Genomic DNA, 70,521 nt, shown 5'->3' on the forward strand with positions numbered 1-70,521 from the left:
AGAGGTTGGAGTAGATTGTTTGTTTGTTTTTTTGCTGGATGATTTCTGCACTTCATGTCATGAAAGAGTATTGACCAAGACTTACGCAAACATTTGGTACGTACACTATTGAATACTTTCTAATACAATTTTCCATATATTAATGTATTAATATGATCATATGACTAAATCTAAAGCCTCAGTCTCACAGAAGAATATTTAGGCAAGTGACTTGAATTATCTAATGAAGTCATCAGCGGCCACTTTGCCATGATTATTGATTTATTTTTGTATTTTTTTCAAAAATGAAAAATGACGTGTGTGGGCCATATTCAACGGTGTGGCATTTGTAGGTTTATCTCTGGCCTTTTACAAAGATAAACATCAGGACTTTTAGTGCTGAGGACGGCTCTCTACTTGCCAGTCAGTTTTTCATTTGATGTTTATGTGTTTGCAGTGAGCGGCAGCGTCACACTCAGCTTAGCTCAGCGTGAGCACGGAGCCACTTACCTCTAAAGTGCTCTATCAACCACATTAATGCGCCTAATATATATTTAGACAGTGTGTTACTTTTGGAAAAATCTCCGCTCTGATGTATAACGAGGGCCGGATCAGGCAAATATTTAGATTTGGATCCACAAAGTACCCAGTTGCTGCAAACATCCACTGTCCTAATCCTGGCAAGAGCCCAATAAACTATCCTGTCATCTCATAATCATATTAATGCAAACATCATTAAAAAATGTCGATCTATTTATATAAAATTGCAATGGACATTGATGAATGCCGTCTAAATTCCTCATTTAAGGAGATGCTGCAGTACCGGGCGTTAGACATGAACGAGGCGGGGCAGCCATGGCTTGAAAACAAAGGCGGTGTAAAGTCGCGAATCAGTTATCGGCTCCGGCTCAGCTATGCGAGGCCTCCAGACAGGCCTGCGTTGATGTGAAATTGTCGCCCCCCGCCCCCTCCCTTCAGTGACCCTTGAACAGAGGGAGGCCACGAGGGGCCGGTGGGGCACACCAAGAGCCCAAGGTGCGATAGCTATCTCTGAGGTAGAGTTACAGCTAGTAGTCAAGGGGTGAGTGGGGCGGACGCGCCATTTTCCCTCCTTGTCCGTGAACAGAAGGAGCCAGTGTTCCTCCAGGGGTCCTGGCTTTGGGCTTGTGGTACATCCTACAACCATTTCCACTCCCCTACCCGCCAGACAACCGCAGGCTGCTCCGGGGAAAAGAAGAATTTGCATTGGTAGCAGGCTTCAAGCAGTGCCACTTGTCTGTCATTAACAAACTCAACATAAAGTCTGCGTTTAAATGCTGTCACCGATGCCAAGGAGAGATGTACAGCAATGACGTGTTCCCTGTTTGTTGTTAAGTGGCTCGGAGAATTCGGCACAACCGATAATGACAATTTCGGCGTCATTTTGGAGCAAAGTGGTCAGGGGCAACAAAGATACATGACGGGTCCAGACCTGTGTCTTAGTGCAGATTTACAGTATTCCTAATTTTGTGTTACAATCTACTTGCATTGGGGCCAAGTGAGATAGTGACCCAACAGATTCAGCAGATGGAGCTGCCGTGAAAAAAAAAAAAAACCCGACTGTGTGTGATTGTTGACTGGCTTGGAGTGACTCAGAAAAGGTCGAACAACCTTCCTGTGCCAAATTCGACCGCAGTGACGTGCATTCAATGTGATGATGAAGTCTGTTGTATGGAAACAAAAAAATGGTTGACATAATACACCGTTAATAATAAATGTCAAATACCAGGTGGTCTTCGTGCTTTACTCGACATAAAATTCCATTTAGCATATTCAAAGGACTTTGGAGTCCCAATTTATTCCATTTTCAGAACTGCTGTTGAGCCACCGATCCTTTTCAGCCGCAATATTTTCTTGGTAGGTGGGTGGAGGTGAGTGAGGTTCTGTTGCGTGTCAAGGCCTGTCCAGTTGGCCAGTTGTCTGTGGCGTCTGCATCATCCAAAGGAGGCATTTTATCTTTCTCATCACGACACTCCTCAAAGGAAACTGGAAAGGGGAGTGTGTCATACACGTGTTTGGTTAACCCAGCCCAGCAAGCTTCACCATGCGATGGTGCTGTTGATTGTTGAGCAAGCTACTTGGAAAGTGGAGCAAGTTAAGCGACAATAAAAATAGTTAAAGTTGCTAAACTACATGGAAACTACTTAAATTGGTCTGTGGGGGGGGGGGGGGGGGGGGATATACACTTTATTGCAGTGCCCTTGGTACGGTAGTTTTATCCCAATTAATCCAATGAATCAACGTGCATATCCTTCTCTAGTATGCCACCACAAAACACACATTCACAGACACACTGGCTGCTTCTGTGACCCATAAGCCTCCACCCGTGACCAGAAAGCAGTGATCTAATAAAGCCTTGCGCTGCTTCAGTGGTCAGCAAGAGAGTGAGGGTGACAGAAAGGCCATCATCTCATTGACCCGCATTCCGCTTTATACAGCAACATTTACTCGGCTGACATTTGCAACAAGCCATTGACACCAACGCATTCACTTCTGGACGTTCCTGCTTAGCTTTCAGTCATAGTTTGAGCAGGAAAAACATTATTCACTCATGATGCCCGTTCCGCAAAGAAATTGCATGCTGTGCCGAAGCCTTCTTGTTTAATGAGAGAAATGTGTGTGTGCATATATATACACCTTTGCCATCTCCAGAGTGTGACTAATGCCGCAGTGCGATATTGTTTTCCAGAATCCTGACAGCAACCATACCGGCAGCGTATTCATATCTAATCCGTCTAAATATGAGAACGGAGCCAATACTTAAGCAGCCCGTCGTTCAACGATAGCCTGCAGATAGAGAAGGTTTGCTGATTAGATACGCCGAGAGTAAGTGCAGACTCAGCTCAACACACTCTGGCGCCAAAGTTAGACTCCTAAATGCCGCATGTTTAAAAACGCCAAGAGGAGATACGGCTCTTATGGGTATCTGAATAACAGACTGGGCTTGTGTCCCTGATTCTTTCCAATATGTGAAATAGGAAGTGAAAGTATGTTGTAGGACAGTTCATCTTGTAGAAATACCCCAAAAGATTGTGTGTCAAAGTGTTAGATTACATCAAAACGGCATCACAGGTGAAAAGCCACGTAGCTAACCCCGGGTTCATACGGAACAATTTTGAAGATCTGAACCAATTTTTAAAAATAGGAACAACACCACATATGACAAGGAAATGATCTGCAAGTTACTGCCCCCCCCATCGTGTGCAACGTACTCGATATGCCCGACACACACACACCACACACATTCCGTTTTCTCAACTGACAATCGTGAGTGTCCTTCCCCAAACCAAATGTTTGTTGTCGTATTGCAAGAAGAATAGAGACGACGCAGAAAAGCTCAGGCAACAGTGTAGCTCAACGCGACCTTGTTTTCACCACACTGGCCGATTATTGCTTGGTAGATTTCATGGGCGCGACCATATAAACATCCCCTGGGTCAATACAAGACAATGTGCTAATCCCACGAGGATGTCTGAAAGACAAACTACATGCTAATGGTGCCGTGACCCTGGACAAAGAGTCATCATGGAATCGGAAATCACCTCTAAAGTCGATCAATGAGCGGCCGGTATGACAGAGGCAGAGAGGCGGCATCACATTTGTGTGTCTGAAAATACTTCGATAATATGAAACAGCCCGACAATGATGATGAATACCTCTGATGTTGCGTCGCCACTGAACCCCTTTTCACATTTTTTTTTTCCAGACAGACAAATAACAGTTGGAACGTTCCACGCGCAAATCCACACGCACACGCACACACACATGCTTTTGCCCTTATTTTGTGTGGGTCTTTGAGCTGACCTGGCCCTGCGGCTGAACTTGTCAGAACCACAACTCTTAAGGGCTGTCTTGTTTTAAAAAAAGAAAGAAAAAAAAACCCTCCAAACGGTTTGATTTGTTCAGCCACTTTTTTACCTCATTTGCTTTCAGTCTTCTCAGTAAACTGGGTCACCAAGAAAATCGACTGCCACACGCCAAAGAGCTAGCGCAGTGCAAGAGTCGGTATGTTCAAGCCAGTCTATTCACTCCTAGGTATCTAATGTGTGCCGAATTATGTCGATTCTCATTCGGTTTCTCTTATTCTTTCCACGTCTGTCCGTCAAAATATGTCTTACACGTGGGGTTGGAGGTGATTGATTACAATGATGACTCGGCCAAAGTCTTGTCATTCAAGGCGGGGCTATATGACAGCTCACCTCATGCGGTGCCACTCGGACACTTTCACGATTGCGATACGAAGGGTAATGATAGCCATCGCGCAAAGAAGCATGATGGGCTATTTTCATGTTTGTTTTCACTGGCTCTGACTCCCCATAGACAGTTTCCATGTCAGGATGCGGAGGTCCTCTTTGTTCCCTCTCAGTATTTAGCAAGCCATCCCAGTCCTTTAAATAAAATGCCTCAGATTGGTTTTACTGTGGCCTATCATCTCTTCTTGGCAACGGTCGCAGAGGTCTGGATTTTGCTTTGCCGCGATGAGGCCATTTTTGTGGAGATTTCGCTTCTCCATCTCCTCTCCTTTTTTTATTGGTTCAGAGGCCGCAGCAGCTGTTTCAGGAGGCATTCGGTCATGTGCCTGAAATGGATTTCCTGGGTATGGTCTTCCGACCCCCCCCCCCCCCCGGCCCCCCCCAAAAATATATATCTTTATATGACACATACGTGAAAAGTAGTTTTCTGTGATGGATGTCAAACTCAAACGCTGAGGCCCTCATTAGAAGGTGAGTGTGATGGATGAGCTGGAGAATGAGATGCAGCAAGAACCTTATTTTATTTTATTTTTTTTGATACACATATTCTAGGCAGATCTTTAAACTTGGCTTTCATGAGTGTAGCTAGGCAGAGTGAACACTTTATTGCCAGCGGTATTTTTATATATGAATAAGTGATAATAAAGGTATAATAACGTAGACTAGATAGAGGTTGTCATGTCGATTGCACTGTTGGTTCTGGAGGGCAAAGAGGAGGCAAGACAAGGGGTTGTGTTCACTTGGCTGCCGCTGAACTGCAGAAGCTCAGTAGCACCTCACAGTAAAGACTTTATCTCGAGAGTCCCAAACCCCCCTTCAAACAAACATGATAAGCACGCCTGCGAGACATGTTTCAGACATGCACATACATGAAGTCATAAAGAAAAAAAAAATACTTGTTGAAGCTCATCCATTGTTTGGAATACAGTATCACAAAAAAGCCACTAAAAGTCAAACATCAACATCAAACATGCACAAATTTAGTGCTGTTTGCTAAAATTGGAATGCAAGACCGTGTGTTATTTACTTGTGTGGCAACGTTTTGAATTCAGAGGTGCCAGTTTATGTGTGTGTGACCTCAGTTGCTCTCGACATCAGAGGCTCCACTCTATAAAGGTTGGAATGTTCAAATGTCCAAGCGATGATCAATGGCCTCTTGGTTTATTGATTGTTTTTCCCCTCAAACACTGAGCTGAACTGTACATTTTCCCCTTGAGATATATGTCACCTTAAGACTTACAATGCACCCAAAAGCCATGCCTGCGTTAATAACATGACTGACATGTATGGAGCAGGGGATAGACCGAAGAATTGTTTGCGCTCACGCAGCTGCTCTCTGACTCAACGCAAACCAAGCATGCAATGATCCAGGATTAACTCCTCACGTCACTCTCTATCGGACAAAACGTGCAAATTGGTCAAAATCCAGTAAAACGGCGGGCATTGAAGGGTTTGCCTCAGTGAAAGTGGGTGTGATTCAATGGTCTGCTCGTCGATTAAGAAATGTATTTGATTTCATCATCTCTCCAAGAGAACTAAAATGTTTATTTGTTGCAGACATAATTACAGCTGCTCTTTTAATGCAAAAATACCCAAAGCACCTATTTGAATACTTGTTTAGAGATGTTAAAAGTACTGCCATAAGAAGTTCCACAGGCACCCTGCTTGTCACTTTCCAGTCCGTATGAAAAAGCAAAGGCTACACTTGAACCATTGCATCACGCCCGAGCTGTCAACTTCGATGATCCTGGGCTTTTTATACATATTTTTTGACACTTTAAAGCTTGGACATTGGACTTTTTATGTTCATTCATTCAAATGACAGCAGTGGCACCCTTACGTCTGATTTTAAAACCGCATTTATGTCCAAATGATTGAGGAAATGACATTTCTATTTCAGTTTAAGTGCCAGATTGAGGCTCTTGGGTTTTGGGACCGAGGCGGAAACTTGGCCGGAGCATCCAGTCTGGGTGAGGGAGCGACAGGGGCTCGGGGACCCGCGTGGCACTAAGTCGGATGAATCTGATATTGGGCATCCGGCCCACTCCGTCCTTCCCTCCCTTCCTCCCAGCGTTGTCTCGCTTTGTTACTTGGCGAAGCAAGAGCAGGAAATCCCACAGACGGGATTTGAGCAAGGCTTAATGAACACGTTGGCTTGAGAGAGCGTTCCTCTTCCTGTTTACTAAAAGGCGGACACAAAATTACCAGTAAACAAACATACCCTACAACATGCTCTTCTTCTTATCTTGACATAGTTGTTCTTTAAACAGTGTATCGGTCATCTGCATCAAATCCAACAAATTCTCCCAGACAAACAAAAACCAATCTGGTAACAACAAATAATCCACTCCAGAAAAAAAAAAAGGTCACTATTATTGACAGCGTCCGAACACAGACCAGGTGGATCCCAAAAATATAGACTCAGATAAATGGCGATACAAAAATATTTATTTCAAGGAAAGCAAAAGACTGACGTGTCAACACAAATGTTGGTGACAAAAAGACAGACAAACCAAATGAGAACCAAAAGTGCTTGCAAACAACGAGGCAAAGTTGGTGACAGAAAATCCATGAATCAAAATGGCAAAATTGTCCAAACACACAAAAGTAAAACGAGTCCCAACACAACTTGATAACAAACACAGTTACAAAACCAAAATCTATTGAGAAAATAAAGCAACTCTAAGCGAGAACACGAGGTCTAGAAAACAGCACCTGGACACAAGCAGCAAACAAGGTGAATGAATCATCCAACACAGCCCTTTAATAGCCATGAGCTTGATTGGGAAACGAGACAAAGGTGCGCCGCTGAAGGGCCACGCCCAACACCCCAGCTAGTGCTGAAAACAAAACAAAAGGAAAACAGAGCAGAACATGACAATTATGAAAGATTTAATAACTGTACACAGCCAGACTTGATTTATATTGCATGACTCCGATGAAACTTTTTTTTTTTCCCCAAGCATGACAATGTGGATGTCAAGTCCATCTGAATCGGGCCCATTCCATATGTGGCTAAAAATATGATGTGAAAATTATAATTCAACCCATGACAGAGAGTTATTAAATGATGACACCTGATGGGGGGTGGGGGGTTATGTCAAATTCTTTTTTTTTTCAAGAACATATTTCAGTGCTTGTATTTGTGTAGTGTTGCACATAGGCTGCGTGTATCACAACAACTGGGGTCCTTTGCTCTAAGGGTGCCCAAACAGATGCCTTAACTAAATGCAATGTCCTAACTCATAGGTGTCATACTCAGGTCCTGCAGGGCCGCTGTCCTGCATGTTTTCCAAGTCTCCCTGTTGCAACACACCTGATTTAAATGATCAGATCATCAGCAAGCTCTTCGGAAGCCTGACATTGAATCTGTTCATTTGAATCAGGTGTGTTGCAACAGGGAGACTTGGAAAACTTGCAGGACAGCGGCCCTCCAGGACCTGAGTTTGACACCTATGTCCTAACTGGATGGACTTTAAATATGCTTGCTCTAAATTAGGGGAAAAAAAATGAGACGATAGGGAATTTTTTACATATCCAAAATCTGCGAATGCGACTGCACCATGAACGCACAGTTTGGATGCGCACCATCAGTTTGAGCCTGATGTCATGGATCATACACACATATGGAACAAAAAAAATAAACACATTAAAAAATGAAAATAAAGAATTAAATAAAGAAATGACGATCATTGTTGCAACTTGGGTCTGTACTTTAGTGATATTTGCTCCACTTTAGCGTTTCCTCTGTTCTCTTTTGAGTTCATGAAATGCAAGTGCTGCAATTCATGAAGAAAAAATAAAAATAAACGCAAGAAAAGCACAAACTAAATGACCTCTTTAGTGATGCACAGCACATACTTTCACAGGTTTAAATTTAGCCAACCCAAGTAATTGCCTTCCCTCCTGCATCCCTCCATCCTCCAAAAAGTCCAAATCACTGAGAATGAAAGTAATTGGTGGTCTCACCTCAATTTCTGAATGGAATGAAGTCTGCTTCGAAGAGCCAAAGCTTCTGGCAGGCTTCTGCGATCTGTCCCCGCACACTCTTCGCAAGAGAAGATTTGACCAAGACAGGGTAAACATGCCACACATTTGACCGATTTCGCTACATATCTCTGACCAAGTTCAACCAGTCCAAGCATAGACATAGAATCTGAATTTTGATACCCAGTGACATTATTGAAAGCTTTTCAACCATAATCAGGACTTTTGATTCACAAAAACAGCAACTCAGACAGTTTCTTGATCTTTTCTCCACACACTTTAAGACAAAACTTGTAGTCTTTGTTGAAGTGGTTTTGAATAAACTGCTCAACAGATTTTAAAAAATATCTTAGGTCATCCAACAGTAACTTAATTTGATGTTACTGTCTCAAAAACATCCAACTGGATGAGGGCTCATATTATGTGGTTCTGTTGATGGCAGTTTTATTCTTTCATTTGTTTTTTTAATCATTAAAAAATGATTTCTTTGTATAATTGCATTAGGTCTCGGTAGGTTCTGACCCACAAAACTTAAAGTGAGTGTCAGTGAGTGATGGCGACACCACCACTTGTAGATTTAGAAAAATCTCTCGTACTGCCCAAGCGAGTTCACTACAAAGCAGCCTGCATGCGTTCGCGAAAAGTATGTAGCTCGGTTGACCGGCGACCATCACGTCTCTTTTGGCCTGCTGAGGAAAAGCCTCTGGCAGCCAAGCAGTCTGGGGTTGAAATTTCATAATCATGTGCTATCAAATGTCCTCCATTGAGGCTGATGAATCACTGGGGAAACGGAGCATTGTTGTTCCACTCCTGCCACCCAACCGGATCCGAAAGCCGTTCGCTTGGCCACTACGATCTCGTTTGGGATGTCACGCCACCTCACTCTCTTCTCACCTAGGTGTCGCCGTTTCTGTCGAAAGACGTCTCGCCTCCCTTCCCAGACGTTCTTGCTGCTATAGATCACGGGCTGCAGCGCCACAGTGACAATCTGTGAACTAACCTCAGCTCCCCGGGCCATGATGTAATTAAAGAAGTAAATCAGACAATATTCATTAAAGAGCACATGTGCCTGTCAACCACGATTCTACTGCAAATGCACAACATGCATTCACACCCATTGCAAAAGCGACACATACGAGGGAAAAAATTGAGTGCTATGAGCCAGGGACGGTTCTGGGTCCGTTTTTTCTGTTGTCAAATTCTGCGAGCTATTTCATTGCCAACCAGGCGTGCAATTTCTAAGCAAATCGCATTTTGCTTGTTGTAATGAATACACGTCTCCTGTGTCGTACATGTCAATGTTATGGTGTTACTTTTCCATTCAGTTTGGGTCTTGAACTGAAAATGTTTTGAAAACATGCCCTTGGTAATTCTAAATGTTTATTGCAATGTGCAGTCCCGAACTTCAATGTGCATGTTTTGTTGGGAAAAGCCTGAGAAAGATCCTCGTCACAAAGGGGAGATGACTTTGATTACAGTCAGCCTCCGTTCACGTTGCTCGACTTCCGCACGCTGTCAGTTGACTGTCAGCTAATTCAGCTCAGGACTTCTTCCAGACAAGTGCTGCTGTTTTGTCTGCTTAGCAAATGTAGAACTTTCAGCAATTAGGATGGATCATTGGAGTTGTGTTTTTTTTCACCCCCTTAAAATACGCAATAATATAACACAGACTGTTGAGTGTCGACCATATGAAAGAGAACGACACTCAGTAAAGCACAGAACTCGACCAAGGCTGAACAATTCTGAACTGACTCCTCCGTCTCTGCCTCTACTGACTGAAAAAAAAAACTCATAATGTGCTGAGTGATATGCTTATGCGCGGTGCCAACTGTTTTTTGCTGTCTGAAGCTCCATCTGCTCGATCTGGTGGCTCACTGCCCTTAATGCAAAAAGGCTGACACAATATAAATTCTAACTTTGAGGAATATCAAACAAACTAGCAAACCAATAAACAGCAATTTAAAAAAAAAACAGAAAACATTTTGGCAACTGTTGTTTACCCTTGCTAGAGGTATTTCATTATTGACCAGTATTATTTTCAATACAAGTAAATACAAAGAGGTACACTGGTTTCTTTTTGACACAATCTGACAGGTTTCGTATTAACAGGAAACTAAAAATGCCGGTGCAAACAAAAGGGATGAATTTTCGAGAAGAAATAAAGTAATCAAAAGATCAACATCAACGTGAGTAGTATTAAAACAGAAGACATACATACATAAATACATACATCATTCACACGACAAACCTGCCATCTTATTTCTCGTGAATTATCTATCAAAGCGTCTAAGCTAACACCATTGTAAATGATTTTTTTTCTCGTGTTAGCGGTTCAAAAAAAATACATGTCTGACTGTGAGCTCAGCATTTTCTTTATTTTATATATATATATATATATATATATATATATATATATATATATATATATATAGCTAGAACATGTTTTGGGGGGAGTGGGGGGGGGGTGCTGGGGTAGGGTGGAAAAATTGTAATAGTTCATAGATTCTGTTACACAGCTCAGGAAATATCCCGTGTAGGAGCATTTTGAAAGAAAAACAACCAGAAAAAGTCCCATTTCCTTGTCACACAGCACGGCCGAACCAGTTTGAAGTGAGTTACATGATCCACAAGGCCCCCCTCCCGGTTTCCTACTCCAAACAGGAGTCTATACGCGTGTGGCAGAGAAACGGAAATACTCAAGCAACTGCTTTCTCTCACAGTGAGCTATGCTGCCGTTGTAATATTTATATGCCAATAACGCATGCCCAATATAAACCACCGACTCAGCTTTTTTTTGCCAGTTCAAGACAGTTACAGTATATGCATTTCAAATGCAAACACGCTGGCCACCACATGATGTATGTGTCCTATAGCTATTATCCTAATGGTTTGTCCATAAAAACAATCGACTTCAAGACATCATCCAGTGCCTTGCACTCGGTGGTGACATGAACCGGCAGGCTTTTAAATTGGAGCAGGAATGCGGTCAACATGAGGAGCTGAATTAGGACCCAGAAGCACATATGACACGGAATTTGGAACGGAAAGTCTTTTATCGACGAAAATACAACATAACCGCAAAGAACAGGGTTGGCGGCCGCGGACACGGAAGAGAGTTGACTCTCTGGCTGGGACAAAGCTCGACATACTGACGCAAAAATATGCAAAAATTGCTCCAAGACCTGCTGAGCTGTTCATCATTACAGGAATTCTGCCAAAGTCAAAATGTTAAATTTCTTCCAAATGTCCAAAAACTCGCAAATTGGGCTTCTTGTCAGTCAAGGTGCCGATGCACCTTGTAATCCGATTGTTGATCCAAACGTGTGTTGTGCCGATGGGCAGAAAAGGCCGACACGGCCATTTGTATCATCGGCCCTCTGCTTTGTGCAAGCGTGCAAATTCTGAATGAATCAACGTGTCGATGCTACTGCCAATCCCAGCCTCCCTTCTGAAAGGCGTTCTGAGTAGCAAATCGGCCCAAGGAAAGCTCCCCTCAGACTTTGCTTAACATGCGGATTGATTTCGTGACTATCGAGGAAACTAAGGGAAATCACGCAAAACTACGTCTGCGATTTTTTATTGTGGGATGCGCGAGAGGAAAGGCCAATAGACGGGCCGACGATTCGGAGACGATGGGGGGTCGGGGTGAGCTGTGCCGCCTCCGATCGCCTTCGGCGTCCGGAGGACCTCCTCCCTCACCGCAGGAACCATGAGAAACAAAGACCAGAGTTTTCATGAGGGAAACTTTTATATTTCAGACATTGTTTCGAGGCAATAGTGGGCTCACTTCAGTGCAGCAAACACCATTTGGAATGTGTACATAGCTTATAAAAACATGCGAGGAGTTCACGTGGCTGCGGTTTGAGTCCTTTGTGCGGTTTTTGTACACAATGCACTGTGATTTTAGTGCTCCGGGAAGAACTTTCCTCAACCTTTCCTCCGTATCTATGCATTATTTTTGGATATTGGCCCTTAAATTTTCATGACTTAGCCATTTTGGTTTTCTTGGAGAGAAGGAATTCAGTTGCTAGATGATGTACTCTGTTCTAGTTCCATTTGTTGTTGTATTTTTTGCATAATCTCGGTTGTTTTCAGAGACTGCCTTCATCATTCACGTGAAAAGATTTTCGAAAGAAATTCAAGGTGGGCCCAAGGTCGGCTGGGATCGGCTCCAGCTCACTGGCGAGATGTTAATGAGAGCAAGCTATATCGGCAATGGTTGGTTGGATTGCATTTGAGGCAGCAAATTGCCATTGTCATTTTGGACAAACTCGGTGCAAACTTTTCCATCTGTTTTCAGTTAATTGACAGCCTCGTGTAAACCGAACCGCGTGTCTGTCTGCCTTAATATTTTGGCGTGGTTTGCGTTTGCTCGAAACATTTTGCACACTAGCAAATGTGTGTGACGAATCCAAATATTCTGCTACCGCCCCAAATATCTTCACCATGTATAAGGTTTGCATGTCGACCTTCTGACATGCTTGGACCCAACTTCGACACTTTCTGTGAAGACAAGAGTGTTCTCCTGTCCAGGCTTATAAACACAACTTTTATGTGCGCAAACTGCAGCCAGAGAACAACAAGACGGGCAATTCACTCAATTTTACAAATGGGGTGAGGAAGCTGTGATCTCAAAGCGACTGAAGCCAATTAACGTGAGCGACGAGGACTCAAACTAATGGGGGCAAGGTATGCCGCAGCCTCTTCATCTTCCCCCTCTTGAGAAATAAAGTATCACAAAGACACGCAAGCATGCAGACATGCACCGCATGCGCCATCGCCGCCACGACCCGGCAGTTTGGCACCAGCAAGACAGCGGGGGTGTGGAACGCTGCACTCCATCTTGCTCCTTTTTTGCCCTCTCGCTCTGTTTGATTCTCTTGCTCGTTCACTCCCCATTCGTCTATGGGGAGGGCGGCTCAGGGCTCTGCCCGGTGACACAGTATTGGGGATGCTTGTGGTCATCCGCGCTGACCACCACTCAGTCACGCGGACGTCAGTAGGAACAATTTTAGGCTTGTGTGTCACTCATTTGACCTGAGCTTCAGTTTTTTTTTTTTTTTGGGGGGTGGCGTTGTCCGTGTTCCCATTGAGCATTAAACAAAATTGCTTGATGTGTGTTTCTCACTTCAGGACAGACTTTGGCTTGTGTTGCCTTATTCCACGCACAGTCGAACCTCATTACAGCGTACCTCTCAACCAGTAGTTCGTTGAAACCATTTCCAATAAAATGGCCGCCGACTCTGACGTACGATACGGTATGAACATTCATAAATGTAAAAACATGGAACATGTAATACGGCACGAGATGTAAATTACATTTATACAGTAGGAAGAAAAAATGATTTTATAAGACAATACTCAGTCAGCCCCTTCGGCAGTTCAGGGTGTGCCGCGCCCCCAAAGCCGCTTGCGATCACCTGTTTGCCTCGAACTCTGCCGTAATTTTGTCAGCAGATTTGCTTCCGTTTACCGGACATGTTTTCAGACATTGCGCTCAGGACCGCGCCGTGTCTCTGGAAGTACAACAAAGCGGAATGTAAAATTTGCACTATGGCAGAAGTCAGCTGATTACCACGCCACAATTCAATTGAAAATGATCTCCAAATGTGTTTCGATGGTGCAAAAGAGAGGAATATTTTGCCTTCAACAAGACTAAAGCAGATGGCGTCTTAACAGGCGCAAAGGAGCCAAAAACTTCACTTGACAGGATTGCAGAATGTAATGTTGCTCAAGTGAAGATGTTCATGGCGGGGAATATTTTCATGAGCCATCACAGGAAATGGGCCAATTTTAAAAGAAGTGATCCTGGGTTTTCGGGCTCTGCTTGTTTATTCAACAATTTAGTTCTTACATAATCCCCCAGTCAAGCATCAACCACATTGAAACATTCTGTGTGAAGATTTTTTGACAGTGTCTCCCAGAGTCATAAATGGTAAAAAGAAGTATTTTTAAGATTTGTGCTGGCAAATCCACAAAAGTTGTTTTTGGCCCAAGTCTCTTATGATGCTGGCCCCCCGTCTGCTAAATTTGCCTACATCCTCATTTGACCACAGTGTGCAATTCTACCTCTGAAAGGAAATTGTTAATATTCTGTATTTCATTCAGGTTTCTTTTGTTGTTGTGTGTTCTGAATGTTTTTTTTAATATGACTGAGGGCATCATTTTTGCAAGGTGCCTATGGAGTAGAATCCAAAACTTTCAAACCATACTGGGTGCACGGCGTATGTATTGCTGTGAGTGCTCTGCATGACTCAGTCTCGTCAGCGCTGACACAGCATGTGAACATGGAAAGACAAGTAAGTGAGTTGGCGCCATGTGGAACAATAAAGTCACAGCCCTGATAAAGATTATTCATTTTTTTTACCGCTACTCTGCAATTTATTTCCTTTCCTGTCAGACTTTGTCCCCACAGAGGGATAGATGGGTTGAGTGACCAGCGAGGAAAATAGCATATTCTGGTTCCAATTGAAAAAAACCTGTATGATTTGTTTTGTTCCTCTTGTTTTTGCAGACAAGAGGAAAATGGAATTTGTTGAAGGAACTCCTTTGTGGGGAGATGATCTCAATGCATCACTTTGAAATCTAATGTGTGTAAGAGACAGACCTTGAGAAAAAGCACGTCATCTGAGCTCGTACTGTAATTCAAACTCATGTTAGAATTTTAACCCCTCTCCAAAGTAAATGTAATAGGTATGCGCTGAAGAAAAAGACACAAGCATCAAGCTGTAGGGTCACGCATCTTCATGAATAAAACCAATGACGTAAGCCGTCTGTGGGATAATCTTTATGAATGGAGCATGGGAGCTGGACAACTGAGACACGGATATTTAATCTAATTCATTCAAAAAGCCGCCTGCAGAGAGAGCTCCATTCTTCTTCTTTTTCACAGGAACACTTTATCCAACAAAACAGACAAGAAAAAAAAAAACTCAACACGACTTGAAGTTCATAAATCAAATCAATAAAGCACCCGCGGCCCCAGAGCACTATATCCAGTTTCACTGCTTGTTGTTGTATAGACAGACTTTTTGGGGCGGATGCAGTTCTTTGGAGGCGTTTGGATATCCATGTCAGAAATGTTAAAGTTTGCAAAACTACCTTGTCGCAATTCCAGTGGCACGGCTTGTTTACAGTCTGGGGAACAAGTGAGGGTCACCTCACTTGTTTTTTTCTGCCGGCTCAGAATCTGAAGTTTTACACCGTGGGTGCGCGTATACATGAGAAATGAGGAAAAAAAGGCCCTAAATGGTCTCCATGTGTGCGTGCGGTCAACGGTGGCAAAGTCCCAGTGAACGTGGCAGGAGGACGCCATTTTGTCCCCTGCTGATAAATAAGAAAGGCAAAATATCAGAACGTGTTGAGAAATCCCATTCTTCAGTGAATACCCAAGCTGTTGCACGTGCATTGAAAAACGTATGAAATTAAGAGCATATTTTGTCCATATTTCAAATCGTATTGTTGTCGCGCATCTGGTTAAGCATCACGTGGGCCCATGTGCACCCCCCCCCACCCCTCCCTCGGTAGCACTCCTGAAAAATTGTGGCCCCTTCCGGAATTTACTGGATCTGTTGTTGGCGTCATTCTGGTCCTTCAGACAATCAAGTGAATTCACAATCAAACACGTCGTGTCAGAAGATGCTCCCGTGACCACACTGGTTGATTAAGTGTATGATGCAACGGAAGTCAAGCAACATCTTGTTTGTGTTTCTGGGAAGAAATGCAGCCAGGCTATATCGTATCAGATGCCTGCGCAAGGCATGCTGGAGATACCCCAAGCATGTGATCAAGCTTCGTGCCTTGATGAGACATCTTTTGTTCCGTTTTCATCTTTGCGTCACAGACATCAGGCTGTGGGCATGAACTGATAAAGTATTTTGTCTGTTAGTGTACGTTTCATACAGGCTCGCGATTCTGGCAAAATACGAAGAAGCGCTCGGAATGCACGAGAGAGGGTGACGGGGGTGGTACAGTTTGACGAAGACAGGAAAGGAAGAATGTGAAAAGCACAAATGTTTTGGTAAATATTGTGCTCTCGTGTGCGTCACATCAGATGCAATCGGCAGACTTGTGTCGGTGCCAAGTCGCACGGAGATAATGGATGGTCCTCCTTCTTGTCCCCAACACACACACCTCCCCGGCTCCCTTTTTCCTTAAACTCTCCAAATTAATGTTAGAGAAAGAGTCATTGGGTAGAAGGAGCAAAAACAACAACAACAAAAAAAGGGGAAAATAAGGCTATGAGAAAAGCGCATGTGTGTGGAGGTGGTTTCCGAGGAAATGAGGCCCTATCTGCTCGTCTGCGCTGACAAACGCGCTGCCAGGTCGAGGCCTGCTCCTCGGCAAGACCCGCAGAAGCCACATCTTCTCCTCCTCGCTCCGATGTTATTCGAGGCTTTTCTTGGCAGCGCTCGAGCGCAGGATGCAGTTTGCTACAGGAAAGTACAACCGCATTGTCTGACTTAGGGCAGCCTAATCGGCCCACAACAAACATGAGTGTAAACTGAAGCTGATTATAATTTGGGGCCTGGGCCTCAGCCTGTTGATTGTAGGGTGAGGGGTGTGGGGGCGGGGGGTGGCTTCCAGCATCTACCCCATTAAGACTCTGGGGCCACCATACTCTTGGGGTAGGAGCTCCTATGAGATATATTTACCCACATTTCTTGTGGCGTGTGGTCAAGGAAAGGAAATCATTTTTTTCTTTCCGTGCGCTGCAGTAAATAACTATGTCATGCGAGCGCAGCCGCTGACTGCCATTTATCCAGCAGCGTGCAACGTGTGCGTCCAAATCAAGAGGCGATATACCCGACGACAGTGTCGGCGGCGGCTTGCGAGCCCTTATTACTTCTTCGTGTTCTCTGCTGACAATAAACTCCACCGATAGCACTCAAGTGTCCAGAGAGTAAATATTGAAGAGCTCAGGCAAGTTTGAACGCCTCACCTAGAGCAGACATGCCTCTCTCATGTGAGGGCTTTTTCCTGCCATCGCTCCAATTCTCTCAGGGGGCTATTATTGGTCATCATGTTATTACTCAAAGCCACATCGAATCCCAGCTCCTGGACCAGATGAAAGGTCTGCCTCCGAGCTCCACAGACAACAGATCAAAGGTTCGCTCTGGTAATATCTGCCGCTGTCTCGCTTTGATACTGTCCTACACAAAGGCAAGCAGTCCCGGGACTGATGACAAAGTCTGATTATTATTTTAAACCGATACCTTTCTCGCGATGCCGGTTTTGTTATCATGTGAAAGATTCTGAAATGTCTCTTCAAACGTGACACAATGGAGACAGGAAATTGTGCCAAACAATACATCGGGCACATGATGGCAGATTTGAGTTGTGGAAAACCCCACACCGGCCGGGGGGGAGAACATGCAAATACTATTACGACGACTTCTACTGTCCAACTACGAGGTTGGCCGTTGTCAGCAAAAGCAGCAATAGGATTTGAAGCCTTTGAAAATATGCACGCACGATTCACGCACAGGACTTTGTGCCCCGAAAGGTTTTTTAGGGGGTGAGGGGAGTAGTTTGATGCCCACCGCATGTTTTGGGGAATATAGTGTTCACAAAGCCCATTAGCCCCGTTAGATAAGAAGGAAGGCCGCGTTCTCCGAGGTGCATACTTCACCGTCTAGACTCCAGACAAACACGATACCTGCTTTGATATCGTCGCTCTTGTCTACTTTCTTGTGTGAGGGCTGTTTGGCTACCGGAGGCTCGCAGGCGGGTGAGCGCCTCCCTCCCGTGGTGCAGCGGCGTGAGGTGTGAATGAGCCTCTGTTGTGACCCGCTGACCTCTTCCTGTCTCAGGACCTGCAGTCACTTGGGGGGGTCAGAGGTCATCGCTTCCTCGATAAAAACCCCGGGGACACAGCGCGAGGATTGGCTGCCTTTGATCGATCGCACTTTGAGTTGAGAATAGGAAGCGGGAGAGAGAATTAAACTGTAACTGGTCTTTCAAACGTTCAAAAATAAAGAAAGAAAATGACAATGATGATGATTGACACTGCAAAGTGTAATTACAGAAGTAATGACATGCCAGAACACAGTCCACACAATGTCTGTTACGAACAACAGCAGTCAGCCTGCGAGACAGGCATGTCAAATCAAAGGGAAAATCCTGCGTGTAAAGTCACACAAGTGATGTGGAGGTTGAGAAATTCCCTTTGTTTCTCACGAAATCCTCTGTGCTTATGACTGCCCCCAACAGGTGGGAGGTTTTAATTGCATACGGAGTGGGACACTTTGCACGTGTATTCATTTCCAGTGAGGCAGTGATAATCCAACTGTTTTTTTTTTGTTATTTGACTACGACAGAGGGATGCAAGATCAAACACATGCAGGACCCACCCCCCCAAAAAAACCCCTCAAAAAACAACTGCTAGCTTGCGAGACTAAAGGAGAGGAGAAAAAAAGTTCCAAGTATGATACTCAGTTTGTTTCCTGAGGAAGAAATGCAGAAATGGGAACGATTACTCTTAAAGCAAACACATTTTGTTTTCACCTCACCAATCAAATAAGCCAGACAACTGACATGTGGTCAGCCTACTTTGCTATCTGCTCAACATCAGCTGTCAAATACGGCAGCAAGCGAGCTGTCGAATCAAGTCATGAATATTAAAAATGTGGTAAAAAGAAATAAAGCGCCAGTGGTAGTTTCCAACGTTTTACATGTCAAGAAATATGACCCCAAATGGACGGCAATCTTCCTCCCGTAATGTTATTCCAATCATGCGATTGGTTGAAACGTTTGCTCTTATTGACAAGAAATGGAATTTGAAATGGCATACTAATGCGTTCATATTATTTAAAACATGTACTGCAGCTTCCAAGTACACCGCAACAGAATGAGCCATCCACGCAATTGAGAGACGACTGACATTGTTCCACATCAATGACGAACCGACGCGTTGCTGTCTGGGATCCCCCGCAAAGGGTTCCCCTTGTGGCAGACAAAATTAAACAACTTTATCATTTCAGGCACACTCAGGCACAGAAAAAAAAGAAGATGAAAAGAACAAACGTGATATTCATTCATATGTTGATGTGGCCAAAGTTTGTTGTCTCTATTTTTCTGAACCTGACAACAAACACGACTGCAATATTTTAGAATACATTTTTTGGTGGGGCATTGTTTCTCTTCGGGCTCTTGCATAGGGAGGTGACTTTGGTTAAGAGGAGGGACACCCATTCATAGTCACACTCAAATTTTCCATATCTATTCCAAAATCACAAAGCAAGTGAAACGTTTCTATACTTTTCCCAAGAGGAATAGTATAGATCTCAGCCAAACCCGCATTTGGCCGGATGGTCATCTCTTTGGACTCCTAACTGCTGTGTGAGATGAAGACAGCCCTTGTCGGTCCAAAGCCATTATGCACACACACGCAAAATGACACGACACTGATGGAAAGTCACAGCAATGTCATCCCCACACTGTACAATTTACTTCCACATAAAAGCGGCACACTCATGCCTCAGATCGTCTTCATCTTGATAACCCTCCGCACTCACTCAGGTCATGATCCCGCACCCCTTCCCCCTTCCGCAAGTCTTTTTTTTCCCCTGACATGTTTATACCATGTGGCACTGTGACTTCTCCACTCGACGGTGGAGGCACAGCAATGACCGCCAGAGTGTTACCACAAAAGTTTTCTGGATAACTCGAACAAGGCCGATTTGTTCTCAGTAGTAAATGAGGAATATCGGCACCGAGCTGCTGCCAAAGGGTTTTCTTGTGAATGGGAGGCAGCTGCACCGTCTGCACTGCACGCAACGCTTGTGTGTGGCACAGCTGAAAGCAGGGACTCAGGAAACTCAGGTGACCATGTAGCAATGTATACACACCGATAGACATAAAAGCATATTCTCTCTCTGACACACATACACACACACGGTACACACACACACACACAAGGGAGTCAACGGTATGGGTTGCAGGGGTTGAGGCAGCCCAGCTGCCGAGGCCCCCAGTGAGGTGAGGAGGTCAGGAACATTACCCACCATTTGTAAAGGAGAGAGTAGGCATGTCCAACAAGTCCCACCTGCCACTATATTTATGAAATTACTCATTGGAGGCTTTGGCTTCCATCAGCCTTTACGTTGGGAACTCAAAGAAACTTTTTATTTGGAGCCATGTCTTGGGAGCATTCTGGCAGTGAAGAAACTTTAGAAGTCAACCCCTCCCAGCTTTACAGGCATGCTGTGATATCAACAACAACCTCATCTGCTCCAGCAAGACAGTATAGTTCTGTAATATTGTAGAGATAGGCAATTCCCCCAATGTTAGGGGTCTCTTACCCTGTAACAATGTGTTTTCCAGAAGTTATTCTAATTGAATCCGTGCACAGTAGGCGCACAGTTGGTATTGCTGCTAAATTCCCACTAATACAAGAGCCGCTGGTGTGAGGGGGGGTGGGGGGGTATTCACATACTTATCCTATTCGAGTCTGCTTAATTTAACAGAATCACTAAATGCTTCTCACACACGCACACACACAGGTTCTCACAGCATATATTTAGACATGTAATCCTCTGCGAAGCTCACCGTGGACGGCGCAGCTCAAAGACCTCTGGCTGCGCGTACAATAAGGGAGACTTATTGAAACAAGGCTGGCACTGAGAGCTCAGCGATGGCGGGGGGGATTTATTTGGAGAACAGCAGGCCACTGGCTAAACTTTGATCAGCCCTTGTGCTCTACCTACCTCCCTTTTCTCTTTCTCCCAGCCAAGGACTGGCCAGTGAACACCGAGGCTCCTGGGGGAAGCGTGGAAGGGGTTGATATTTGTTTCGCGGCGACAGAGACAAGCTTGACTCTAACGTCGCCAGAGGGCAAAGTTCTATTTTGATGACCGTGCGTATTACTTTGCAGTTAGTAGGGATTGTCTAAAAACGATTAGAGGCAAGGGTTGTATTGTGAGAGTGTGAGGGAACATGATGATCTCAAGAACTGACTTTGACCATTAAGACAATGACTTTTGAAGCGGTTTGAGATACTTCTTCACCTCTTAATGTGTCTTGAAAGGGGCCAGACCGCGAGAAAAAAAAAACAGTTCGAAAAGTACAGAGAACAGGAACAGCAAATCCATATTTTATGATAATGAGCCAACCAGCGCTTCCAGTGTGTGGTGGGGCTGGTTATGACACGCCATACACCGCTCTAAAGAATTTGAGTGCAAATGAGAGGACAGTTCAGGAAGTTAACATCATCGTAAGAGCCTTGCGTAGCAATTAGAGATTGGCCCTGCCCCAAGCGACTGGATTCCATATTCGTGCCTCACCGAGACCTGCTTTTTAATCAACACATGCATATTCATTGGTGATCAGTTGTCCAGATTTGCTGCGCAGGTACAGTGAGGACAAACAGACACCACCCATGGCCGTGGAGGCACCACAGAAGCGCCACACAAGCGCCCTAAAAGGGCCCCTAGTTAAACCTATTGGTTGAAAAAAAAGTGAAACAAGAAGCCATCTATGATTAATGTTTGCTGTACCTCACCATTCCCCTATCAAAAGCCAAAGAAAATGTAACCATACCCATGTCAGTTTTGCAGTTTGTGCAACTTAATTTCTTTTTCCTGAAACTCGGGTCCAATTCCAAATTCCGAAAGTACAGGGGTAATCAACTGCACTGTACTATATTTAACCTTTATGGCCAAGATTGTATGGCATCTTCAATCAAGGCACCCCACAGAGAGACAAAAAAACCCGTCCACCGGCACATCAGCGTCTCTTAACCTCCCTGAAAAAAAAAAAAAACTATTGTGCAAACTTGACCTTGTGGGTTCTTAGTCCTGTAATGACACCCAGTCTCTTTGTTGTGGGCCAGACCTGGCGGTGAGCTTAACCGGAATGATACTTATCAGACTGCGGTCGAGATAGACACTTCATTTGGAATTTTCCCTCCAAAGAGTGCAAAGGAACAGAGGCAGAGATCAGAAGGTCAGAGCACTTTGCAAACTCCTAAAGCAGCATCAGAGATGAAAGTTAGCCTAAATAATCCTGTAAAGTGCTCAGACGGAGCAGAAATTCCCCCGAGGGAGGTCTCCACAATGTGACCTCCACCACGCAACGCTTCCCCCAGCGGCTCCCATAGACACAAAGACGCTTCACTTCACATCCATTAGAAGAATTGGCAATTAGAAGACGAGTGAACGTAGCCAACCAATGTTCATTTCGACTGGAGATCATTGGGGGGAGTGTGTCACGGCCAAGAGGCTTTCTCTGACATTTTCGACAGGTTGGCTTGTCACTAATCGACTGCTGAGTGACTCGTTCTGGCATGCTGTGTTTCATTTGCCCTCCTTTCTCCCAACCCTTCCCTCTGTGTGCCCCAGTCAACACAGATAAACACTCCCAGACATATATAGGGCCAACGTAAGAGACTAATGGAGCTAAAAGCCCCAATGAAAAAGAACACCAAGCTAATAAATGTCATGTTGTAATGAGTCAAGCAAACAACGGGCCATCGACAGTTGGATTGTGTTTGCTTACTTCTACTTAGGGACAAGGGATGCATGCCGCAATATGGAGTCCCTTTAAAACTCCTCGTAAAGCGTGCCTAAAAGCTTCAATTGGAGGATGAGTCCATTGGTGCCATGACTGGGATGACTTCATTATTTTGAAGACCAAAGGAAGCCACTGCATTATATCCAGTTGAATCCTTCAACTTAGAAGCCATTTCAGAATTCAATTTGAAATTCCAACTCAAGTACGTGTGATCTACTTTACACACATTGTTTTTCTGGCTTTTGCAGATTTGTTTTGATGATCCAAAATAAGGAACTCAAAGAGGACAACTCAACAGTCCTAAAATGGTTCAGGCCCTAATTGGAACAAAGGAGTTACTTGATGACGATTGGAAGTTTTGAATCGGAATAATTGACCATGATGTATGTGGTCCCTCAAGGGTCAATGTTTGGAACCTTTTTGTTCAGTCTTATTACATACATGTGGGGCAAATGCTTCAGAACGACAATGTGTCTCTACTTGTGTGAAGCACATTGAGTTGCCTTATGTATAAATGCGCTATACACTGAAAATAAAGCTGCCTTGCTTTGTATAGTGCATCATGGGGCCATTCCTTTCCCACAAAATAGGGTACAAAACCCACCCTGGCCTTTGTTCCCAGGAGCATGTCTGTAGCCCAAACAACTCAACTGCGTTGTAGCCAGTGTGGTTTTAATTACAAGCTGAAAGGACAGTTCAAGTTTATGTGGACGGGGGGTTAAGAGGTACAGAAAGAGGGGGTTTGACGGGGGGTTCCTTGAATCACTGTCAGATCTGGGCGACCTGTCTATTTGATGTGTGCCAGGAAGGCTGGTTCTGTCACTCAGCCTAAGTAGGGCGTCTTCTGAGAGGGGCTCAGCTTCAAAGACACTCATTCTGAAAAGACCACCGTGGAGAAAATGGAGTCGGGGTTTGTGGGTGGAGGGACGATGGCACCACAGGTGAGAGTCAGCTCACTCCCCCTATGGAACTTTACCAGAATGATCGTCCGTTTGGAAATACTGAAAGTTTGATGTTGGATTGGATGGCAGAAATGGTGTTGATGGAAAATGTGCTAGATTCTTCAAACCTCAGGATGGTGATGACGGGCTCTTTAAAAGGCCATGTTTATAAAACTCGTCGGCTGTTTAGGTTTAATATCTTTGGATGAAACACTTTGAGACATGAACAAATGTTCACATGTTCACAAACTTTTTCAATTTTTCAAGAATGGAGATACTCAACTCTGTACTCTTTGTCCGAGCTCTCAAATCTCAGAGATATTGAAGCGTACAACATTTATTCAAAAATGTTACCAGCTGTATGGGATTGCATTTTTTTAATGGAATAAAATTCCAACCTGAAGCCTGAAAACTAAACCAAACGGTGACATTTTCTCTTCCCAGACTCCCAATAACACGTGCACACCGACTGGCCTCAACAAACGGCACAGACAATGGGCACTTTCTTCACATGAAAGGATGGCAGAGGATTTAAAGGGCTTGCGCGGGGGGATGACACAGTGCTGCTTGGAGCATGTGTCGTTTTGGGAGGAGGAGGGTGGCAAGCACCTTTGAGAGATAGAGTCAAGGCCCGCGCAAGCCACACTTTGAATGGAGATTTAGTTACATTGTCTATGACTCCCAAAGAGTTCAGAGGGAGCATTTATTTTGCGAATGTATGAATGCCTGACTTGTTTTCCGGATAAAAATCGAAGTTTTTCTGCTTCTCTCTTGACCATAGGTAAAAGTTTCAGAGTGATAAAATTGAATCCTCCGCGTTTCAAGCCACATAATAAACCCAGGATGAACTTGTATGTATGCACACGACTTCTGTTCTGGTAAAAGCTTTTTTTTTCAGGTCAACAGCAACCATGAGTAGACTTTTCCGGATGTGGCGAGAAGATAACGCCTCATATGGCAAAAAGGAGGCCCCGGCCAACAGAACAGCAACATTATTGGACAGTTTCACCTCTTTCCCTCTGCCCCTTTGAAAAACAATGACTCTATTCATTTCTTTCTCTGTTCAAAGCAATGTTGGTCACATATGAGCTTGACAAATGAGGAGAGACATTCCATGTAACGCGGGAAATCAAAAGCCGGGATTTATCAGGGAGATATGGACGCATTCCTCAACGAGTCCCTGTATGTTGTTTTTTCAGCCCAGGCGGCGAGGGAGGCTGATTGTGGCGCGTTCATGTTGCGCCGACGCGGCATATTCAATATTATTTGAGTGACTGCTTAGATTAAGAGGGTGGGGGAAATGGTTTGATCACATGAAAGGAGGGAGCTGTTCTAATTAAGTGAGAAAACCCGACGCAGACAAGCCGCTCTTTTGTGTAGAACTGCTGCCGTTGTGGAAAATTGTTTGATCATTGCCGACAAAAGCGTGAGATGAGTTTGATGTGCACATGACACTATAAAAAGGATTAACTTTCCAAAAATATGGTAATATTTTGCACTGAAATATCCTCATCCTGAAAAAAATATGTTCAGTTCAAAGTTCCTGATGTTTGATCACAGGAATTGAAATGGTCACTACCCTTCTCACATGACTGATGTTTTACTGGTAATGAAACATGTTGACAACAAGTCCCCGGAGCAACGGGCAAAAGTGAGTGAGAGTGGATATGAATGTGGACATATCGTGCGCTGTATCGACGTACGGTATTTTCCTTTCCAGGCAAAACACAGCATGGCCAAAAACCCTTTGGGCCTTGGAAGATTTTAGTGGTCCAATAAGCAAATACGAAGCACAAATAATTGTGTTATTCATTGTTTGAGAACCTGACCTGGCCTCGGGGGGCCATCTCCTCCTGACACCCAGACAAAGATCTTATTAAAAAGACTGGGAGGGTAGAGAGAAATGAAGGAAACCCCCATCATGTTGCTGAGACAAGCCCAGCTGACGCCATCACTCAGGGGCATTATTCCATTTGGACACGTCAAGTCGTTCATGCAAGAGTGTAATTTTATAGCTTTTGTAAAATTTCTAAATGGAAATGATCAGTCGTGTGTTATGTACATCAGTACCGACCATTATCATTATAAAAGCATCATCTGTCTTGTACATTTTTAATTGGGAATTAGTTATAATGGAGTACAAATGCAAATTTTGGAGGAAGAAAAAATCGTTTACACAAACCGACTGGATATAAATTTTCCTACTTGCATTGTGCATCTCTAAGCCACATGCATGCATTTTTTTATGTTCATTTTTCAAAGACTTGCATTTGCAGTTTAGAGCAAACAAACTTGGTCACCACTCAGGCCTGGCTTTTCTTTTTCTTTTTTTTTCTCGGCACATATGCCTCTGCCACAAACACTAACGCTCAAGAGTGTTTTTTTTTTTTTTTAAATGCCCAGTTTTCAGTGGATAAACTGTTTTTAGCATGGCTAGACTGTTGTTCCGGATTGAAAAGATGACTTTACGTATTATGGACCCAAACCGGTGTATTTACCCTAAGTTCTATATGCCGCGTGTGTATTTCTTTGGTTGTTACTGTCACCGGCCTCTCTGTCTCTGTCTGACTGAGACACTCGAAAATACACACAAGTACATGACAAGGCGAACAGGGTTCTTGTCCCTACTTAGATTTATTTCATACTTGACTATGCACTAAAACAGCATCACCGAAAGCTCCTAATCACATCCATCTGAAGACTCGGAGAATGTATTTGGATCATGATCATCATTTAACTCCGAAGAGATTTTAGTACCCAAAACGATTGCACTTGAAATGTGGTTCCTTTGAGGAATAAGACAACTGGAGTGTTTTGGTTGGACTCTGCTGACTTTTGTATCCGCATTAACTTTCCCCAAAACACCAAAGGAAGACCTGATATGGAAGTGAGTGATCCCAAAATACACACAGCACAACGTCCTGAGCCAGAAGACTTCCTGTCCGTCTTGTATTGAGTACTCGCCTCATTCAAGCCACTCACACTCCTCACAAGGGCTTTCTTGACGTGTTCCTGCGTATGCCCAAGACACGTCCCTTTTAAACATCCCCTTCCCCTCTTTCCCCCAGCTTCCTTCCCGAGGAAAACAGACAAGCCTTTAATAAAACATAGTCTCTTGTGGTATTGGGATTGACTGAATAAACAAGGCCATGGTTTGAATCTCTGACCACACACATTCAATCCTTTCCACCCAAATTGTGGACTTCTTGGCTGATAAGCTCTATAAGTACTATGGGCGATGTCGTGAGATGAAGTGGAGGAGTTGGCTCCGAAACCTCCCCCCCACATGAACGGTAACCATTACATATATCTCATAAACGTATATCCATAAATCAGAATATCGTGCGTGGAAATCAATTTGTTTTAGTAGTTCATTTCAAGACGTATCCTCACATTGCAGGGTTCGATTCCGGCTCCGGCCTTCCTGTGTGGCGTTTGCATGTTCTCCCGGTGCCTGTGTGGCTTTTCTCCGGGTACTACGGTTTCCTCTCACATTCCAAAAACATGCACGGCAGGTTGGTTGGGCACTTCAAATTGTCCCTAGGTGTGATTGTGAGCACGCACACCCGCGACCCTCATGAGGATAATTGGATTAGAAAAAAATATATGTATATATACATGCATATATTGAATCAACCGGTTCAAAACTAGCTAAGGTATTGCACACGAAAATAGAAGTGGAGCCGACTGCACGAATGACTTCATCGGTTGCCTGGTTTTCCAAAAGAAAACACACGGAAATTGTTGCACGGGGACCACGCTTTGCTGTGCACAGGCGCCAGTTGTTTGCATGTACACATGAGACAAACAGTCCTGTGTGCTGTCACATGTGAATGTGCATTTATGCCAGCAAACAGCGGGGAAAGAAGACGGTCTCCTCTGTCAAAGCCGCCTCATACTTGAAATAAAAGGCAGGGGGAGTAGCATTGTCAGGGGAGGTCACAACCCTTGTACAAAAGTGAAGTGAATGTGCCGCTGTGTGAGTTGAACCTTTGCTTAGAGGGGGCGGGGGTAGAATGGGGGGCACCTGCGTACAATCATATTTTGGGTTGACCAAGATAAACGGGGCTGATGTCAAGTCCGTGTGGGTCGCGCCCTCCTGGTCTTTGTACCTTTCGGCAAATGCCGCAGTATATTTTTCCTTCTCACCGTTTTTAAAAAAATAGCCCATTTTCAGCCGGTGTTGAGGAAGTCCTCAGACGGCAGTTGGCAGAATGAATCTACAACAGCGTGGTGTTGTTTAGATTTCTCAACTGCAAGAGCAACATCACTCCAAAAGTAAACGTAATCTGTCTGCAATTGTAAACAGTCTGTCGCAGTAATGGCCACCGGGAAGAAATGAGGACCTCATGGCGAGGCCTCAAGTAACTTACCCCACTCGCTAAACGCCCTCAAAGGCTTCCCACCATCCGTCCTTGCCTCTGTACATCTAAAAACCAAAAACCTTCATGCAAAAATGCTTCCTGTGTGTCTTCGTTTGGGGAAGGAAGGAGCTCCCGGGAGCTTCCTGTCTGCGCAACTCTTTGGGAGGTGGCTATGAATAAAGTGTGAGGCGCCTAACTTCAAGCGCCCCCCCCCCACCCCACCACCCCGACTCTGTCTGTGTGTCTATCTGTCTCTGCACAGAGGGGGGTCGAGCAGAGGTCTGACACCGAAGTAGGCCAGACTCTTTGCACGAGATAAGGCAGGCAACAGGAAGGAGACAACCCAGAAGCCCAAACTCCATGACATGACAGAGCCACTATTCATTTTTCAGGAAGTACCAAAGAAAAACAAGATCAACAATATCAGATGCTGCTTCGGAAATGGGAAGCAAAAGTTGACTTCACAAAAAAAAAAAAATCACAGCATTTCGAGATCTCCTTTCAAATGTTTGCTTTTTTTTTAGGCTCCAAAAACGTGTTGACATGGACTGTAAATGAACAACAACAAAAAACAAACACACTTTTGGACAGTTTTGAAATCTAGTTGTGAAAATAGCCCCGTCGTGCACAAGCACCAATCTAAGGCTGACGTCAGGACGCCAACCGATTCGACTAAAAGAAGAATCCTATTGGCGCCCCTTTAGCCCAAACACTTGTTGTCACCGCACACATAAATCACTTGTTTCTCCTCCATCGCCACACAGAAGCTCAGAACAATCGTGACTGAACGAGGATGACAGTGGAAGAAAAGTTTGTTTGCTCAGCCCTGTCCTGTCCCACACGAATTCCAAACAGCCTTGTGTGTCTTGCAACGGCGCGCGTAAACGGTGGCGGCGGTACCGCTTATGTCAGCACCAAGCAAACACGCCGGACAGACGAGAGCAATGAGTCGCATCGCACACATGCAAATACAAATAGTCACCACAAGAAATGTCAACAAAAGAAAATGGAGGTGGGTTACACCCAAGATGGCAGTTCATATCGAGACAGACAAAACATTTCTATCAGAATTGGAGTGAAATGTGCACTTTTCTCCCCATCCAGAACTGTTGCTGTGGTCATTGCATGATGCCTAATGAGCTCTGTGGGACGCTTCTTGTTTCAGGGAAGGTAATTGCAACCACCTGGGAATGGCCAATTGCACCTCTGACCTGATTGGCTTGCAGCTCAGGTCAACTCCTTTGAAAAAGGGATTGCATTCATATTTTCCATGTATGCAAAATATTTTTGAAGTATATTCAATTGAACTTGGAAAATCACATTAAATACGTCGGTCGCATATGATTAGCGTCGACTTGTGTTCTTTTTTTTGTCTGGACTTTAGATTCAGAATATAGAAGAGTATCAGTACATTTTTTTTGACCAATTTAAGTTTTAAGAATATAATATTTTTTGAATAGAGGATGAAAGAAGAATGACAGAAGGATGTTTGAATTGCCCCGCTGGCACAGCTAGACTCCAGCTCCAACACCAACCTTTGAAGTCACGCTCGGTGGGCCTCATGCGGCGAACACAGGATGTCAGGAGGGCGGCGAGAGAGAGACAAAGCGGAGCGGTTGGGAGGAGGACGTCTGCATTGTCAGCAGCGGGGTTATCTTCAACGCCACATGGGTTCAATATTGTTTTGGTCCCATGTGCCATGTGAACGCACCCTGAGTGGCAAGATAGAAAAGGCACCACCTTGTTGTGAGGTCAAGGGTCAGTGGAGGGCTATATGTTCATTTATGTCCAATGAAAGGATGTGATTTTATAGCCCGTGTTAATTGACAGCCCATGTAACAGATAGACATAAAAGTGGGCCACAGAATCAACATTTGTCACGAAAGAAAAACCATCGATGACTCCACTTGATTTCTTGAGCACGCATGGCTACACAAAATATTAAAATAAGATGATCCTTGAATTATCCCGGGGTGACTGGGGGATTCATATTCTCATTGCAGCAAGATTTTCGGGGGTTATGAAGGCCAAATCGAGCCGAGGATGCATCGACTCCAAAGAATTGCGTATGACGGGTCATCTAAAAACTGACACATGCAGTATAAGTGGCAATTTGGTCAGGCTCAAAAACATTCTTCCTTGAACACTTATTTTACTAGCGTATTGGCGAATAAAATATCTCATTGGGGTCTTAATAACAGAGCAGAATAGAATTTCAATGACTTATAACAGCATAATACAATGCTGTAGACTGAATCTAGTGTCTCGTTTGCTTTGCAACCACGTTAAACGTCAAAGTACTACAGCGCTCTCTTGTGGATGATGGTGTCACTACAGCTTGCCGTCTGGTTCCAAATTCCTGTTGCGTGACTTTCTTAATTAAGGATGCCAAGTGTTGATTGTCTCCCATCCACGCGGAGGAGAAACACACACAGGACATTTTTTTTTCATGCAAAGACTTTTATTTATGAATGGTCTGTAATACTGTACAATAGCACACACTTGTCTCTATGCATGATCATTCTAATTGATCTATTTCAACGTAGACAAACATTGTGCCTTTTATAATTAGTTCCCTTTTCACAATCTAAAAATACCATGTTCTGCTTTAAATATGTAGAATACCTTTTTGAAAATAAAATATACATTATATGAAATATAACAGTTGTTTATTGGGTAGACTATATATGCCATAGTACCAAATTAAAATACTTTATATGCAAATACACTTTTCTGAAACTTGTTACGCGTTTCACGTGAGCGCGCACACACACACACACAAACTAAAGATGCCACACATAAAAAAAGAAGCTATACATATATTGTCTGTATGAAAATAGAAAATATCAAAGCAAGATGTGCACCAATCAATCTATATGTTACAAATAACTTGCAGTACAAAAGATTAACGAGAATGACCTGGAAACAGGAGGGACAGGTGTGGAGCCGAAAACAAGACCAACTTCGGATTGAGCGTACATGGGCTTAGTCCAGCCAAAGCCACTTTTCCATATATGTCTCAAACCAGACTAAAATGTCATGGATCAAAATTATCCTTGTGACAAAAGCAGAAGAAAAAAAAAAGGCAAAGGCCAGACACAGGAAAAACTTTGAATTTTGGTATGTCGATGTCCAATGCATAGCGTAAAGTTTGGTTTGGTATACAATATTCCCAAATGTCTTGTATTGCTATCCCAAAAGCAAAGTTACTTCTGCCCAAAACCTGATAAATAAGCACTGATATGTCACAACGTAAAATGATTGAACACGTTCACACTGTTGCGTACATTATCAGGAATTGCCAAAGAAGTATTAGGGTGACACCGAAGAGGTAAAAAACAATTCAGTGACTGAAGTCTAAAGTCGATTGTCAAAAAGAAAAAAAAGTGGCAATGTCATTGTCAATGTCACATGGGAGTTTAAAAAAAAAAGTTCCCCCGAGTAGGCTAACTTTCTCCCTCTCGTGGCTGTAATAGTCATTCAGAATGATAGGATTTTAGTTTACAATTCATTGTTATTACCGTTATTGCCAACACCGTCACACCAGAGTTATTGATGCAAACGTTTAATTCATGGTACAATTTTTACACATAAGTTAACCAAGAGAAACAGTGTGAACAGGTCACACTTGTCATTCAACATAGCTTTCACGTCATCATTTCCTGCAGAAAAGCACTTCTGAAATCACCGATTAACAACGGCAGTCCAATATAAACCTCCACCTGCCCAAAATATACAACACGAGTTTTATAGTGGTTGGTAAAGTGGCACTGAAATCAGACACTTGTGATACGCATTGTGTGCCATTGGTTAATGCTGATGCTGAAAGCGACGGATCACGCCACCATGGAAAAAAACTTTCTGTTTTCGAAGTGATTATCGGTACTCACGACCACGACACGAATGACCTCCGAATTTGTAAAACCACACGCGCGTACCAAAACATAGAGCTTCAATGTAGACATTGAACTGAGATCACCTCATTCAATTAGAGACGTACCACTCTAAAATGTGTCCCCGAAACAAAACAAACAAACATACAGTAACTATATTGCTCTTGAGTGAAACTATTCAAAGACCACAGTGTTTCTCATTGCAATCCAGACTCGCTGAGTACATTCGCTATCAGACACATAGAAGAATAAAGACTAGAGGGGGTCCATATTAGCGTGACACTCAAATATCAGATTAAAAAAAAAAAAACTAGAATTTTCCGAACATATATAAGAAAATATACATTTCTTAAACTCATTTTTATAATCAAGATAAAACGGTATACTTCTTTCAATATATATTTACATTTGGTGACGGTTAATACTGATTGTAATGCAATACTGTTGCCTTTGTTTTGAACTTACCTGTTACAATTCTTTTGAGGAGCAGAAGCACTTTTACATTCATGATTCAACACTGGGCCGGATGGCCGAGTGCGGGAGGAAACGACGACATGCGCGGTATACGGAAGCCAAAAGAAGACGATTTCAACGGAAGGCAGTTGACTTGGTGGAGCAAAGAAACATTGGAAGGGTGGCGGGAGGGGAAGGGCAAGACTTGAAGAAGGCTCGGAAAACTGAGCATCCATCCTTCTGTTTTCTTCGCCGCTTGTCCTCCTCCAGGTCGCGAGTGTGCTGCAGCCTCACCCGGGTGATTTTGAGTGAAACCCTGGAGTGGTCGCCAGCCAATTGCAGGGCTAGGAGAATTGGCACCACTTTTTTTTATTTGGCTGAGAAAAATGTTCCCGCAGCACCAGGAAAATCCGATTTGTGAGGGGGTGATATGTAACAATTCTGGAAGTGTCACGGCCGACCGAGCCGCAGGATGAGAACGGCCAGTTTTTGTTTAGTTTTTTTTCTCGTGCCGAAACTTGGAGAAGGAAGATTTCCACAGTGTTAAACACAGAGTCGCAGGTTACACTCGTTCCACTCGACTGGGGTCGTAGGAGTCTGATGAGAAAAAGAAATGACAACAAAGATTACTTTTGCACCGAGACAGACAACAGATTTTATTTATTTATAATGGAATATGGGGTAAAAATTAAAACATAAATAAAATCGCCCTCATTATCATACCCTGAGACGCACCTGAGATACTCAGCATCTCCGCTTCCTCCATATTTGAGGGAGTCAAGGTCCCGGGGCTGAGACCGAGCGGTAGAGTTATTTCTCTTTTGGGAACACTTCGAGGTTTAGGGAGCAGTGGAGGCTTCTGGAGCTTCGTACGAAGCTTCGCTTTGGGCAGCTTGTCTACCTTAACGTCGTTTGTCATTTTACTCGGACTAACTTCTGCCGCTTGCTGTTTGTCCGCGTTGTGGCCAATGTCAAGCTCCACTTTTCCTTCTGGCTCTTCCGTCTTTGCTCCGTCGTCTTCTCTCGCTCCTTCCTTTATTGCTTGTAGTGCAAAATCATCATCAGTCTGTTTTACCTCCTTTGATTTTCCGTCTCCTTTGCATATATTTTCATTGTCTTCACCGGGTTGACAAGCTTCTTTGGGAGGCGCTACCTCGTCCTCGGTTACACATGCATGGTCACGCTCCACATCCTCGACTTTCCTCCTTCCGATCTGGGCATTCGGGCCTTCTTCATGTTCTTGTTTCTCCTCAACCTCAAGCGTTGCCTCTCCTTCAACTAAGTTTTCCCGTCTGTCTCCGTCTCTCTCCTCGGAATTACAGTCTCTGTTTGAATCGGAACCTTTTAGGCTGAGGCGTCGAATTCGAGACACCGATTGCAGTTCTTTGAGTCGGGCTATTCTGTCTGTGGTCGACCTGCCCAGAGATGTCCCGGATATATTAGCGGAAGAGCTTAGCTTATCTTGCAGGGCTTCAATGAATTTTCTCGAAGGCTGTGTTGTGCTGCACTTCTTTTCTCCTTTCCTTAGTGGTCGTTTCTCATCGGGGCTGACGGGAAGGGACAGTGAAAGACGACACGGTGGGAATTCAGGGAGGTCCAGCACCACCGCCGACTGAGTGACGTCCTCTTCGCTACGTTCGCCGTCATGTTGATTGTTATTGTGCTTTTGTTTGCTATCTTCATTGCGGTCTTTGCCTAATTTTGACACCTGAACCTCTTTCATCTCCGTTCCCAGCAAAATTGTCGATCCCTGTTCGACTTGCTCGGGCCCCTCAAACACATTGCGTTCGCCTTCACCTGGACAGTGGGGTGTCTCATCCACGGGGGTTTCTGCATCATCATTTTTCTCCGACACGCCCAAGGTTTCCATTGGGACGGGAATACCCAAAATTCTGGCAGCTCTCTGCTCAATGGATTCATTTTCAGGTATTCCCTTTGCACATTTAACTTCGTACAGGCTACTCAGGTCCTCTGCGGGTAATGCGTTGGCTTTCTCTTGGGTAAGCAGGGTCTCAAGGTGCACGTCTGCTATCGTTGACTCGTTTGTTTTGTATTTTAGAGGCTCAGAGTGGCAGCATTCGTCATGACCATTTTCCTTGAACGCATGGGAAACCTCCCCGGTGACAAGCGGAGAACTATGACTCTTGGACAATTGGAACATTTCGCTCCTGCTTCCGCCGATGCTCAAATTCAGCTCACTCTTGCTTTGTGACATTTTGTCCAACTGAGCCCTTGTCTCAGTCTCCACTTTCTCTTGAAGCTCCAGATCAAAACTGTGCTCTGCCCCGTCACAATTTTTCCCGTGCACTGCGCCGCACTCGCTCGAAAGCTGAACTGTCAGGTCGGTGTGATGAAGCGAACGCGTCGCCTCCCCGCCACCACCGGGGGTCTCTGTGTAGACGGTTAGCCCAACATCCCTTAGCAATGACTCCTGAGGGACAGGAATATCCTGCCTATAAAGCCGGTTTGAATGACTGTGTTGAGGCAGTGAGGGCGCGGCTCGTCTCCCGCCTGGGCTGGGGATTGCACATGTCTCATTTGTGAATGGTACGTTGGTCTGTGGTCTGCAGAAAGTCTGCCGTGCGCCCACCGATTCCAAATCGTCGGCAGAGGGAAAAGATTTTGATCGGATTTTCATCACAGTTTTATCTGTGAGCGTGGGGGGAAGACTCCTTGCCTCTCTGCCTGCTTCGAGGCCGATTCGAAAATGCGTTCCTGATCTGTAGCGGCCATTTCTTTTATTCATCCCATCCAAATCGTCAACCGACCGACCGACGTGACGCCTCTTGCTGATTGTGTCTTCCATCTCCTTATTGATGGTCTCCAGTTCACCAATGGCATCAAATGGCCGTCGGGTGACCGGCTTGAGGAGGAACTGACCAAAGGCCACTTGTTCGGGACACTCGGGAGGACTGGAGTTGCTCTTCTTTGGAGAGGATGTGTTCGGGGCTCCTGAATCGTGTTTGCTCGGGGAGGATATACTTTGCTCCGACGTTTGCGACGCCTGCTGTGGTGTTGGGCTGCCGCCTAGTCGGGAGAAGGCGCTGTTGCTGGAGGGATGGAGGTTTTTCTGGCCAGCCATGGGATAGCCATATGAAGAACCGTTATCGGTTCCTACGCCGCTGTCGGTCGGTGTCTCCGAGGCAGAATGGACGGGCTCTTGTGCTCCCGGTGGGCTTTGGAGTTCTGGACTTTTCACCACTGTCAAGGGTGAGCCGGTTTGGGTTTCCTGGTTACGGTATTGGTTTCCCGGCCAGGACCCCGAATAACACATCTCCTTGTCCTCATTGGCTTGAAGTGCCCAGGCGTCGATGATCTCCTTCCTTAAAGGAGCCCTCTTGGAGTTCCTCAGGGAGGAGGTGCTGGTGGTATGAAAATGCGAGTAGTGGACACTGATGGGCATCTCATTCACTGACTTACTTCGGAGGCTGCGGGTCTCTTTGAGGCCGACGGCAAAGGTTTCTGTATTGGTCCTGGGCAGAGTTCGTGCTGTGTCGTTGTTGTTCTGATCTGCTGATGCATCTTTGTTAAGGTTAGTTGGTGTGTGAAGGGGAACGGACACAAGGCAGAAAATGGTCTCGCTAACTCTTCTCTTTGTATTTCTGTTGTTGTCCAACCCTGATTCTGGGACAATTTTCTTGACTTGTGTGATGGTTTCTGCAAAGACCTGATCTAAACTGGACCCCTGGCGAGACGCTGCTCTTCTGACTGGGGCCTGAAAGGCTGAAGATGGCGATGGAGGAGGACGTCGGTTTTTGGAAAAAGTGTTGCAATTTTGGTCAGTTGCTGAGAAGTGGTCGACAGTCGCTTTGTGCAAATGGCTGCGCCACCTCTTATTGTCATTGTCAAAGTCACACGAAGACGTCTGATTAGCATCGCTGGCCAGTTTGGCAGCGATAAAAGCCCCCCCCGGCGGGGGCATAAAGGCACTGTTGCCGGATGCGGGCTCCGACGCGGCGGTGCCGGGGAGTTCGTTGCGGATGTGACGTATCTTGTCAGCGTCTGTCAGGGAATTACCACCGAGAGCTGAAGAAATGTGCCGTATGCGGGGGTCATCAAAGGAGATATATTGCACTTTTCCGCCTGGATGCTCTTGCGAAGTACATACAGGATGGAGCTGCTTGTGGCCTGCAATGCACCTCTCTCTGGATGACTCTGACCAAGAACCTGCTGGATGTCGAGCGATCCAATGAGTTCCATCCGGAGCCACGTGTATCTGCTGGTACACGTCACCTCTGTACCTAAAAGCAAGACAACACCGTTGGATTGCTACGCGGGGAATTAGAAACAACTATGACATCATGGGGACATTTTCATGGATCGTATCATGTCAATATTGTAAAAAAATCTATTTGAGATCCAACATGTCGACATGTGGCTGTAGCATTTATTTCAAGCGGTAATTGTCTGACATGCTTAAGGCGTGTCATCTGGGAATACGGATGCTCCCGCGAGTACAGTCGCAGGCATGATTCTGCTGTCATTAACTGTCATTTAACCTGATACGAACATCGACATGGCAACTCCTCAAGCAATACTGAATTTGAATGAAAAAAAAACAAAAACAAAACCCAAACATTGTTTTCAATTTAGCCGCACATACAGTGTGTAATCTATAATTGCTATAACACTGCACTGCATTTCTTTTTATCATACACTGAATTCAACCATCGAAATGGGACACATTACCTGTAATCAACTGCAATCTCACCGTATCCCCGGCGCCCTCCGATAATCACAGGGGCTCTCTTATACGATGGGGGAGGGATGTATCCTGGAGGTCCAGAATCCTGTGCAAAATAGTCTAGTGGAGCATCACCTGTCCGTAAGATGGGTATGGGAGTCCTGTCCCTGGTATGGGAAATAACCGAGTCTCTACCGGACAACAACTCACAGCTTCCCCTAATCTGCTGGTGCATTTCATAGGAGGGAGGTCTGGGGGGCCGAGTGAAGCGGGGCTTTGGCGTTACTGATAACTGGTTGGCACTCGCTGGCCTGCCGTTCTCCGGCCAGCGGGGTGCCCTGTAAAGGTCCTGGTGTGACAGTGGGTGGCCATTAACCCGCCTGTATAAGTCCTGACCGCACGAGGCCATGTCCACATATTGCAGGCTCTCAGGTCGCAGCATCCTGGGCATGGACTGGGACTTGGCTTTGGTCCTGGAATGGACTACCATTCCCTCCGGTGTCCTGGCGCGGAGCCGCTGCTGCTCCTGTGCCCAACGTTCACCCTCACTCTGCGACATCTGGCGACTAAAACTGACAGCTGGACGCCACTCCTCTGTCCCCAGGCTCTGGCACTTCCTCTCGGTGGCCATCCTCCACTGTTTGAGAGCCGCTTCCCTCTCTTTCGCACGAGCCTGTACCTGGGCCACCCAGCGTTGCCGCTCCTGGGCTACTCTCTGACGCTCCTCAACGGGCAACTCTTGACCTTTTGCTTGTTGAGGTCTCTCTGGTCTGTTATATTCCCCATGCGCTCCCGCGCGGCACTCTCTGTGGTCAGCATAGTCCAGCAGCACGGTGAAGTCCTGGCCTCTCCTTCTCCAGAAGGACACGTCTTTGGACTGCATCTGTTGACCTCTGGTGCCATCACAGAACCTAGGAAGAAAAGTCAAAGAGTGAATCGAACAGAATGGAACACGGGAGGAAGGTTGGCATCAACTAGAATACAGAATGCATTGATGAGATACATTCCGGATTCATTGATGGAATTCAACTTCCACTAGATGGCGACAAAAGTATTTTTTTTCATGGAGACGCACTATGAAGAACACGTTAATCTTATTAGGACATTGATATTTAGCAACATTCGATTTTCCCTCCCAAGAGATTCAATATTTCTACACTTCACAAAAACAATAACATTTGTTGCTGACACATCTGTTTGGGGATGTTTTATGGGTGACACTGGGTCCAAAGACAACCCCTAGGGGTCTTATTTGAGCTGTTTTCAAAATGACCGTAAACAAGATGCAAGTATATGTGCACCCTCCCCTGGGCTGAAGCCATTGACCGCCCTTGACATTTTGAACTATGATCAGACACGTGTGCTGCGGGACAGGCGGTGAGATCCATGCCAAGCTGCTAAATAAATAGGCACAATATTTATTAGGAGTTAGAATCATTAGTCTAATCGTGTCACTGCCTAATGGGAGAGCAAAGACAGGCCATTTATTATCCAAACTGAAGCTGCCAGGATAAAGTCCTGTCATTGCATCCCACACATTGACAATTCCCAGGTTCCCACTGGCCAAAGTCGTGGTATGAATATGCCACTTAGCTCCTTCGAGGGAAAAAGTAAAAACAGTTACTTATTTTAGTCAAACACGTGACAATTTTACAAGATGGTGGCAAAAAAAGATTTAAAAAATACCAATATAAGTATTAGGACAGGAATAACAAACTATGAACAAACATATGTAATTGTTTGGACATAAGCTGTATTGTCTTTGTCTACGTTACAGCACACTTGCGAGTGCAAATAGGAAAAGAGCTCTGTTTAAAATAACAAACAAGCAAACAAACAAAAAAAAAAACCCTCCAACTGCGACCAAGCATTATCTGCAGACCTATCATACAGTCTAACTGTGACTACCCAATTAGGCCCTCAATTGCATAACACCAGACTAAGCTAAATATAGCCCATTCTCCATCTCCATTATGTATTAAACCCTATATAGATGCTACATTATTGATGGAGGGTGTAATCTATAATGAGCTGTAATTCCGGAGTTTTCATGTAAGACAGTCGGCCACATGTCGTGGGCTGCACAAAAATGACATCCCTGTGTGTATGCTTGAATGAAGGCACTCAGGCGTGACCCTGAGCTGTTTTGATTACGACTAGTAGGAGTCCAGAACACATTAAATCACCTCCTCTTAAAATTGAGTTCTGAAAATTTGCAAAAGGTAAAATAAAGGAGGAACACGCGAGGAGAAAAAAAAAACATTGAAGTGATGCAAAATGAAAGTATTGAGTGGCGAGTTAGTCTCATGGATTTGTTTCATCAAAGCACTAGAGCAAATAATGTGCCATCATTATTCGCTAAACGGTGAAGTGAACAAGAATTAGGACGCTTGGGAGTACAATCGGTCAACAAATCACAGGCGTGACGGGACAACACAGAATTTGAACTTACCCGCTGTCTGAGGTCAGCGACTCTCCAAATGACGGCGTTTCAATTTGGCCCTGGATTTCACCCTCTTGCCTGGATTGGCTCCTGTCCCCGGGTTGGACGTTGTTGTTGGGGCAGCCGCTTCCAGTCACGTATACTTGAGGGCGCCTGCTCCCGCAGTTGTTTGCGTATGTCAATCTCGAGCCTCGTTCATAGCCATTCACTGTCCTGCTACTGGGCCTCTCGTGGTGTTTACCGTAAGATGGAGGTGAAGAGGGGGGCGCATGTCGGGATGTGGATGCCGGGGTTGGGGTCGGGGCGGTGGAGGCGGTGCTGGGCTTGGGTAGCTTATATCCATGAGAAATGAGGAGATCCTCCACGCTGTACATGTTCGCATTTGATCACGCTGGTGTGTTTCCTCTACCCCCACCCCCCTTCCTCCACCCCCTCTGTTTTTTTTTCCACGTTTTGGGGGGTAGAGAAAGGTAGGTCAGTTGTCAAGGCGTCTCTGCTTCTTCCTTGTACGCAGCGGCAGGATCACCGGCACAACTGTGCAGCCGAGGCCATCACTGAGTGGAAAAGAAAGAGGAAGATGACATAAAAAGCCAAAAGAGAAAAAAAATCAAGCTTACGAAGACCAGATAAAAATGCTCCAATCGCAGCTGTAACACAGGAGCGGGTATTTCATCTCCATTTGTCTGTAATTAACATTCAGTACCAGCTAATTCTAGACCAAGTCTGAAAAGACGTTTAGAAACGTCTTTGGGAGTGAATGAGTTAAACAGCAAAGTGGGATGCTGCCTTTGTCGGGGGTCCAAGTTTACAACTTCTTTCGTCTTTCCCTCCCTTCTCTTATCCATCTTCCGTGCTTCACAAAATGGTCTACACCCAGAAATCTGGTGGACAAAGAAGTAAACAAATGTTCCTCTAAAAAATAAAATATAAAAAAACGCCATCATCAGCAAACTGCGGGATGCTAAATTTCATGGATGAAACTGGTGCTCAGGAATATCGCGACGACAAATGAGGGCTCGCATTTCTCTCTGCTCCACATCCACATCCTCCGTCTTGGGTTCTCTTTTGCATCTCAAAAGCATTTCCTTCATCTTGAGAGAATAAGCAGCATATTTTAAAACTAAAAACTGGAATTCCCCAAGAAATTGCAAGAGAGTGCCCAGAAATGCAGTCACGGAACTGAAATGTGGAAGAAAGAAATGAAGTGAGGATGTGTAACGCTGGTTGGAACTTCACAGCAATCCCAAGATATCATGCAAATATGTGGAGTGGCGTAGTCATCATGCGGTCGTAATGCGGTTGCACAAGTGCGGACACCCTCTTTGAACTGTGGATGAAACTGTGTTCAGAACAAACCCATTTGGATTGCCCCACCCAGTTATGCAAAAAAATCTAATTTCCGTCCATAGCGGATGGCCGTATGTGTGCGAAAGTCCCACTGATGATACGCAGGGTACATCTGCTAATGACGCAATGCCCTTGATGAAGTCATACTTGCTGCCGTGTCAACGGGACAGATGCTGCGGCCCATTGACTCGATATACCCTCCGGTGGAGCCGACTGCCAACAATGTGTCTTTTCCGGAATCAAGAAAGGGCATTGGGGAACAGCGGAATGTGACTCGTTGCAGTCGTCGAATGCCGTTCAGAGATCTTAAAAGCCATACGCACTTTGATTGTCGTCGAATGGCGAGGCCCAAGAACTCATTTTCAGTTTTGACAGCCGCATCGCTGAGCCAGCCAAATCCAAAGTGCATTCGTCTGCAACCGATGCGCGTTTGTTTTGCATCTTAGCATTTGTTTTACCACGATAGTCTCACAGGGATGAAAAACATGGATTGACAATAAGAGAGCCTTGACTTGGGGGGGCAGCATGGCTCTCCTCACTGCATGTCCTTGGCCCGTCCGTCTGTCTCTGTTCCGTGTACCTGAACCTTGGAAGAGCCGACTACGCGGTGATTAACAGCATCCGAGACCATGAAATGCCGCTCTTTGTATGCGAGGTTCCTTAATAAGATTATTTTCCCCCCACCAGCATTTAAAACCTTAAACCTGTTAGCTTTGGCGGATTGGCCCGTGGCTCCTACCCAGTTAATACTTTCGTTAAGTTTCACTCCTTCCATTTGCGTAATCTCCTCAAGGAGAGACGAGCTGCAAGTTTGCCGGGTATTCTGTCGCGAACAATGTCAAAACAATGACACAAACCATTGCATTTGGCTTATTTATTCTGTTTGAAGGTCATGATTCACACACCACAAAACAGTAAAAGTCTCTGTGGTACAAATGAGAAAAAAAAAAAACAACGTTTCGAACTGTTCTGAATCTCAACATTTGTTCGATCGTAAAAAAAAATTGGAACCCTCGCTCAAGCTCTGTTCTTCATTTTCAATGTTTGGACTGAAAGAATATTAAGAGCAGATTTAATATGTAAATGAGGTCATTAGAAGCGTGTCAACCTTCACTTATGAGAATCAGGCTATTGCTTGAGGTTCTACATCCAACTGAGACCGAGGATTTTCAAACAGAAATAGGAAGGCGGTGTCGGAATATTTCTGTTTCCTTTCGGGATTGGACACAGGGGGCAGTTTCAAACGTTGTCAATGCCGAATTGGTCAAACTCAGAAATCAGAGTGAGCGCCGAGCTCATGAATATATTTCATGTGATAATCCACTTTACCCTGTGATAATGTTGTATATGCATATCAACCCGTTTTAAGTGAACCGTATGCTGTCTGATCCAACCGAATTCTTAATCTGAGGCAATTGCTCTTAGTGACACCAGTAAATGAGGATTATCTCCATCATCGGTCAAAGTCAGGATTTCCCCCTGTAAAATGATCTGCCTTCGCGCAGACCGCGCCCCAACTGCTCCTTTCCCGTGACAAGCTGCATTTAAATACTGCTAATGCCGTTACGCAACGGAATTACTCATTTTATATCAAGTAAAACCTTGGATTGAAGGAACGCGCTGGCAACAATGGCGGCGTTCATCCCCCGCTACACAAAAACATTGTGTTCAGTGACAATACTCCTCTTGTGTGGAAAATAGATGGCATTGTGGTTGTTGGAATATGGAAACAGGGGGTGGAGGGGTGGGGGGGTGCAGATCGGCTGTGTTTTTCTCGAAGGCGCTCTCTTAGGAAGGGGGAAATTAATGAAATAGTTGATATGGATAACATACGCTGCGAAGCGAGCTAAAAATAAACAGAACCACATGAGGGCTGGCATTTCCCCACAGACGACCCTCGCACCACCCCCACGTGCTCTCTTATCATCAGCCACTTCGTTTATACTCGCTACGCAGTCAAAGAGACGAGTCTGCTTCTCAGGTCATATGGACTAATGTCAAGGGCAGGGTTGGTGGATGCAAAAAAAAAAATAAAAAATAAAAATAACAATTACAAACACTTTGGCTAGGAAATGAAAGTGCACACATGACTGGCTGCAGGAGCGTGACGGCTTGCGGGTTGACAGTTTGGTGTCACCTCCTGACTGTATTTATGGCCAAACTAAGATGAGGGAGAGCAAGGGTGGCACACAATACCGGATGGAGTCTTTTTTCAATTGGCCATGTCACAGGCGTTACAGTCTAACATGGGGGGGGAAAAAAAAGAAGAAAAAGTTGCACAGAAATGGTTAGTAAGCGGCTAGGATTGTCTACGAACACTTGGCAAAGAACTGCTCTGTGGTCAAAACAAAGTCAGTGAAAGTGATTTATGTTGCCCCGAATGAGACGCAGATGTGATCAAATGGTACAAATCACCCCAAACGGAAAGGAATATGAAACACCTCCCCCCCAAAAAACTCTTACTACACCGAACCAAAAAGACAATCACCCACCCTGTTTCCGAAAAATATTCCACCAGAGCCGCACCTCTACAGATTGTTCCCCAGTCTCCTTGAATCTAAAAAGAGAGTCCTGAGCCGGGTGTGTACTTGGCTGTTCTCTGGTCCCGGGATCTGTTTGGCCCATCACATTCGACAAACAGCAAAGATCTGCCGATTGTTTATCTTTGTGACCACACCGTGTTCATTGAAGGGCCCTTCTCTTCCTGAGGAAGTGCGCCGCTGCGGGGATGGAGGTGTGCCGACTATGTCCCAAATGTTTCCAATCAGTCTCTCGGCGGGCTTCTGTTTGTCCAGTGAAAACATGTCAGAGGCATGTTTTTCCACACAAGCCCGGTGGACAAACAACCAAGCAAACTTTAAGCCTTATTTTCACAAATGCCGAAAAGCCTAATGCCGAACTTCCCTTCACGTGCACGCTAACTCCACAATGCTAAGCTTTGACGTATCTCGCAAGTACCCCACCTCCCATCCACCGGCAACAATCCAGTGGATCAGGAGTCACACGTCTCTAATTCTTCGTCTTCGTCTTGAAAGCTGCTCGCCATCTCTTTAATTGTCTGGAAAATCGATCAGGAAATAGGACACCGGCTTCGTGCATTTTAAGGAGACATTAGATCTTGCCGGAAAATTATACTCCTTTAAACAGTGAAAGATCTTCCTTTCTGTGCTACATAAGGAGCCGTCCTATCAGTGTGTTTTGGTCCACATCCGAATGAGATTAGAATAGAAATAAATCAACAATCTTGGTTTTGATTAGAGATTCAAAAATGCAAATGAGAAAGTGCCCACAGTCCCCTTTCCACCAAGAAATATGGTTCGGTCCTCACTTCGGTACTGCAACATAACAAAGTCCCCACTTTTGACTTTGTTTGAAACATACGTGTGTATGGCGGGTTGACACACTGCCGTCCTTTGTTTGGTCCTCACAGATTTCAAGAACTGTTTGCAACTTGTTTTTCGATTACGACCAGCTGCGTGTGTTGATTGTTTACAGAGAAAGTCCGCATGCGGCAAATCCTCGCATCGTGTGTGTCTTCTTTGATGTATCGGTGCGTTAATTTCTTCATAATTGACATCATCATCCTGCCTACATGTGGCGGAAATGCAAATGTGATCAGCATTTATAAATCCGGACTATATCTCAACTCAGCGACTTGGTGGAAACATGTCTTCATTCAGCGCAACCATCGTCTTCGGATGTCATGCAATCAATGCGGTCTCCTTTGACAAAATGTCTAATCGTTCATTGCGTGTTTGGATTGCTAAACTGGAAAGCTCACCAGTGCCAAAGCACATTTTGTCCTGGGATTGAATTTAAAATCAGTTGAGAAACGGCAAGCGACATGCAGCTGAGAAGTTAGTATGGACTTTTTCGCCGCGGAATACAATGCGAATGCTCGACCCTCTGAGCATTCACACGATGATAAGAAATAACAAGAGCACCGACAACAAAGCACAACACCGCATTGCACGGCGACTTGCTTTCGCTTGCATGTTGGCCTTCGTTGCCCTCTGCATTGTGAATCAATTAGCTCATGTAAAAAAGGTTGGCCGAAAGACATACACTTGAATTATTTTGTTAATCATGTCCCATGGCAACAGTTGTTTTGCACTGGCTCATGCGTGGGCTGCTAACATATTCCCCCCGCCCCCTCGTTGCTCCAGTTCAGAACTTATTTTAGTCGGACTCCACTGGCAGCGAAATTAAAGGCGGGAGACTATTTTATTGTTTTAATTCCACCAATACATCACAGGGTACAACATTCTGGTCTGGCCCCGATTCCTTTCGTACTGGGTCTAGCCAAATAACTGTCCTCCAGGCTTAATAATAATAATAATAATAATAATAATACATCACATTTGTAAGCGCCTTTCACAACACTCAAGGACACTGTACAGCCAAGACCAATAGTAAAACACAGATAAAATAATAAATAAAGAAAGAAAGATTTAAGGCGGGTAGGCAAGTCTATGCACGACAACAGCCCAGTGCAAAGCTGCGCAACAACTTTGAACATATCAATGAACTAATTTTACGTTGCTGACCTCATCAGCCATTGCACGTCATGAGATTTTCGGCTGAATGCACTCACATGTAAAAGGATGTTCTGGGCTGAGCTTTTGTACCGCAGCCAGCATTTTAAAATGAGAGCGGGGGGGGGGGGGGGGGATAAATACAAGGTCATTAGGCACGCAAACCCACGGACACACTGTTGTGCTACACAGTAGGCTTCACCTGTACTTAAGCTATTCCCAATCCATGCCGTGTCCTAATTAGTGTCTGTCAAGGTCCGGGGCTTGCTGGAGATGACAGCGGCATGTTTAGCGGCCAGAAGCGGGCTGATCAAAGGGTTAGCATGCTCTGGCCTTTTGCATGGCTCTTGCCCAGTGACGCAGAGGTCAACAGCAAATAATCACCCATCCATCCATCTATTTTCCAATCCGCTTATCCTCACGAGGGTCGCGGGTGTGCTGGAGCCTGACCACATCGACAAACAACCGTCCGTGCTCACAATCGCACCTCCGGACAATGTTGAGCGCCAAATCAACCTGTCGTGCATGTTTTGGATTTGTATAGTCTATATATATTGTTTTCCTTCAACGTCGCTGCAAGATACAATCAACCAGATTCCTGACAAGCAATTCAATGTATAATCTTCTGCAATTCTTTGGGGCTATGTATGATACCACGGCATCGCAATCAGGTGATCTCTTCTGTGCCCTGCTCACTTGCCTATTTAAACATTCATTTGTTATACAACACTACATTACATTTACTTCTCGTTTGCAAGTGACTGTTATCATTAGCAAGTGGCCAGAGGACTGATCACATTAGTCATAACACGAACACACGTTACCGCATGACTGAGCGGGATGCAGACATCTTTTTTTTTTTAACTTGAAATTATTTCTGGTTGTCCCGCTCATTTGTGATTTTCAATTATAGGCTTGCGTGTGTCTGTAAGTGTGACTGTGCTTATTTGTCATGACTGGCACAAAAACAGTCAAAAGAACAAAAAGACACTCTTGCAAGTTTAGACTTGTAATTTTCATCAGAGTGGACGACCATCAGGGTGTTCACGTTTCAGAAATTCCACAGCATGTTTCTTGAACAGCCAGAAGTGCATTAGAAGCTTGGTGCATACATTTCAATGTGGACCGGATAACAGGTGGGATGAAAGGATTCTCACACACTCATGAGGCATGGTTGTGGAAAACTGCGATGTAAACAAGTGAAAACAAATAGTGGGTTATCTCACCAGAGCCCGATTGCCACATTGGAATAAATTGACGCTAAGGAAGCGGCGAGCAGGCAGATGGCCCAAACATATGGCCGGCATCCAATCAAAACAGAACAATATACACACCAAAACGTTTCACATTTCATGCGGCGACACTCGCTTCTCACTCTCAAGAGGCACGTTGGCAGATGTCAGTCGCGTTCACATGTTTCTGCTTGGCTACATCCATGAGCCTCGTCCTGCCTGCCTGCGTCACCTCCCCTCTGACATCACATGTGACATCAGACAGGAGCTCCGAGGGGATCCCTGTAGCTAGGCAAACATCCGGTGACTTTGAAAAAGACGACGCTTTCAGCCAGCCAATGGCCAGACTCAGATTCTTTGTGCGCTTGGCCTTGAAATAATGCTGAAGACAGACAAAGTGAGAAGGAGGGGGCGGGGGGGGGGGGCAGGGGGGCTGTGAAATGGGATCGTCTGACAGAATCCTCAATGAACCAAGAAAAAGTAATAATCTGACGGAAGGGGAAGTTCATGGATATCACACCGCCTTGCAAAAAATAAAAAGCATGAGGTTCGCCCACCCGACACTTATCGGTGGCTTGGGTTTGTCCCACTCATAAGAGTTGGACTGTGAAGGGCCCCTCCGAATACGCTGAGCAAACCTTTCCTCTGCTGCTGGAAGGAATTAATGAGCAGCTTCCTCCTTACTGCCGCCCCTCCCCAAACTCACCATACCTCACCCCCTGAGGACTTCCAGTAGGGCCTTCACACGCCAGTCCAACATCAGGCATGTGTGAAAGACCGACACATATGCCTGCAGAACCCTACTTGGGATTTCTTACTCCCTTGTAGCTAGTCTTGGAACATTTGCTGACATTTACTAACTAGCTTTTAATACGCACTCACTGAGCTATCAAATGTCAAAAACCAACAGCGCTTGTTCTAGGGCAACAGCATAAATACTATGTAAACAACAATACTGAAAGTAACAATCACGCCTTAGGCCACGCGTGGCCAACTCAAGAGAGAAATATTCGCAACATTGTAGCTGAATTACACTTTACATATAGTACAGTGACTCTGCACGCAGACATGCACTCAAAGGAAACATCTTGACTGCGACAATGTTTTGTAAAGGTCCCAGACAATTTTCAGAATGTGCAAGAGCCTCTTAAATTGAAACCATTCAGCACATGCAAACATACCACCGTAACTTATAGCCAGACAAAAGAGCAAAGTACAGAATTGTCTATGAAATAAAACCACAAATGAATTCCATTTTAATTCAAACAGTAGTTAAGGATGGCCTCACTTTGCAGGCTGCTTGAGAGGGAAGGTCATCAACACCAACATGCTTGCAGGTGAGACAAACTGTGACAACATGCAAGCATCAAAGCAACCATTTGACATTAGCCGAACTCCATTTCATGCATTTGGCACTCCGCGAGAAGACTGTGAGCTGCACATGCACGAATCCGTGTGTTGTGACTGCTATGTTATGAAATGGACTGACAGGCATCTATGAGCTTGCTACTACAACACTCGTCCAGCTGAAACGCGCACGCACCAGACTCCCTTCAACGACTGGCTATTTTGACTTTTATTGATGTCTGGTTAAAATGCATTTAAAGCGCGACGCTGTCTGCAAACGTTAAACTAATCGCGGGTGTCCTTGGCTAAATTCGGCGTTCACGTGACCCATCATACACTAAGTGATGGCTCAGTTGGTTCAACTCTCCTGTCGCCCACCCACCGTGGATGAAAAATCACTTATGCAATTCTACAACTTCTACAGGTTCCTAAGCACTATCTGGGGATGCAATGCATTTCTAAAACAGAAATTGGATTAGTAGAGTATAAAAACAATTGCGTCACATTCCTTTGTCATATTCGTTGTCTATGCGGGGGTGCTTTCGGACAGTGGAAATTGCGTAATTTGGATGGAGTTTGGCCTCTCATCCACGGAACAGAACACGAAGATGAGCTAACGTTAGCCTGGCTAGCTCCATCACAGCAATCTTTAACCTTCAGCTGATAGGAAAAGAGCGCGCCCCCTTCGATACTAAGAATAATAAAATAATAATAAAAATAAATACCGCACGGCGCCCGTCACTCCTCAAGTTAGAAATCCAACGAATGCATGCTGTGTTCGTCCACATGTATGTCAAGTCTGAAAAGTGACCCAAAAACTGAACCGAATGCCCCCGCCGACGGTACGGGCTGCAGACGAAGCCGGGCAGGAGAGCGTGCAGGCGGCTAGATTGAAGTTGAAAGGACCAATGGAAAGGTTGACTGATGCGCTGATGCGACTCAGCCTTCGACTCTTCCAGCGAAATAATAAACGCACAACATTCATATGATGTAACGCACTTTTTTTTTGGGGGGGGGGGGGGGGAGTATTTACCTGCGGAGCGTGTCGTCGCGTTGGCGCCTGGATGCCAAGCTCTCATCCCTGCCGCTGCTCCGGACGGAATGAGCGAGCTCGGATGTGCGGAGGGAACAGCCCCCTCACCACGAACGGCGCACAACACCGAGGGAGCATCCCGCCTCCGCTCCAGTGGGCAGCAGCTGGATGCAGCGGCGCTCACTCTTAATGTCAATGACTGTTCTCTCAGCGTTTCACCTCATCCATCCGTGCTGCAAATGCTTATAGTTCACCTTTTCCAGCTACTGTCGTGCAAATCGATTCACGGTGCATCGGGGACATCTTTGGAGACCAACAGCGGTTAATGAATAATTAACCTCCACACATCCTTGACCATGAAACTAATGTAGCCAATCAAAAGGTAGCCCATAGCTGCACACGCATACAATATGGGTGAAAATGGTGCCTTTACGGAGATGAAGCTTTTCATTTGCTACCCTTGCCAATGTAATCCATATCGAATTACCACAATCACATTGCAAAAAAAAAAATCCTTAAAGTGAACCCCCACCTCGTCGTTATTTTGGAGGTGTTACAAGTGCACAGTATTCGCTGAAAAAAAAAATCACCTACTCGCTCTATAGGTGCTCAGGCATTTGACAAAAAATAGTTGGTGCCAAGCAGGAACTGAGAGGAGGAGGCAGAGTTTCATATCATCAGGCCATATCCTTGTCTAATTGAAAAAAAGTGCATTTGTGCTCTTTGTTCAGTTCCTTCACCCCACGACGAGCAGGGATTCACTGCACAACAACAGCACACAATTGTTGCACATCATCCTAGAGCAGCTCGGAATCAATATTCATTTTGACAAAACAAATAAAAAAACGTCATACTCACCAGAGATAGTGATTATTACATGTTATTATACTGTATGCATATTGGATTTTTTGTTTTCCATGTTGAAGTTGGCCACAACAAGTTTTGTTACAAACAACCAGTCAGAAGATGAAAAAATGCGGATGGCATTGATTGGAAATTTTTCAAATGTGATTGGTTAAAGACATAGTACAAATGCTCATATAGTCTAAATCAGATTGGCCCAGAATGAATGAATCTGAAGGCCCTTGGCAGATCACACCGACATCCAATTGATGTGATGCCAGCGCAACTAGAATAAACACCGTACTCACCAGACAATACACACCCAATAATCACATACAAGAGCTGGAGGGTCCGCTATATTGAAAACCCCCCTGTACATGATGCAGCGCAAGCTACACCCACAAGAGTAAATGTTTTCTTAATAGCAATCAAAAAGTAGCATCCTAGCCACTGTGTAGATTTTTTTTGTATGCAGCTCTTGTAATGGATCTCATCAGAATCTAATGGTGTACCCAACATTGTGGTTGCTGAGTGTATGTCTGCATGCAATATGTATTACATAACAGAATTAATCAATTGTGACATCTTTTAAGAATTCACAAGTTCCTCTCCTACACTCATTCTGCTGTTTACATATTGTTGCTGTGGCTGTGTCCTTGTCAGTATGATTTATTTCACATTAAAAATCAATTCACCAGCAATTTAGTGTGTGTGCGTGTGTGTGTTGAGTTTTTTTTTCATCCGATATCCTTAATTTGTTTAGGAGGAGTTCCTCCCTCAGCAGAGTGTGTGGGGGTAAGCATATCTGCTTGTCTTACTCTGTTGAGAGGTCCCAGGTTCGAACCTTAGTGCAGACCCGCCTCAGTTTTTATATGTTCTCCTCATGCTTGCGTGGCGTTTTCCAGCTTCCTTCATCTTCCAAAACATGCAAATTGATGCTAAGATGAAGACTCTACATTGTCCATAGGGGTGAATGTTTGTCTACATACCGTATTTCGTGCCCAAAGTTAGCTGGGTTGGGCTTCAGATCACCAGTGACCCAAATGGAGATGAGCGCTGTCGAAAATGGATGGACAAAATGAAGTCCATAATAACCCGTCGTCGTCTAATACATACTGTAGGTCTATTTTATGTTGGTTTGGTAGTCTCCCTGAAGACTGGCCAAAACCCTACTTTTACACTTCTGGCTGTGTGCCTTTCAAGCTTATCCTTTTACTCCCTATCCAGCTCTTAAAAAGAGCAAGACCCTCCACCTCCATAATATTGACACAGATGTTACATATGAGTGCATTCCCCTGAAAGCAAAGGATTGGAACCTACTAGGTGCTGTCAACTTAGGCCTGCAAAGTTGAAATGATTTCACAATTTTCCCCTTTGAAGTCAGTTGACTCTGTAAAATGTTCTGTTCACTTTGCACAATGGCCGCATGTTTACATGATTCATGTTTGGATTATCTAATTTAATCGTTTATTTCATTGAATTTTTGGTTTTGTTTTGTTTTTTTTTAACAATAAATCAGTCAAAGTGTTGACAAGTACAGTATATTAAGCATCCGGATTCTAGAATTTGGCATTTGAACACGCCACAAAGCATTTTAATAGAGTTCAGGTCATGACAAGACAATGAGCAAATTGGGAAAGAACGAGAAGACTGAAAAGCACAAATGGGCTCTGTGAGGAACAGTGTAACTTTTGTTTTTATAGTTTTTGGCCGTAGACTCAACAGCACCTGCTGAGTGTCACGGAAGGTCACCACTTCTATCCTCCTGCTCTCTGTTTGAACTTCACTGTTATTGCTGTAAAGCTTGGACATGTCTATTTTCCAGGAGCCATCCATTAGCCACTCAAAAGCAGTGCGATGTGGTGCGGAGACAGTGATGTCACCGCTCCACTTGCCAAATCTGGTTTGGGGGTTGAACGTTTCTTCGTTTGCAGATTCGTCATGACCAGTGTGGGCCGCTGCAATTGGACTATGCGTCCTTCAATTCTTTTAATTCACTCTGAACGCGTGGGTGAGAACATTGTTTCATGCTTCAATACCGACAAAAGAGAGACTCACTCTGAATTGTGTGAGCAAAAAAAGAGAAAGGACAATAGTCTGTTTCTCGGGGTTTAAACGATGCCAAGACACAAAAGTTGTCGTCAAAATTCATCATTTAATGTACAAACATTTAATGTAATTATGGCTTTACGGCCGTGTGAGTGTAGGTTAGTGAAAGACTAAAGCGCATTCGATACAAATTCGGTCTCTGTTTTGCTTGGGATACGGTTGATCATGCATTTAAGGACTATTTCAATTCGTATGAGAAAAAAAAAGTCTAGTCGTCAATGCTCGTTGCAGGTGAAAAGAGGCACGGTGTCATTGCTTTGAATAGATCATCAAATCACGCGCTTAGGAATGCACTAATTGCAGCAACCTTTGTGGATCAAGTGCAAGCCCCCTCCTAAGTGCAGCTTGCTGATGAAGCTTGGCATTGGTCAGTGGTTCGGAAACCATTTCCATATTCTCTCCAAGGAAATGGAATCGACTTTCTTCACTTTGGCTTGCTTTTTCGCAAAATGTTTTTTTTTTTCTCAGACAGAAAGAATGTGCTAAACTTGGCGGGCCTATAATAACCACACATCTGCGGGCCGCATAAGCCCAAACGGTGCATTTCCCATCCGACTCCATTTGCAAACCTGTAATTAGAATTATTTTTAGGAGTATCGAGTGGTCTGTGCATCCTCTATCTATTCTAGCAGAGCCACAGGAGCTGCAGTGAAACCCAAACAATTGCACCAGAGTGTGACATAAACACAGGAGCGGCTCAAGCCTCAACATAAAAGGACTGAATCAGCATCAGGAACCTGTGGTCGCATTTTGCAACGTGCACTTCTTTAGTACATCTCACACGTTACGTGAGAGATCTTTGGAAAGGCAAACACATTGACGGTGGCGATGACTTTTTTTCAAGATACTCTGAAGAGACGTGAGGGTACAACATCATATCCCAACATTGGTTATCTTATTGACTCAGTTTCTTCCTGCGGAAAGCTTTTTTTGTTATTAAAGCTGCAATCCGACCGCAACTGCACGAACCATGAAAGAAAAAAAATAAAACCCCAAGAGTGAGAAAACAAGCTCCTTTTCCCATGGAAGTGAAGCACCTTCACAAATGTGATCCTAAATTCTATTCCGATCATGAAAAATGACCGCGATCAAACCAGCTCCACGTCAACAAAGCAAATCCTCGGACAGCTGGGCTCTGGCGTTGCAAAGTGACTACCGTAACTCGGCACAGATGTGGAAAGGTCTCGACGGTCTGAGGTTTAAGCCACCCTGGTAGTACACCACCCAGAGGCCTGCGCTCAAGGAGATCTGAAGTGTTTTTTGTTCTGCCACGGAGCATGGTTATTGTTGTAACGTAAGAGATCTGTGGGGAAGAGGGCACGGAGGCCAGGCGCAACACATGAAAAACATGTAAAGCCCCTTCACCTTTCAACCGATGCTGTGAACAGCTGCCCGATGTTGACGCTGAGATTCACTTTGATCCGCTCATATCGGGATTCCAGACAACGGCTCGCATTGTGTCGGCGCCTTGCTTTCGGGAAATCGCACCTCCCTTTCGATACCATCAACCCGTTTCAAATAAATAGCCTCCGACCGGGGTGGGATTGTTTTGCTTCGAGCCGCGGGGCAAACCAGTGAGCCGAGGGCCTCCCGTGAAGCCGCCCTGCTCCTCGGCCGAGTGTTGACAATAAAAACAGCTTCCGTTAAGCTTTTCATGTCAGCAAATTACTGCAAAATGGACCGATTTTACACCGAAGAAAGACGTTTCCCCTACCTGATATCAGCTGCTAGCATTCACCCGCTCCGAGTTAGACAATTGTGATTCACCCACAAGACCCAAGGTCGGAAAATCTGCATAAATGAACACCTTAGAGGCTTTGTGGGGCCACATTTCACGACAACGTGAAGTGTTTAAAGAAGAATAATGTGAGACAGAGGGTAATATATGGTGCGCACGTATGGAACGATTCAATATCCTTGATTTCCAGTTTAAGAGCCATTTAAGGCCAAAACAATTCAGCCGGCCGCCCCATCATCAGTAGCAGCGTTTGAACAGTCTTTATTTTTCATGGAGAAAGTCTACCCAGAAGCTCCCCAAATTGAATGACGTTTGAGAAAAGAGAGACTCCAGTGTGCTGAGGAGGCGCTTTGAATCCCGACAACCCTTCTTGTTTTATTGCTGGTGTCAGTGAATCTCGGATATTTAGCAGAGGGCTGCAAAAGAGTGAGCCGTCCGGCTGCCAAAGCCTTCCCCTCGTCGCTAATTCAGCTTTAAGCCACGTTGAAAAAAAATGTTAGCGTAATTGGAAGGATGTCAAGATACTCTGTCTTCAATCTAATTGATGACCGAATGGATTCCCTCTGATAATGCCAGATAGATTGAAATACTCAATTTTTGACATCTCATTTTCATTACAGTGAATTTTCTGAGGGCGGCCCGGTAGTCCAGTGGTTAGCATGTCGGCTTTACAGTGCAGAGGTGCCGGGTTCGATTCCAGCTCTGGCCTCCCTGTGTGGAGTTTGCATGTTCTCCCCGGGCCTGCGTGGGTTTTCTCCGGGTGCTCCGGTTTCCTCCCACATTCCAAAAACATGCGTGGCAGGCTGATTGAACACTCTAAATTGTCCCTAGGTGTGAGTGTGAGCGTGGATGGTTGTTCGTCTCTGTGTGCCCTGCGATTGGCTGGCAACCGATTCAGGGTGTCCCCCGCCTACTGCCCGGAGTCGGCTGGGATGGGCTCCAGCACGCCCCGCGACCCTAGTGAGGATCAAGCGGCTCGGAAGATGAATGAATGAATTAATTAATTAATTTTCTGATCCGGTGGCTGAGGCATTGACATCTCACACATATTTATTTCTTTATTTTTTTCAATGTAACACTTTTCAAGGTCTGAGGTGGGGAATTTCCCACCTCCAAGTTGTCGGGGCCCCCAGCTGCAATTGTAATTAGAGCGACCATGTGTTACGTTTTTTTTTCTTTTTGAGTGGCACGTAGTTGCTGACATACCGGGTAATGAATTGGCGTATGTTACGGATTACAGCACGCCACTATTTGAGGACATACTGCAGTAGTCCCCTTTATAAGCCTTTCATTCATGGCAGACTTTTGGATGATGAATAATTAGTGTTTGTTTGCTCCAAGGAACAACAGCGCATCGTTGTTTTAACCTTTGATCTTTCCAAGTGAGGCTGGTGATGCACACCCCATCACAAGTCACAAGTCACACACCGTACGCAAAAGTATGGCTTTTATCGGAATAAGATATGGGTGATATGGGAAGCTAGGACACAGAGTGGCCCTGGGTGAAAAAAAAAAACAACTCTCTGTTTGGCATATGAGTCAAACGTATCAGCGCTTTCATGCAGACATTGTCGCTAATTTGAATCGTCCACGTCGGGAGAGCTCAGGCCAGCCGTGACGGGATAAAGGCCGCATGACCGATGGCTGTCGTCTTTCATGCTTTAACAGGGAGAATGTCAGGAGGTTAACAGCAAGGTCGCGATCCCTTTCCAAGGGAGAATCCGCGACCGTTTCAGGGAATGAGACGGCGCAGAGCGGTTGACTCAGTCGGTCGCATATTTGGACCGTGGATCTCTGACTACTCACACCCAGCGCGACGCTCGCGATACTTCGCCGAGCGAATGCGTACGTGTGCTTCTAATGTCGTCTCATTGTCATATTTGTGCTCCTGCAAAAATCACCGGCTTGCGATAGGCATACAATTCCAGTCGGACACAAAACACACACGCGCACGCTTGGCTGGAACAATGTAGTCTGTCCCAGATTTCTCACGAGACCCAAGTGGAGTGCAGCAGACAGCCACGGCGAGGCATGCGGAGGGAAGGAGGATGGAAGCACGCCAGAGGGAAAACACAGACTCTTTTTGTGTGTGTGTGTGTGTGTGTGGACAGCCCACTATTTGCAATGCGCAAGAAGTTTATACGTTTGCAGTAATGTGCAATTACACCCCTGCTAACTTAATTAACCGTCTGACAGTGAAAACGTGTTTTTTTTTTCTTTTTTAGCTTCAAGTGGTAAATGCTACACTGCAGAGAGGAGCGAATAAGTCATCAGAGACGCGCTTTCTCTTGTAAAATGGTTGATAGAGTGTAAGTATGTCTATGCAATCCTTTCTGCAAATGCGGTTCGAATGCTTAGAGTGCTATTAAAAAGAAAACCTCCATTTATTTTTCTGAATGAATGTTCCGCCCGATGCCTTTTTTGCTTTCAAACTTCATGACGTATTTCTGCCTCGCATCTGCACAATGAATCTGAGATCTTGCAACTGTGGAGGAATCATTTATGGTGAGTAGTTAAGATTACGTGTTATCACGTGACTGTTGTCAGCTGTTGGTTTTCCATCCTCTACTCAGAATGCAAAGCACACATGGCTTAACCAAAATGATCCGATTATTGTTTTTTTTTTTTCTTTTGTGGGACTTCAAACTCAGAAACAAATGTAAAAAAAAATGTCTGTCCAAGATTCATTCATTTTCTCTTCTTCTTATCCACAGTAGGCTACATTGACACAATGTTGCAGGCAGTCATGGCAGCCACAATTTGCTCGGACGGAGATTTGGGACATTTTTTTGTCTTTTACTCTCTCTTACGTGCACACACCTTTTGGTGAGCTTGTGTCTGAGTCGAAACGTGTCCAAGACACTTTTCCAGTCACAACCCCTCCCCCTCCTGAGTTTAACCTCCTCCCGCTGCATAGCATGATGATGATGATGTGCTGGGCCTCTGACACGGGATGAGATAACACACATCTGGAGCCGTGGACAGTCTGCAGCATGAGTAAAGCCCTCAAAACCGAACTTGCCTTCACGCTTTTCCGAGTTCCAAAAGAAAGCGGGGCCGCGGTTGTGCTAAAAACAACACAACAAGCAACGCTCACATGGAGGAAAACCACAGGATCACGGAAATGGTCTGTGGAGTCAAAAGTGAAGCGGAATTCCGTACAAGTACCGGAGTGAAACCTGCGGGCTTTTTTTTTTTTCGTGTCACTTGCTCCCGACAGACGGCACGTATGCAAAAGAAATGAATTTTTCTGCCATGCGTGCAGTCGAGCCGAAATCGCTTACGCACGTCAGCATGCGTAATGGCGTCCGTCGCACGCCGGCGGTTTGATGTGCTCGGTGGAAGCCAGCAGCAGGCATGAGAGATGGATGATCCACGCACACACACGTGTGTCACACGCGCACACAATCATGTGGTGGGGGGTTCCTCGGCAGGTTCCCCTCCCTCTCTCAGCGTGCCACTCCGGGATAAGGACATCTCTTCATTCCTGCGAGCCGAAGCTTCGCGGCAGCCACTCGAGATTTTTTAAACAGGGCCCTTCCAACGGCTAATTATAGCGCCAGGCTAGCCTCCCTCCGACCACACTTTTCCATACACGACACAGCATCAGGAACAAGACGGAAACCGCATTTGCGATTTTTATTTTAATGGATTTTATCTGTGGGGTATGAGCCGGAGCCGACGGCAGGAAAAAGCTTGTGATAAGCTTACGTAACGCTTGCTGCACTTTCAAAAAAGTGCCCTACCTGTGTGTCCAGCTGCGAGCAGCATTGCTCCGACGCCCTTGGCACGCTACGATGCTGAAGTTTGCAAGAAACTCCGCCAAAAGAGGAGAGCGTTAAATGGAACGAGAAAGTGATTTGAGGAGAGACACGCGGAGGCCAAGCGTGCGGATCAAAACACAACCACCCAGCGTTTTCGAGCTCCATCGGACGTTCAATCTCTTGATTGATGACACGGTGTTAAATTTATCGCAGAGCTCTCGTGCATGCAAGTTGAAGAGGGCGACCGCAGGAATTGAGAGTCAAGAGGTCGTTTTACAGCACGTTGATCCCGAGCGGGGGGTCAAACCTGTCCGTTCCGCACCGGCGGAGGTGTGCGGCGGCCGAGGATAAAGTTCAGTTCAGTGGAGAGCTCCCAAGGGCCGCGGTTGCCTCTCATTCTTTCGACTTCCTCACTGCGCTGCGCTTGCCACAGCTCGGGAAGGGAGTCATCTGCGTCCGATTCATAATTCATGCATCTGGCTGACTGCTCCTCTCCGGCACGTGTGAACAGCGCGACAAGCCCAGCAGGTAGCTCCAGGTCTAAATCTGTCTCCTCCGTTGTGCGGAAAAACGCGACCTGATTATTTCTGCTCATAATCAACAACTTAAATAGAGCCTGAAAGAAAGCGGCTTCGTTTGCGCGGGACATGTCGCACCCTGTTCCAGCTACTAATTTGTTCGCCTTATCAGCAGTGGCGCAGTTCAGAGCGAGTCCATCGACGCGGTAGGTCAAGCACGGCGTTTCCGCATTCAATCATTCTTCCAGTTTCCCAGCATCGAGGCGAAGCCTGGAGAATACAGATGGAGTCGTCCTGAACTTGTGAATCTCCAACCTCAAATTCAACTCTTCACTTTTTCAACTTTTAAAAAGGTTCTCACGGTGTTAATCAATGTATACGATAATTACGGGGATCTTACGTGGAGATTCCGGACCCGGACGTTCTGCGCCGTGTCAATAACGTTGCATCGATACTTTGATGATCTCATTACACTTGCAAATGTGGGCAGGTGGAATATAAAGGGCGGCATTTCAACAATCTGTCCTAAGAGTCATAGCGGCGTGAGGAAAAACAGTAAGCCTAACCTCTGTCCTCTTGTTTACGCTTGAAAGTAATGAGTCATGTATTACCAAACTTGACTTGCCAGCTCAGAAACGCAGATCTCAACCCCATCAAACACCGTTGGGAAGAACTCATCTGTGACTTCTAACCTTGCAAAGCTTCTTGAGCAAAGACAGACACTCTCTAAACTCTTCAACCGTATTCCCGGGGGAGTGGAAGCTGTTACAGCTGCTAATGGCAGTTCTCTGCTACATTTTCTTTTCCCATTTCATTTCCCGTAGGTGTCCCCGTTCTTGCCCGTGCGCGTAAACAGAATCATACACGATCGCCTGTTAGGTCCAAAAAATGTTTTTTTTCCATTCTCGGTTGAAAGTGTGACAGGAGTTTATGTTCAGTGCCTGCAGATGCCCGGCATGATCTGCTGTGTTCTGTGATTTGAAGCCAGCAACCAACAAATCAACCCACGAAGCTGGCGGCCAACTGCCCCGCTTCAGTAACAGCAGTCACGGGCATGATATGGGCCTTTTAGGACCCGAGCCAATTTTAGACTACACGATATTTCCTATGAGACGCCCACTGAGAACTGGACCCCTTTTGTCCCTTTTCACACAGTCCACTGACGGATCACAATCTTATACTTCCATCGTTACCAAAATGTAAATGAATAATACTATAACGACCTTTTTATGAAGTGGTTGTCCTACTTTTACCCCCAGCAAACTGTGCTACAGCAAAGCGAATCAATCGCTGGCGACTGGCTCTGCATCAACTGGGGGAGGTGATGTGTGCTTCACACACCACCACGATTGGAAGCGGGCCCTTACTTAAATTAAAGACCAACCTTACTTGTCTAAGAACGAAAGCGCCGGCCATAAAATCAGAGGGAGGCGAGACCACCGACATAGCGAGGCCTGTTACATGGCTTGTTTAGCACCCAGTTTGTCTCCGCCGCCTATTCGCCGGCTCTTTGCCGAATAGAAATTCACTTTCCATCCACATTCACGTCACTGCTATCTGCAAAGACAACTTTAAGACAATATTGATCCAAGTGCTTCTGGCTCGTGCTGCGTAGCGTGCGAGATTTCTTGCTTCTTGCTCGCTGTCCTTCTCTCCTTTCAGAAGCTTTACTGTACAAAGTCATACTGTTCTATGAGAAAAATGGCTCGCTTTCTCGTTTTTGCACATTCAGCACGGGCAGTCTGGCACGCAGGCGTCAGTGTCACCTCATAATTTAGCAGGTAAACTGTGTTTTTTGCACTCTTTGCTCGTCCTGGGCAGCATTGCTTGTGGGAGACACACCCTTGTGTCGAAGTGGAAAACGGCCAAGTCTCGAACTACATTCCATGAGATAGCAGCATGGGGGGAAGATAGCATGTTCTTGTGATTGCATTCCTACACAGACCTGATAGTGCAACATGAGTACAAGACGTCAACACAGCTTGCTTTTCTCACTAAAAAGCACAACACAATCAATGAGTGAACTGGGGGGAAAAAAGCAAAACACATTTTGGCCTTTTTTTTTTCTACAGAAGGCGTTTTTGTAGAAAGAAAGCACAAGCATGTTGTTGTAGTACAAATACCCATTAACGAATCCATGCTCACCGCTGTTGACCGACATCTCTTCCAAAACTCTGAGCAAAGTTTTGACAAGGCCGGTTGCTGGAGAGAATGTGGAATTTTTATTTTATTTTTTATTTAATTTTCATTTTTTTTTATATTTATATCTTATTATATATATATATATATATATATATATATATATATATATATATATATATATATATATCTTATTTACATATATATATATATATTTTTTTTTTTTAAAATTTTATTTACATTATTTTGGTGGTGAAAAGGCCGTATCACTTTTTTGGAAGACGCCTCGAAACATTTTTCATGGACGCATGATGACTCATTTTTATAAACAGCGTAGTAGTCTCAAGACCACACCAAACAGCCTGTCACCACTTCTTCTTTTGAGGAAAAAAAAAAATCAATCAATCATCTATGTGATTTAACTGCCGCTTTGCTTGGTTATGAAATGAAACGGGATTGCTGTCCCAGAAGAGGAGTGGAAATTGTACAGATAAATTGCTCTGGGACGAACAGCCTGAGTCAGGCCTTGAAGAAAGAGGCTCGTGAATACACAAGAAAAATGGCGTGCTTCCCTCGAGTGTCTGCTAATCAGACGGGCTCCCAGAGAGTCGCTCATCTGGACGAGGCTCTGTCATGTCACTCTGGGGGATGCGTTGAGGTCAAAAAGTAAAGGTGTGGGTCAGAGGGTAATCTAAGAGCGCTTGGCCGCTCACTCATGGGTCAGCACTCAGATGATCTGCATGCCTCGGGGGGGGGGGGGGGGGAGCAAAGGGACAGACTCGGGGAGGATGGGGGGGGGGGGGTGATCAGGGTCACTAACTTTTGTGATGGCGCGGTGACGTCCTTTAGAAAAACAAACAAAGAGGTCACTTGACATCATTGCAACATGTTGAACATTTCCCCTTCAGCATGGAGGGCAAATATCTGGAAATTCCTCGAAACAGCAGACAATAGCTTTAGCTTGTTCATCTACACGTACAAGTTTCCGTTTTTTGGTTTCGTGCTCTCCAGTCAACAGTCTTTCGTCTGTATCACAGATCAATAAAATGCGATGCGCATCCAGAGCAAGAGAGGCTGAGTCAGTACACAGCTGACTGCGCCTGACAAACAGCATGACAACAAAAGACAAAATGCATCACTGTTAAGTTCCTCCCCGACTTGCCAGCAATGATGCACGCCGACAGGTTACTCCTGCTCGTGCTGAAGCGACACGAAATCCTCAAAAGTGTCGTTGAAAACGTACGGGAGCTCTCTACTGCAGCTCTTGGTATAGGGCGCCAAAGACACTGACCCACCAGGAACACAGACTTGATTTATTGGAATATATTTTCTAACAAAATTCAACAGTGATGATAAATCGATTGAGAATGAGGGTGTGTCGCAGTATGTGCTACACGAACAAAAAAAGGAAGCTTTGGAGAGCGCAAATGCCATCCTCCTCTTGCGCCCTCCACGGTTCTTCCTCCAGTGACCTTCGGTGTGGTTATTGATATTGACTGCTCAGAGGCAGATGGCAGTGTCACCTCCTTGAGTCTGGAGAGTTCAGGGAGAGGACACAGCAAGCTGCGCGGCGGCTCAGACAACACCAAAGCTTCCCCAACAACCAAAAATAAAGAAATAAAAAAAAAAATACTCCCTTTAGTCTTGGCTCAATTATTCGAGTCAGTGTCTGCCTGTTCCCCTTCTAATCCTCGCCTTGATTGTCTATCGCCTGCTTTTGTCGCCGCGATCTCGCGACGTATCTCCCACACGCTCTCTTTCTCTTGATGATGCGGTGAGTTATCTCCAAAGTTGGGGAGGAGGAGTGAGGGTATGGAGCAAAGAGAAGAAAAAAAAAGGTTTATTTTCTTGGCTCCTTCACTCCTTGACACACCCGTGTTTTGATTTGCAGCGGAGGGTGGAGAACGCAAGTTGGCCAAACGGCAAGGAGAAGGCTTCATGCAACTGAAACTGCTGCAAAGGGGCTTTGAGTCCCGCTCGCCTTGCTTGCTGCTAATAGCTCACTGCGGCAAAGTCAAATGCTGCGCAACCATAAAAAGAACAGACTGTCGAGCGGTTATTGAACCCTGAGGATATCCTTTCCTTTCCTTCGTATTGTATTTCAGAGCGTAAACCAACGGTCGTCTTTGTAGAAGTTTTTTTTTTTTCTTGCATCGTGACACGGGTGAAGTTGCGATGTGGCTCTCAACCTGTAACGGGGCCATTAAAGAGCAACGCGGTCACTTGTTCTATGGTTTCAAAACTATTTTTTATTTTTTCACGAGTAGATAGAATGAATCAATAAGTTCCAGACCAATGCCAAACCGATTTTACACAGACGGGGTACGATTTCGATCAGATCGTAAGGTTCTAGAGGATTGCTAGAGGATAGCTTTTGAACAAAGAATAAAAGAAAAAGTAGAAAAATTCATTTCTGTATGAGGTGAATATAGAATTTGTTGTATTGCTCATATTGTACCAAGGAGACAAATTATTTTGGGTTACTCAAATGTTATCCTTTGAACACACTTCTGAGCATTCGACATTGGAGGTTTGAGGGCCGAATGCCAATTCTCGATTTCGTTGTGCAGATGTCATTAACTGAAACAGAAGAAGCCTTTCTATAGATTTTTTATCAATTAGTGCGTCAGAATGAGGCTTTCTCTCGGATTTTGTGGGCGGGGGTGGAGGGGGGGGAGGCCTTTGTAATGAAGATCTTTTTGAACGTCGATGTGGTTATTATTCCAGAGAATGGGAGCGTCTTTTCTCGCTACTGGAGCTCTGAGAATAGGAGGCTTCATCACATGTTCCCAGTTTCCAACATATCAAAGTGCTAACGTAATTACCATTTCAAGTTGAAGGGACCCCACTGTTTCCACGCGCATCTCCGCCATTTCTTGCAGGAACTTCAAAGGCCTGCGACACGGTTCTTTTTATAACCCAGATCTTTCTTCGGCAGTTTGACAAAACCACACCAATAGAGAAAGAAGAAAAAAAAGGCAGCACCAATAAAACACTGCCACTGATCTGACATAATCTGTCAGATAATCGGTGCTCTCGCACAGATAAGACAGAAGAGGGCCAGGAGGATGAATGACAAGCAGATAAAGAAGGCCAGCTATTCTTTTCAAACTCTAACTGCGGTCTCTCATGCGGCGGGCCGAAAAGTCTTTGGAAAGTCAACCCGTCGTGAGGAGCCTGCTGGGAAATCATTCTCTAAATTAGCGAGGGCGGAAAAGGAAATCATGAGCGGAGATCATTTAGCTTTGGAATATGAAAGGGATCGTCAGTCCATCCTCACTGCTTCGAGTTCACCCCCCCCCCCCCCCACCCTACTGTCACTCTTCCATCGTTATCTCCCACCCGAACCCCCCCGAAAGAGAGGTGGGCACCACCTTTGCTTTTGCTAAGACAGCAAGCAACCTGTTATTTCAATCCCATAACACCCCCGGCTTCTCTTCGCCTCTGGCGATCCTATCGGGGAAAAAAAAAAAATCCACTGAGGTAACATAAATTCACCTCTTTTTGAAATTAAAAGCATGTGTGGAATTTCATGCCAGTGCTATAACAAGGAGAAAAGATGTGGAAGGCACGGATGGGAATATAGGACAGGAGTCCCAGAAAGAAACAGTCTGCCTTCCCCCACTTTCTCCAGTTCCTCTCGCACCTCATCTTCCTCCATCTTCCCTTCATCCCACGGTAAATAAAGGCATCGTCGAGGGCTCAACTCTGGTTGCGCATGCCTCAAATGCCTACTTAATCAAAAGAAAACAATCTTGGCCGTATCCACATGTTGTGAGTCGCTGGAGAATTGAAACCTGCTGTTGGGAGCGTGGAGGCACATTTTGTGTTACCTTCACGAAAGCTTCTGAACACTGCGGAGGAAGGCACGCCCTGCTATTGACTCAAGAGTATCGTTAAAAAAAAAAATGGAAATGAATCTTTCAACACGGATAACTTATTCACCATCAACCTGCAATGAAAGACTTTTAAAATTTTTTTTAATAAGCAAAAGTCTTGGAGGAGATCAACTGAAAACAGATTCACATGAACAAAGACTTCATATTGAAGGAGTTGCGACGTGTGCTGTCATTGCGATTTTATTTGACCCGATGTCATCTTTTATTTTCAACGTAAGCTTTGATAACATTAGCGCTACCGACGCAGCCAGCTCCATGGTTGGGGGAATTCACATGGCGTCTCGCCGCGAGGCCTGGAATGACCATCTTGACTCAAGGTGAAGTCACTGAATATGCCCTGAAAAATGTGGAAAACTTTGCTTGAGGTTTTGGCGGACATCCCCGATGTTTCTCTCAAAGTTTCTCTGTGCTACGAGTAGCCTACTTATTTCCAAGCTGGCTCTCCACCTCCACATCAGCCGAACGCATGCAAAGTTGACACATGGGCGAACGTTTGTGCCTTTGCGCGGAGCCACAACGCAGCTCTCTGGGCTGGCTATTTGCGGGAAATGGCCTCCGTCCAGGAAGGAGGCTGCTACTTCACGCTGCTTTCAGCCGTCGACCGCGTGGCCTCTCTGCTCCATCATCCCAGACAGAACTATCATGTTACCATAATGGATCACTTTAGAGTAAAGACCCATCGCACCGGGGGCCTCTCAATCCCTCTCATCTCTCTAATTTCTCTCGCCGCTTGATCCGTTTTCGCCAATCTCCTTGCAGCCAACGGAAATGAACTGAAATGAATAATACGGTGCTGGTTAATACGCTTGTTTGACACGGAAGCCTCGGGGAGCGTGGCCGTCATAACCTTTCTCGGTGTGACCTCTTGGCTTTTGCTCGAGGGGTGTTATCGAGAGAGGGACTCCAATTGATTGCGACAATCAAAGAGCAGCGGCAGGATGAAGTGAAATGCGAGTGTGGAAAGGGTTTCATGACGTGGCGCTTAGCACATCGAGCACGGAGTGGCGGGGTGAGTTATTGCGTGATTTTGCAAGGATGACCTTGAAAAAGTGACATTGAGTGAGGCTGAACAGATCCTGTCATTAAGTGGTCATTCAAAATAAAATCATCCGGATCCAGAACCATTTTTGAAGTCGATTTATAGCCACACTAAAAACATTGAGATTATTTTATTTCATACAACCACGTGAGAATATAACATGGAATAAATTTAGCACATTTTTTTTTCCGTTCTCTATTACAAATACACGACAGTTTTTCTTGTAATATTCTAACATAATACTCACGATCTTACAACTTCATGCACATAATAGTAAACGTAACTTTTTTTTCATGAATATGTATTCTTTCATTATGACAGGAGTGACTTTAATTTTAACAAAACCACCATTTGACTAACTAAGTTGACATTTGAATGACTAAGTGTGTACAAAACTGACGACAGCACATTGGCCGCAAAATCCAACATCACTTTTGATGTCATTTGACGAACAAAGATGCACAAATGATTAACGACGGGCCGTTTTATCTCGGCTTTCCAGTTTCCTATTTGCGACTGGAGCCAAGGAATGAGCTTCCACTCACAGTCTGGCTGTCCCAATACACTTTCCACAGGCATGAATGGAATCCGAATGTAGGAGATGTTCTGGAGATTATATTTGTGAGTATTTAGGTGACTCATATTTATTCGAGCCAGAGGATACAGTAAATGGAACGGAGCATTAGGAAGTTGACTATTTGGGCCATTTGTATCCACCAGACAGAAACACACCGACGTGATGGGCTATTGAATACATAATAACGGGAAAAAAAAATAACATGAAATCACTTCATTTTAATGCACATTGCATTAAGACGACTTTATCCCCGACCCATGAAACAGAAACGGACCTCAGCACACGTGCTAGTAAAGTGCAAAGTACCGTGCGGCGAGACGTAATGGGCCATGGAACAATGCGATCTGAGAAACACTTCTCGACACAGTTAGTTTTGAACATTTTCCATTCGTTAAAATGTATCTCATTTAGACATGTTTCAAAACGATACAAAGTGACTGTCTGGTTGCTGAGAAGAAAAAAAAAATGCTTTTTGTAAAGATGTCTTGTCTCCCGATGCGTGGCGGAGAGAAAGAATGGATGTTTCTAAGAACTTTTGGCTCCACGCATCATCGAGAAAACGGATTAGGAGGTCTTTGCATACGGCACATTGGCACTGGAAGTTGTTTTTTTTTTCCTCTGCCAAGTGCAAAAGCACGAGGTCGAGAGTGGTTGCTCTGATCGCATTTTGTTGGCTGGTTCGTTGGCGGGATTACACGACCGAGTGGGAGGAGGGGTGTCACGAATGGCAGACGAAACCCCGGAGCGACGCATTTCAGGTTCTGAGACTCGAAGACTTTCTGTCTTTGCTTTTTGAAGCACAACGAACACCCTGAACTGGTTGCCAGGCAAAAACAAAGCACACAAAGACAAACAACCATTGACACTCAAGATCACACCCAGTGTCCCTAACCTCAAAGTCATGTTTTTGAGGATGTGGGAGGAAAGCGGAGCACTGCACGGCTGTACCGCGAGGCGGACGTGCTAACCAGTCAACCGCCGTGCCGTACAATGCCAATATTATGGCCTAAAAATGTGTCCATGGGATTTTCAACTTCTAATGGTAGGATCAACTCTTACTTCCTCTACACTGATCAGGGTTACGGAAGATGAGCAAAAAAAAAAAAAAAAAAAACACTAATGGTCTGTGGGATTAAAAAAAAAAAAAAAGCATATGCCATTAGAAAGATTTAAAATGCAGCGGAGACCCATAAAAACTTGACAGGAAAGCACTTTTTAATAATGAAAATAAATCCTCGCCGTCTTCACAGACTTTTGACAGTCAGTCCAAGTCGCTGATTATGTGTGCCTTATCCTCACTCGCATTCCTCGGGAGGAAATGAAGAATACACGAAGCACGGCAAACGGATACAAATAAGTTGAGACAATCAATCTGCCGGCGTCACTGCATCCACCAGCCGCGCTCCCGTGTCAGTGGGTGGCTATAGATGCTCTCTAATGAGCTGGAAACCTCTGATCCATCGGGCCTCGCCGCATTCCAGCGCTTCTAATAAGACCATGGCCCGCTTTGCACGTTGATCGCGGCTTGATTAACCACGAGATGAACCTGCGCAGGAAGCCGATGTGGCCGCTTTTCCTGGGGTATTATTACCCGAGGATAACTAGGACCGTTTGAAATGGAAACAACCAGTAAAGGTGCAAGGTGGGGGCAAGTGGGGTTCATCTTCTTCTCTGCCTGATTTTGAGGAAATCATAAGGAGGAGATGGATAGAAATGTGCCCCCCCCCCTAAAAAAAATAAATAAGTAGGACAACACTCAAGAGGATGAGCTTATGTGCGTTCCCTTTTTCTCATTCTCACTCAGCTAACCTAAATCCTGTTGTTCAGATGTGGAGACTATCGGCTGTTTCAGGTTCGACGTTGAACCAAGCTGGCCATCTGCATTTTCAGAGGCGAAAGCAAAATGGCCTTGATTCGATGTATCATTGCCATTCTTGGATCAGGTTCTATATTTGGCCTGGTGGTTGGTGTCAACTTTTTTTGTGTCAGGGTGCAAGAGGAGCCATGAGATCAGCACCGCCAATTTTAGCTGCAAAAGATAAAAAAAAGACTCGTAGGCCTATTTGACTGCGATAGCGGGCATTCCCACACTCGCTGCAATGACAGACACGAGCGTGACGGTGCTTTCTTTCAACAAAAGTCTGACTCCCCTCCGGCGTTGCTCCCGTATTTGGGGGAATCCACGCGACATGGTGGGGGTGCGACCGAACATCCTATCGATGATTTGCGACAGCAGACATGCTCAGAGCGATGAGCTCCCGACACAGAGCTGCTATTTATTTATTTTTTTTAACCCCACGCTCGCATCCAAATTGTCCTCAAGTCAGACCACCACGTCTGTGCTTTTTGTTGAATTATCGAAATGTTCTGGGATTTCAGGGGTGTGCGGAGTGGGGGTGGGGAGCAGTGTTTGACATCACCACATCCATTGGAATCTCTGTCAGCTCAAGAAACTTGTTTGTATGGAATAAGAGAATGAACTTGGGTTGAGCATTCCTTCATTGTTCCTCGTCTCCCACCCAAGCGCAGCCAGCTGCTGTGTTTAAAAACGGGGAGTGGGTCTCGTTTCACTTTAGTGGGTCTCGCCGATGCACTGATCTCCAGTTTGTACATCAGTGCGAAAACAATGCGGAGGACAAAAAAAAAAATCCAGTGCTTTTGGAATTCACTCACCACCTACAAGTGACATCTGAAGTTAATTGTGTGCGGAGGAGTGGAGGGTGGGGTGTTTTCCAGAAATGGGAATGGTGCGGAGGTTGCAGTCGATATTGTGTGAGCAATCTCTCGGAAGGAAAACAATCTTTTACAGTCAGAGGAGAATGAATTACTTTGGCTTTGATTGGAAAAATAATGGAAAACCGAGGAGCCCATAGTTTGTGATGATAAAAACAGAGCCCTTTGAATGGTATCTGAATGATTTCCTGGAATGAATGTCATTATGTGGGAATGGATGGGAGCCAAAAAGAACCCAGACAGAGAAGAAGAAGAAGAAGAAGAAGGTGCCGGAAAGTTGTTAAAGGGCAATGCTCCTCACATTATGCGTTGGAAGTATGGCTACGCACCCCCAAACCATGAAATAATAAACTCACGGAGCTGAAACCCCATTCTGAAAGCTTCTTTGGGCACTGTGAGGCCAGTACAGTACTGTTTTTGATTTAATGACCTTAAAAGCATGAATCTCCAAAGAACACCTCCTTTCAGAGAGGAGAGCGTGAATATGCACTAAGCTTGTGGTTGGGAATATGCACGCCGACACAAGTGCATATTTCCTGTCCAGCCAAGCGAGCCAAGCCTGGAGATGACATGTGGGCTGATAACTCCGAGAGCTGCTGCCTGTAGATTAGGTTCTTATAGGGAAGGGACAAGAAATCTGGCTCATGAGGATGAGGGAGGGAATGTGGGATGTTGAGTGATCACCCCCCCTGCAACCCCGGCTCCCCCTTTCCAGGCGTATTGTTTACCCCCTCCGCACATATGCATGTGTGCTATCCTGGGAAGGGCCTTATCTACAGTCGACTGGCCTTTAACGGGCCACCTGACATTCTGGATGGGACGAACGTTTCAAGATTACCTGCGCGGCATGAAAGGAATTGAAAGGACACCCCCACGGGACATTCATATGACATAAAAGACCAGTGGACACGTACACCGGCCAGCTACAACGTTCGATAACATTTACGATAAGTAAGCAACAGCTCAATTAAATATTCTGCCTTTGCGGGGCTAATGTTGACTTTTGATTGACAAGGTCAGAAAATACTTATTGTGGATGGACAATAAATAAAAATGATGTTCAAACATACTAACAGCTCTGAGAGTATTGCGCAATACTGCGGTAAGACTTCATATATCCGGAAAGAATTTCCATTCAGAATCAAACAATGCCGTGTGGAAAATCTCATGGTGGGACGTCAAGTTTGACATCTCCACAATGCCGGTCTGATCAAACTTTCAATCGCATGCATTTCAAGCAGGACACATCAAAATGCAAAAAGTGTTTGTGGGTCCGTAAAGTCTGGGTCCACAATGGCGTCTGCCAAAGGAAGCAAGTGGAAGGACTTCTTGCCACGTTGCTGGGACAATTAGTGGAACTACAAGAGGAAATGCTTTGGAGATTATTTCTCTGTGGCTTGGTGGAGTCAGACGAGGTAAAGGGAAAGAGTGGTCCGGTGTGGGGAGTGGGGGTGATCAAATGTCGTGATAAAACAAGTTATGAAACTGCCGGTCGATAAGGTCTCCACATCAAACACACAAAACGAAACAAAACAATGTGCTCTCCCTTAATGCAACAAACACGAACAAACTGCTATAAACACTTGATGGTCTGTCGCAAATGTATGCCGGGGTCTCTTGCTTGTTTTTGTTTTTTTTTTTCAATTATTACCCTCTCTTTTGCACTCTGGCACTCTTTTCTCAAATTCTGTTTTTAAATACCCAAACCACCTTTTTACATTGCTTTGGGTTTTGAAAGAGCCATAGAATGCCAAAAATTAAAATAAAAACACAGAAATACATTGCTTCTTGTATTCTGTGTGCCATGTAAAAATATATATATATAGATTCCTAATGGTCTGGCTGGAACATGCTCCATCATCGCCACATAAAACCTTGAATTTTCATTAAAAGCAAGATCACTGAAAAGTCTTTAATTTAGCCCATGGCACAATTTTAGTGAGAGGTCAGTTTAGGTTTAGCACCGTAATTATGCAATTGCTGCGGAACCTTAGACGTCTTACAAAATCAGTAAGTACCACATGACCGCCCAAACTCCTATTTGGGTAAATTTAGAAAAATGTTAAGGAGGAACTGTTTCTGATTCAGTTTTTCCCCTCTCGAATGAACCGAGCATCACCC

At 45.0% G+C, this 70,521-nt stretch overlaps 1 protein-coding gene and 1 long non-coding RNA gene across 3 annotated transcripts; both read right to left on the reverse strand.

Annotated features, from left to right (window-relative positions):
- Window positions 1-6,717: 6,717 nt before the first annotated feature.
- On the reverse strand, window positions 6,718-9,277 carry LOC127592766 (uncharacterized). The gene is made up of 3 exons (XR_007960215.1): window positions 9,153-9,277; window positions 8,241-8,319; window positions 6,718-7,111 (listed from the first exon to the last, which is right to left on the reverse strand). It is a non-coding gene; the product is annotated as an uncharacterized LOC127592766 (long non-coding RNA).
- A 21,404-nt stretch (window positions 9,278-30,681) lies between these two features.
- jcada (junctional cadherin 5 associated a) lies at window positions 30,682-49,505 on the reverse strand. 2 transcript variants are annotated; one of them, XM_052053684.1, is made up of 5 exons: window positions 49,042-49,505; window positions 39,557-40,101; window positions 37,110-38,015; window positions 33,156-36,661; window positions 30,682-33,017 (listed from the first exon to the last, which is right to left on the reverse strand). In XM_052053684.1, the coding sequence occupies exons 2-5, from the start codon at window positions 39,919-39,921 to the stop codon at window positions 32,983-32,985; spliced, it is 4,812 nt and encodes a 1,603-aa protein (XP_051909644.1). In that variant the 5' UTR covers window positions 39,922-40,101; window positions 49,042-49,505; the 3' UTR covers window positions 30,682-32,982. The 2 variants fall into 2 exon arrangements, with proteins under 2 accessions (XP_051909644.1, XP_051909645.1); XM_052053685.1 differs by lacking the exon at window positions 49,042-49,505 and adding an exon at window positions 48,734-48,998.
- Between the last annotated feature and the right edge of the window lie 21,016 nt (window positions 49,506-70,521).

Source organism: Hippocampus zosterae, chromosome 20 (assembly GCF_025434085.1).
Source record: "Hippocampus zosterae strain Florida chromosome 20, ASM2543408v3, whole genome shotgun sequence".
In the NCBI taxonomy this organism is placed as follows: Eukaryota; Metazoa; Chordata; class Actinopteri; order Syngnathiformes; family Syngnathidae; genus Hippocampus; species Hippocampus zosterae.

Excerpts from the sequence above, each read along its gene's own strand:
- jcada (XM_052053684.1), bottom strand. The coding sequence starts at position 39,921 with ATGTACAGCGTGGAGGATCTCCTCATTTCTCATGGATATAAGCTACCC. Across the intron at positions 36,662-37,109 it reads GAGATTGCAGTTGATTACAG|GTACAGAGGTGACGTGTACC; the intron begins GTAATGTGTCCC and ends TCTTGCTTTTAG. Across the intron at positions 33,018-33,155 it reads GGAGATGCTGAGTATCTCAG|ACTCCTACGACCCCAGTCGA; the intron begins GTGCGTCTCAGG and ends TTTTCTCATCAG.